This window comes from Parasteatoda tepidariorum, chromosome 10 (genome assembly GCF_043381705.1).
Source record: "Parasteatoda tepidariorum isolate YZ-2023 chromosome 10, CAS_Ptep_4.0, whole genome shotgun sequence".
Lineage (NCBI taxonomy): Eukaryota > Metazoa > Arthropoda > Arachnida > Araneae > Theridiidae > Parasteatoda > Parasteatoda tepidariorum.
Window position 1 is genome coordinate 77,284,427 of NC_092213.1, and position 72,089 is coordinate 77,356,515.

Below are 72,089 nucleotides of genomic sequence, written 5' to 3' on the forward strand. Positions count from 1 at the left end.
AAGACTGCCATTTGAAAATATTTATCAGCCGTTCGGAGCAAGTTGGAATCTTTAGCTTTTTCATTGCTTTGTATTCTTAACAGCAGTATCGTCTTTAGGCATGAGCACACCCGGACAGTGCCCTTAACACGTTGAATGCCACGCTAATTTTACATGTCTTGCTCGTGAGGCCACACGGTAAATAACTGCATACTAAATTTGCAAATATAGACAGATTTTGCAAGTTTATAAAAGGTTTAGCAGGACATATATGGAATAATTAGTGAATTATATGCCTACGAATTGTTTAAAAATAGTTGTGGATAAAAATCTACTGAATTGAATTTATTAAACCAAGAATCACAATAATCAAGTAAATTTTGATTAAATTTTCTGCAATTCCATAAAAGAGTTTAAATTTTATAGTTCTATATCATGTTATACGCTGTCAGACAGCTGTTTTTTGCAGCCTATATGAAAGGTCAGTGTCAGCAAGCGGTGGCAGACACAGCCTAAATGTAATTTCAGTGTCAGCCACCGGTGGTTGGCGCTGCCTAAATGGAAAGTCCAGAGTCAGCCACCGATGGCGCTTAATGTGTTAAGAATCTTACTTTTTATAAATTGTATTAAAAAAATTAAACTAAATAAACAATCTTGCAACTAGACAAAGCTGGGCGAAAGTCGCCAAGCTTTTCCTTAATCAGTACTTAATTATAACTTTAGCTCCCTTTAGCAATACGACTCAGGCAGAATTTTACTTTCCTTTATAAAATTAAATATACATAAATAAAGTGGGAAAAAAACATTTACATTATTACCATGAAAGTGTACTTTTCTGATAGTTAACACTTTCTGTAGAATGTCGGTAAATAAATTTTTCTATAAAAACTTGGCGAGCAGCATGAGACTTTGGCATTAATATAAATATGAAGATATATCATAAAAATGATTACATAAACTCAAAACTAGTTTTAGGAGAAATGCAACTATAATTTAAAACAATATCATTCTAATAAATAAAAGGAAATAAAAAATATTAGAAAAAGCATCAATGCCAGTTTTGAGTCCTTGGGATTTTTTTTTCTTACTGTTTAATTGTATCTTATCAAATTTTAATAACATAAGTTACAGGCAAAGATTAAAAATAAGCTGAATAAGATCTTATAAGATACTTATATTTTCTTTCCACGGGAAACCTCGCTGAGATCTTAATTATGAAAACATACCACGATACAGTGAATTCTTTTATAATTCAAGATGCAGGTGGAATCTCAAACGATTTTAAGTTTTACCGTTCACGAAAAAGAAATTAAACTTTGTTCGATATCGCGGAATATTTCTGGAGCTAAGAAGGAATTAAACAATTGATATCTTTTCGAAGTCGTAGAAAACAAAATTTAATAATAAGGAAACAAAAGATGTAGAATAATTAACTTTTTTTTATTTCCGAATTTATTTGAGCGTGAGAAATTCTTTTCAGAATATTTTGTGTAGGAAAAAAATATTATCGTCTCGGTGGGATAGTGTGTATTCTTTTCATCCACTTTTTCTTTTTTATTTCTGAGTTTCTCACACGATTTATATATTTTATTTATTCTTTATTTCTCACCATATTCTCACGGAATGACGTTCATTGCTTTGTGATCTAGAATTTTTTTTAATTTTTTATTGTACTGTAACTTTGATTTTTTTTCTATCGTTTTTTTAATGGAACGCTATTATGAATAAAAAAAAAAGAAGCATTTTTATTTTAAAAATAACTTGAAATGTTCAGAGAACGAAATTAAACATCTATAAAATTACATGATTACTATACGATTGTGTGTTTTTAAGCGCCGGCAAATTGGCTAAGTAAGAAAAAATAGAAACCTAGCATAGTTGTAATTTAATTTTACCACCTGGGAAAATAAAATAACATTTGGAAAGTATGGTAAATAGGTGTTCAATTGTGATTATATGCAGTAAAATGAAAAAATAATAAATAAAGTGAGAGAAATGAATGAATAAATGATAAAGATGGTCTTGTATCGACTCTGTAACTTCATGCTAGAATATTGGATAATACCATATTTTTTTTTGTAAAATAACAATGAAGTGGTCATCATTTTCATCTAATTTTTGTGTATTAAGACATATTTCAATTTTTAGCACAGTAAGTTCTAAGGCAGTTATCGTTATCTTAAGCTTCTAGACTTTTAAAAATATATCATCCTGAATAAAAGTTTTACTGCTAAAAGCCAAAGAATAACAGATCTCTTGAAAAAGTAATGCTACGATATTTTTTAAAAAATTTGTATGGAAAAAGAGAAACTCTTGTTATGCCTAAATGTTTTATTAAATGGTAGAATTTTAAGAAAGTAGTAGGTAAGATTTCATAAAAGTTGGAGCAAACTGGTCACTATAGCTAAAACTCAAATTTGGAAGAAGAAAAAAAAAATTAAGATATTTGATTGTAGTACTGATCACATACCTGCCAACTTTCACTCTTTCCGAGAATGGATTTTCAGAGTGGTTGTAAAACAATAAACGAAAAACAATCTAACTTAAAAATATATTTATATTTTGATTCCGCTGAAGTTCGCTTGAGCAAAGATTATTATGCTTTGATATATTTATTGTAATTATTTATATGTAGTGGTGGTCAAACTCATTTATAATTATCATTATAATTCAAAAAGTTAATTGGAATAACCTGAGTATTGCTACCACTTTAAATATGAAAATAAAATCTTCCGGAAAATCCGGAAGAGTTGGCAAGTATGATACATGATAAAACCCTTTTTTTCTGAAAAATGTAAAGCATGTTATAAATACTGTAAAGTGGTGAATTATATAAGCCAATCCAGATGACAAGGGAACTCCCCTGTATCAAGTAGTGGGAGAAATTTGCATTTATGGAGGACTTTTTGATGGAACTAATCCGCATTTGAGTTACATGGAGAGGAAAACCACGAATACCTCCAAAAGTTAGTCTCACGGCAAGGCGACTCTAACCCATGATCCGCCTACCACTGAGGATATTTTTACGTCAGCACTGGGGTCGGTGCAAGCCTGATGCGAAATTCGTATCAACCTGGTTCACCTCAGAAGGTGAACGTCATCTCTATCACCTGAGCCGTAACGGCTCAGGGGATAGACCATACCTGCCAACTTTCACTCTTTCCGAGAATGGATTTTCATAGTGGTTGTAAAACAATAACCGAAAATCAATCTGATTCAAAAATATATTTATATTTTGATCCCGTTGAAAATTGCTTGCGTAAAGATTATTATGCTTTCATATATTTATTGTAATTATTTATATGTAGTGGTGGTCAGACTCTTCCATAATTATCATTATAATTCAAAAAGTTAATTGGAATAACCTGAGTATTGCTAGCACTTTAAATATGAAAATAAAATCTTCCGGAAAATCCGGAAGAGTTGGCAGGTATGTGATCACATAGATGATGAATCATGTTTGTAGCAATCACGAACAGAATTTTTGAAGAACAGAGCGGGAACGAGGAAATTTTGCTGCTACCACTTCTAAAATTTTTGCATGGCTGATAAAAGTTTTAAAAACTAATTTACTTGTAACCCGCCTTCAATGCGCTAAATTAAGAAATGAGCATCCTAACGTAAGTTTAAAACTAAATAAAATTTCCTCCCTAAGTTTGGCAAACTAACACCGCTGTTGAAATCATGTGTCAACAAAGACACTTAATCTAATAAAATGAGTAATTATTTTCTCATACCTGGAAAGAAATGAAAAGTAAATATATAAATGAAAGTTTTAATAAAAATGTGGTAGCTGAAGTTATTCCATTTTACAATTAATCATTATTGCGATATTTGTTGTCGAACATTAACAGAGATGCCAACTTGCTCCGGACAGCAAATAAATATTTTCGAGTGGTAGTTGACTAATGTGCGAATCTTGGTTTAATAGATTCAATTTATTAAGTTTTCATCTACCACTACTTCTAAATAATTCAAAGGCTTATAGTATTCGCCACTTTATTATATTTACGTCATGCAGCACGGTTTTAAAAGTAAACATAATTGGATAAATGTTTGCAAATTTTAGCATGTAGTTGTTTACCGTTTTTTAAATTATTATGGAACGTCCGGAGCAGTTGGCATCTATGCATTAATATTAATGACAGCTCGTTGTCCTTTTCAAAACTTTAACTGATAGGCATGGCGTACTAATATTTGAGAGCCATAGATGCAGAGATGCCAACTTGCTCCGCACAGCGAATATATATTTTCAAGTGGTAGTTTATTAATTGTGATTCTTGGTTTAATAAATTCAATTTAGTATATTTTTATCAACCACTATTTCTAAATAATACGTAGGATTATATAATTCACCACTTTATGCTTCTTTTGTTATGCTATACCTTTCAAAAAGCAAGCAAAAATAGTCAAATATTTGCAACATTTGCTTTGTATTTGTTTACCGTTTTTGTAATTATTTTGTCGTGTCCGGAGCAGTTGGCATCTCTGTAGATGCAGGCCTAGCTGGCATCAGAACTTTTTAAGTATTTACAGATTTTCTTTTTCAAGGTTCGTATGGTCTTTAACCCTTTCCGGTGCAGTATAGCCAGTCTGGCAACATTAATTCAATAAATGCAGGGAAGCTAACTACGCCACTTTCTGTTAAAGTTTTAATAGAGTAGTAGTGAGTTAAATATTAACCATGGAACAAAACTTGCTCCAAATTGTTCAATGGAAAAAGGCTATATTCAAAGATGCCAAATGCTCCGGACACGCCAAAATAATTTAAAAAAAGAAACGGTAAATAATTACGATGTAAATTTTGGAAATAATTGACTATTCTTGTTAGTTTCTTAAATGGTGTGGTACGACAAAAATACTATAAAGTGGTGAAAAATATAAACCTGCGAATTATTTAGAAATAGTGGTGGATAAAAATCTACTAAATTGAAGTCATTAAACCAAGAATCACAATTGATAAACTACCACTTTAAAATATATATTTTTGCGGTCCGGAGCAAGTTGACATCTTTGTATATTTTATTGTTGAATAAATAAGTGTTACAACTTACAATCGTATATAAATGATAAATATCAATAAAACGATTTTTTTTTCTTAGCTTTCACATTGTTATTTTCAATTCTCGATTATATTAGAGTGTGAAAAATTATAGCAGCATAAAATACAACGCCGCTCGAATTATCTCAAGTGTGCACAGTTTAGCCTGTTTAACGCGCTCGAATTAGGTCGAGCGCGCAAGTCAAGGGGTTGAGTAAGTCCAATATTCGGCTGCTTTAGTGTTATACTTTTTTTTCATACACGTAGCAGTAGTGAAACTGCTACTTGATTCATTAGAAAGAAAAAACTAGTCAATCCTTTCATATCATNAAAATAGTATATATTTACTACCACTTTAAATATGAAAATAAATTCTCCCGCAAAATCCGGGAGAATTGGCAGGTATGCGTATATAAATGATAAATATCAATAACACTATTTTTTTTTCTTAGCTTTCATATGATTATTTTCAATTCTCGATTATATTCGAGTGTGAAAAATTATAGCACATATTCCGCTCGAATTATCTCGAGTGTGCACAGTTTGGCCTGTCTAGAGCGCTCGAATTAACTCGAGCGCACAAGTTAAGGGGTTAAACTTGCAAATTAAATAAAAACAAACAAAACAAAAAACATGTTGCAGTTTGTCCGAGGGTGGCTACGAATTTATGCCTTTCGAGTTGACCCCTTTCTATGATTTTTTTTCTATGAGTTTTTCGCGGGCCTCTGCCCGGAAGTCGCCAAGACTTGGCGATTATTCTGCCACAGATACGGAAATCTTCCCGTGTAGACAATGGGAATGGAGTTTTTTGAACTTAATAGATCGTCTTGGTCCAGAGAGAATCTGTTCAAAAACATCAGAGGGGGTTCGGAAAATTCCGTTCAGGCTTGAAAGGTAAATGTAACATCGCTCATTCTGGTTGAAATAAAAAACACTTTAAATCAGCTGTTTAAATATGGTATTATAAATTATTTTTATTCAACTTGTGTTTATTTAAAGAAGATAAAATTGTGGTTATCTTTTCCTAGATTTGTATTGTCATCTAAGAATCATTTCTAAGCTCACAACGTAATAGTATAGAGGGGGAAAAAATCACAAAACCAAAAGACATTGCAAAAAAATAAAAATCAGGAATATTATTTAAATTCAATAAAAAAAAGGACAACGATCAAAGGAATGATATTAACATAATTTTCATTCACAATTTTTTTTACTATGCATGTCTTGCCAAGTGATTTATTATATTATGTTCTGTTTTATTCACATTTTTTCTTCATATGTATTTTTGATAGCTTAAACCATTTTTTTAAAAAATTTTCGTCTAAAAATTTCATAAACTTTCCTTTTCTTTTTTTTTTTTTTTTTAGAAATAGGCAAACTAAACTTGACAATTTAAACAGGGTTTCTGCGGGCCTTGAAAATTTTTAAAAGTGGTAGCGAAAATAAAACAAATCTCGATATTTAACTCGTTCACGCCGGGAAAAGTGAAAATACTGGTATGGGAAAAGAGAAAATACTGGTAGGAGAACTATTTCAATATTAGATAATATTCGGGAGGAGTCAGTCTATTCTCAACAATAACAATTTACTGTAAGGAGATTTATCATGGCGTAGAAGCAATTCAATGTAAAAATTGTATCCGTTAAAAACAATTGGTAGTTATGGATTTTTATTATTCCCGGAAAAAAAACTAAAAACAGAGATTTATTGTTACCAGTTTTTACTCCGGTGCGCTGCCAAGATGAGAAAATCTAGCGTGACCCACCGGTGGGTCACCCCGGCGTGAACGTGTTAAATTTCTATGTAATCACCACTAAAAAATTGTCTCCGAAGGAAGTATACATGCATGAAGATTTCAGCTTGTTAAACCACTTAACGATAAAGTGGTATATTAAAATAAGAAATATTTTCTAGCATTAACTTAATTTACTACCACAACTAAAATTCTCAAGGACAATGGGAACCTTGTTAAATTAGTGTATAAATCAATGCATTCGCACTAAGCCGAGAACGTTCGATGCAACATATTGTCCCGCCATCTGTTGATAATACAGAGAAGCACAGTCAATATATTTATTTTTTTAAATCCTAAAATTTATTTTAAATAACAGAATTAAAATTTGCTCTAATTATGTAAGCATCATGGCATATATTTCAATGAAATATAATACTTTACATTATACAATTAGAAAATAATTTATGTACAATAAAAGATGAAAATTAAAAAAATTTCAAATATTCGTTTCATGCATATATGCTAATGTTTGTACAAACTAAAACTCGTAGAATGTATTTTATCCCATTCCATGCATTTATGTTGCACACTTTCCATTACATTGCTGGCAGCAACGAACATAAAATATTAAATAACAAGTAGCTTAAATATATATGCGTTATAAATTAACGTTTATTTTATATATACACTAAACTAAACTCAGTAGCGCAACAGCCCATAGAAGGACAAGACCTACTGTGCCCATCTCAGTTTTCTTGACCTTGGGCTCTGGGGTGCAGGAGCAGATGTTCCGGTTAGGTGGTCAGCCGAACATTATATATATATAAAAGGAATTATAACTAGACCAGAGTGCGCATAAGAAATGAATTTTGGGTAAAATCAAAACTTTCAGTTAAAAAGTTTTAAAAAGTAGAGTCATGCGTTAATGAAGAAGAGCGTAAAATATTTGGTTCATGAAAATTAACTTGATAACTTATTTTATTTTAATAATTATTTAAGTGAAATGTAAGGTAAGTAGCGTATTAGACAGGGGCAATAAATTGATGAGCCTAGTTTCTTTCCGAAATTGACATTTTTACTACAAACTATTGTTTTGTATTGTTTCCGAATAAGTACTTTTCAAGTTTCCAGAATATCCACTAGAGAGCAGCACTATATACAGAAATAGCTTGTCTGCATGGAAATTGTAGTATTCTTCATCAAAAACACTTTTTAGAACAATTAAAGATGCGGCTTATCATTACAGAGCCCAACATTTTCATATACAAACGGAAAAATTTTATCAAGTCAATATAATTTTATCATGTTATTTTATCAATTTATCATGATTTAAAGGATTTTTAAGGAGTGCTAAGAATTGGTAAAACCATTTTTTTTTAATGTGCAAATAATATGAGATCAAGGTCGTTTTATATTTTCTGAAATTTATTTACATTTGAACAATTTGTACACAAAAATACAAAAATATGAAATGTACATCTCACGGTATTTACAAAATAGATTTTATCTATACATTTATAACATATTTGGGATAATAACACGTGATATTAAGTCAATGATATAATCAGTAATAATGAACATTTCTAAAATGAATTTGAGCAGTAAATTTAATACAGTTGTAATAATTTTTGTAAAAACGATAACAATAACAAATGAATATTATATTAAAATAAAACTGGAAAAAAAATCAATATTATTCATGTAATAATAAAAATGAGCATCGTCCTAAGTATCTTTCTTAATTGCTTTAAATCTATATCTTTAATTAAAGGACGCAGTGGTTTTGAACAATAATCTTATAAAATTTAAGGAAATCAAATTAATTCAGAAGGAATATTACAAATATCAACATAATTATATCGAAAATTTTGCTCTACTTTGTTACAATTTTTTTTAAAATTAGTAGTCATTTGCAGCAAACTTTTTTTTAAAGAAAGAAAAATTTAAAAAAAAATCTCAACTTTTATGTATTATTCTAATCATTATTATTGAGACATAAATCCAGACTCCAAACAATGATAATACAAGCGAAAAGCAATGCAGTCAGTTAAAAGCAATACAATCGCAGTAAAATTATTGACCATTATATAAAATAATCAATTATTTCTTTCATTTCAGATGTTACACTACTAATTTTAAGTAATCTGTAATACTTTATAAAGTAATTTAATATAATATTCATCGATAAGTATCTGTTCGAATTCGATTAGCATTTTTGTAAAAATTTTAACATTAAAAAAAAAAAACTATTTTATCCTGGAGTATAAAAAATAATATTAATACTTAACAACAGGACCAGCCTGAGAAGAAAGTATTTAGCTTTAAATAATTTTAGAATCCATATTAACAATTATCTATATTAATTGAATGTATAGATTTTATTGCTCAAGAAATTAGTAACATTAAATCAAGCAAATTTAAGTAAAATTTTCTTGTTTTCTTGCTGCAGTTATCACATTAGTTTATATAAAATGAATTTTTACTGGCAGAAAAGCCCCTTCAAACGCATAAATATAATAAAAATCGTTTGAAACAAATTAAGTAAATAAGTTTTATATACAACAGATTTTAAAAATTCACACTTGGCGAGAAAACTGCCATAACATAACATTAAATTACTTACGATCATATCTATCATTCTTTTCGACCTATTTCTGCCCTGCTAACTTTTAAATAAGCTCCGTAATATTCATACCACAGAGAACGCTTAAATATCGTTCGCAAACTTGAATCAGCTATTGACAGCGCTGATTTTTTCTTTTTCATTTTGTGGCTTCACAGACTTAACTGTTAACCGTACTCACAATAATATATGCCTGTTGTCCAATATCAAAATATATGCAAAAATATATGCCTGTTGTCCAATATCAAAATACACCAATTTCACACCACGATAAGGACAAAGATATTCTTAAATCTAAGATTTCGAACCTCTTTTTCGGCTACGAAAAGTAAGGCAAATGTTTACATTTCAAACAAAATATGAAAAATCGAGGAATGATTTTCTGAACAATCATAATGTTTATTAGAAATAAAACAATCCATCAGGAGGGTGAAAAAAAATATCTCTAACTGTCGCCAACCTATATGATTTAACTTAAACAATGTTTCATTAGGAATGGAATAGATGTCATCATCATCAATATTTATCTGGGCGCCTGGGGCCGTAATGGAATAGATGTACATACCTGCTAACTTTTCCGTAAGTTTTATTTTTATATTTAATGTGGTAGCCAAAATTTATTTCATTTTACTTTTATTTTAATAAATTCGACTTAAAATTATTTTGACTACCACTACATTTAAATAATTTAATAGTATATATATTAAGCCTGCTTGCAAAGAATTATATATATACGTTCAATAGCTAACAACAAAATCTCATCTCCTCTATTCCCTCTATCTAATAATTTTTCGAAGAAGCAGCGGATAGCCCCCTGGGCTAGACACTCCATTACCCTGAATGCGTTGGCTGTATTTTAGTGTAATACTAGTTTACAATTATTGATAGCAAGGCAATAGCCACCAGAAAAAAAAATTTCTTGCAAAGTGTAAAAGTTAGCAGGAATGCATACAAATACAATAGTAACTAAAAATGAATGCTTAATCACATTAATGTATGAAAAGTCTGAAATAAATAATGAAGGTACATATATGAATAGGAACAATTACACGTAGTCACATTTCGTGAAGATAAACTGCTTTCAACAGTGACCAAGATCAAACGGAGAACAAATCCAATAATGGTTCCAATCAACAAAACAAAATCTAGTTACAGTTACAATCTAGTTATTTAGACTAACCTAATAATGGACCCCATGAAGCATTAAAATCCTTGTAGACTAATCAACAAAACAAAATCTAGTTACAGCTTAAATTTAAAATGGATAACATAATTTTCTTTATGCACAGTATGACATGAAATAGTTCGGACAAAGCTCCTAACCAAGAATTGTAATCGAAAACTCATTTGGTAAGATTCCTTGGTCAAAAAAGTTCTTTGGAAACAAAAGAATGAACCTTCCTGCGTGATTTTTCTGCAGCACATAGAAGTAAAGGCATTGAAGAATGAAGAAAGGCACTTTCTTCCGATTTTTTTTTATAGAACAAGTGCAGCCATCTTTTACACCAGCTTGCATTCATTGGAACTTTTCTATAGACTTGACTTTGGATTTTCTTTAGAGCTAGACTTCATAAAATGTAGCATCCTTCAAAAATCTTTGTGTTTAGGTATGAGATAAAACATCAGAAGGTGAGTTTTGGCCCATAAGAATTATGTGACTTTATTACAGCTCCTCATTAAGGTTCAGAGTGGTCATTTTGAAAATTTGTAAACATGTTTCTGATTTTAATGTTTTCAGTTTTATTTGTAAGTTGTAAGTGCCATATTTTAGTGATCAATGTAATTTCGATTTCGAACCCATTTTATATATTTCGGTATATTGCTGAAAATCTTGAAGGTCTTCAATGGTGGATCTTTATTCACATTTGCAAAATTAGTGCGCTTATAAATAGTATGTAAAAAGTGATCCGTGTCCCGCCGGATACTGTGTACTATATAAATTTGTTCGGATAACATTGAGGGGTCAGCCCGGATCACGTATCAGAAACCAGTTTGTTTTCTAGTCCTTTGGAAGGTATGGGACGTTGTCCATTGCATCCTTTTACATAACCGTTGGGTCCAACAACACCGAATTCCGGATCAAAGAAAGTGGATTGTCTTGTGATGAAAAAAATTCCAATGGCTACCAGGGCACCAAATAGAAGGACAGCGGCTACCAACATCACCACATACCAAGCATTGGATTCCAAGACACCAGTTTCTGCTGAAGATGGTGGCTCAAATAGAATTGGCTTATGACTGGTCACTGGAAAAAGAAAAAAAAAACAATGGTATATATTAAAAACGCTCTAAAACACAACCGTGAAAAGTCGTTATAACATTAAATTATTTAGTTCATAGTTACTAAAATTGCTTAATAATGCTGATGAGTCATTATGATATACATTACATTGCGTTGCATTAAGATACAGTTAAGTTTGTTTAGTAATGCTGAGGAAATTCTAAACTGTAAGGCATCACAATGTTTGTTAATACTGCAAACATAGTAACTAAATTCTCTCATCTTTGATAAAGATTTTCCTCTAACAGTTAATATGGTAAGTATAAGTAGATAAATGTCCCGATAACTGTATGGGAGAGTGGGGTCAATTGTAACAGGGTACGATTGTAACAGAGCAAAAATTTCGAGTGTCGGGTTCTAGATTTGGTTCCTATGTGGCGCACAAGGTGTATTTAATAAATCTACATGTACACCTCTGGCAACCATTTTTATGTACTTTTGAAAGAGTTACATCGCAAAAGATATTTTCACGTTACGTAAGTACTTTTTTTGGTTTTTGAATATTATAGTGTAAGAAAGTAATTTTGTTTAAACAAATAAAAATTATTAACCGAATATGTAAATGGATACCTAATAATAAAAATGAATAAAAAAAAATTAGTTTTGCTAATTAACTAGCATTGTTTTTAACAAATGAAGCTGAAATGGCGTCTTGGGGACGATTGTAACAATAAGTAAAGGGACGATTGTAACAGCTGAAAATAAATAATCTTATGTTTACAAACCATTACTTAACTCTTTAAGAACCACCAATAGTTTCCTATATCATTTATATTATGTTGCATGTGCATTATTTTATTTGTCACCTTTCACAGCATAAATTAAAATTTTTAACCCCTTAAAGTTAAAAGTTTAACCCTTTAGGTCTCTGCTCATTATTATTTTTACTCCTAAAATATCACTACTATTTTGATCAATAAAAAAATATATCACAACTATGATAATATGTATAATTAACTATGTTTTAGTTGAATTTATGAACTGTTACAATTGACCCCGTAAGTGGGGACAATTGTAACAAGTGCACGACTGTCAAAAATTGTTAATAACTAATATAATCACATTTAAAATAAGGTATTTATTTTTTTTTCTAGTAGAGGATAGTTTACTTTACTCGTCTGTCAATTAATACTAATAATATATTGGATTTTTTGTTAGTTAAAAATAGTCAAGTAAAAAATGTTACAATTGACCCCACTCTCCCCTATAGTCATTTTAAGTGCTGGTGAAATTTAAAAAAAATCGACTTTTTATTTTACAGCCACTTTATAATTTTGAGTTAAACTTCACCATATACCGGTAATGGCATAATTGCTAAATAGCAATTAATTTAATAGAGCCATAGTGGCTCAAGGGATAAAGCTTGCACCTTCCAAGGAGGAGAACCTGGATCGAATCCCAACAATGGCTGGTCGATACGAATTCCAATCTCAACACCGACCACAGTGATGAAGTAAAACATCTTCAGTGGTAGACGGATCATGGGTTAGAGTCCCCTTGCGTTCAGGCTAACCGTGGGACGTTTTCGTGCTTTCTTTGTCCACGTAACGCAAAAGGCGTGTTAGTTTCATCAAAAAAATTCCTCCATGGAGGCAAATTTCTCTCGATATTTGATCCAGAAGTTCCCTTGTCTTCTGGATTGGGTTCAAAATTACAAGGCTATGGAATTAAACATTAGTAGTCGCAAACCCAAATTTGGGTCGGCTGTTCAATGACTGTTGTAAAAATTAATTAAATAAAACCGAATTCGCTAGTAACAGCTAAAATAAGTGGCTAAATTACTGTTATAATTGTTGAGAGAGCTGTTTATAACTCATAAACTAATTTTGCCTCGTATAGCATTGCAACTTGAGCAAACAATTCTTACCTGGAAGAATAAAAGGAGTTGTTGTTGTTGGCATCGTTGGGTAAACTTTGGCATTGCACATGTGTTTATTGCAGCACATGAGTACCGGCCATTGTCGATGCAAACCAATAGCGGGCCGCCTGTTTTCGCATAGAAGGGGTGTGCTGCCAGCAACGCAGCCCCTGACCAATGGGTCAGATCCATCTTTCCGATCCAAGAATTGACTGAAACAGAGACTTGTTGTATTGCATGTTTTCGTTCCTTCTTCTAAACATTGTCTGGTCGTGCAAGCGCACGAAATCATACGACCTGCAAGAAAACAAATTTTTACATTTAATAATAATTTACATTTTTACCGTCTTTATGTTCTATAATTAATCAAATTTCTGTAATGCAAAGCCAATGCTGATAAAAATATTTCTTTTTACCTAACAAGAGTTGGTATATGCATGAAGACGCATATACCAACATGCACATGCACACAACGTGCATAAAGGTGCTTCAATTTGCTTCTGAACATGTCAGCTTTTTTATAGCATATGTCTTCTTTCCCAGATAGCACCACAACCAGATTGCAACAAAAATGCAACAATCATGGAGACTCTTTTGTGAAGTCACATGTGACTTCTGCGACGTCGATGTGTGAGTTATAAATTGTTGCTATGTCCGCCTTTAGTGACGTCACCTAGACATCAATATGAGACCATTTAGCTGTCGCACGTCTCAACATGATCACGGTGTAGCGACATGGTGACATTTACGTTTCATTAGGGTCACCGTGCCACTAAGCTGAGAAGTAAATATGTCACACGGTGACGTTTATGCGACAATTATTTGTCTCATTGTGGTCTCATGCTGACGTTTGGGTGACGTCACCTAAAGCGGACATAGTGACCTTTTAAAATTCACGTATCGACGTTGCAAAAGTCACATGTGACTTCCACAAATGAGCCTCAGTGACTGTCGCATTTTTGTTACAATCTGGTAACGGTGCTATCTGGGTTAGAATCCGTTTTTCTGAAACGAAATAGTTATGCCTACCTTATTAATAATATACTACTTCTAACTAAACATTAAGTACTTTATTCAATTAATTTCTAATTAAATATGCAGTACTTTTTTAAAGCGAAAGGGATGGGAATTAGAAATTTTTTTTTTTCATTTGGTATTAAAAAATTTGTTCCAATACTTTTTCCAAATAGGTACTATGCATATACAGACCACATTTTTTTGTGACCTTTAATGGGTTAATATTTACAGCGTGAATTTTATTTTACCTCTAATAATCCTTAGTTATTATTAACTTTAATTTTTTAAAAACTCCAATAAACCTAAACATTATCAAGCCATCGATAGGTTTTTTTCCCCCCAGACACAGTTTAAATAAAAGTGTATTAATAACAATTCTGATGTTTTGACTCTAAGCGTTAAGTCGGAAAAAAAATCTACCACCCACATTAATATCTCAAGACAATAACATTTACACGAAATCCCTTCGTTTATTTTTTTAAAGCTCACAACACATCCACTCTTTTTTTTAACCGAAACGGTATAACAAATGCGATTTCAAAACGGAAGAACTTTCTTCTGTTTATACGAATCGGGCGCCGCGTTGTCGTAAAGCAATTCAACCATAGCCATAGTATTCAAAATAGCACGAAAAAACACGCACTCGCGTTCCGGTCGCTCTGTTTGCCTCGCATCGTGCAGACGAGAAATTGTTTTTAAAACCCGTTTCTCAGTTGTTTTTTTTTCTTTCTTCTTTTGTTTTATTTGTTCTTTTATTCGGATATGGATTATGAAGAAAAGAGATAAGAAAAAAAATTGTGTTCGTTAATTGCGGGAGGAAACAAAGACAAGGCTTGCAGCCAAAGATATCGAACTTTTCGAAAGAATATTCTTGATATTTAATTGCTAACGGCGCCACTCATATTGAGAGGAAGTCGTTTTAATAATTATATTTTTCCCAGCCGTTACTTTTTATTATTTGACAAACACGTTTGAAAAAAGTGTCGGCTTTAATTTTCTTCAATGAATAGAATGGAGGAAATCGAACAATTGTTGCAAAATTTGATATCTAAGACACACTACAATGTCAACATTTTGTTCTATGTCTATGGTGAAGGATAACTGAAATGGCAATCATGTCAAACACGTGATTTACGAAGACTATTGTATAGAGAGGGTTATTAATTTTTGGGAAAAATAAAATACCAGTCGAAGAAATATGTACTTTTTATGCTTGTTTCAATGGAAACAATGTTATATAATTTATCAATTCTTCGAAAATAAGCATATTCTTGAGAAAATAAGCATATTCTTATCTTGAAAATTAATAAATAGCTGTAGTTATGAAAGAATAACTCCTTCGAACAAACCAAAACAATGTAAACATAAAAATTTTCCATACCAGTATTTATTTTATTCAAAATTTAGAAAAATTGAGAGCAAGAAATGGTTGATAAAGATGAGTCTAACTTTAAATACATGGAGAATCGAAAGGTTAAATTCTTCAATTTTAAAAAAAAATTTTTTCTTTAATTTATGATGCTTTATTTTAAGTGTCACGTGCAATTGCTTAACTTTACGTGTTTTCTATAAATTTTATTTTTATGCTTAAAGTGGTTGTAAAATTTATGTTTTTCTACTCATTCTTGGATTTATAAAATAATTTTGCCCACCACTGTATATAAATAAATAAAACTTCCATACAATAGTATGATAATTAAACTAATTTACGAAATAAGCATTTTATATTAAAGAGAAATTTTAACTAATCGTCTGCGACCCCCTGATACGATTACTCTTATAAATTTAGATACTACTTCGTTTTGTATCATCATCTTCCGATTTTTTTTTAAATATTCAATTTATATCCTAGAAAATTACACCTAATATGTATAGGCTAAAAAGCATCTATATTCCTGTACTTACTTACGTTGATTTAATTACATGGCATACCAATAGTTTCCAAAATCTCCAATAATTGATTGTTAATTTAATAATTCTAATTTAACGTGATTTTAATAAACTGTAGCATAACTCATAAAAATTGTAGATTTCATAAGAATGCTGGGACGAATTGTATTTGGAAAGCGTTTCGAGCGTATAAGTTACGTGCTGTTTTTTGTCATTCTACTTATTAACAAATAATATATAATAAACATATAATATATATATTATAATATAAATCTTATATGCAAAGGTGGTAGATAAGAATTTACACTTATTTCATATTAATTTAATCTGAAATCCATTACTGTTTTTAGAGTTGACTCATAAAACTTTCAAAGAAATGTCTAATCGGTGTTGGTGCAAATCAAATGCCACTAAACATTTTAAAATCATTTATAAAATTTTTTTTTATTCATTTACATATTTATTTTGAATAGAACTTTTTATTATTTACTTCTTATTTTCGTTTTGCTTTGAGGACTTTTCTTTCTCACTGCTTACGTATTTTTTCCACTTAAATGCATAATTCCATATTCATTTACTATCTACCATTTACGAGTAATTCATAGAAAACTGAAAACTGGCGAGTTCGAAAAATTAGAGTGATGATGCGTAAGGCAGTATAATTAATGTCACCGACTGTGATTTGTTTTAAATGTTTAAAATAAGATAGTACAACTTTTCTTCACGGAACATATTTAAAATAACATAATTTAAGATCCATTATGTTTAAATAAATAATAAGTTTATACGCACACTGAAAAGAAAGGCTTTTAACCCTTTATTTACCTATTTAATTTTATTCCACGGGGCCTCGACCTAAATGGTTGTCGCTTTGACTTGGAATTAAATTATACTTTTTTACTATTATTCTACGATTACTATTATATAGCTACCATTTAATTATTTAAAATGATTCATTTAAAATTTAAAATGTTTTAAGTATTATAAAAGAGCCCGGTTATACCGGTGGGAGGCGAGAGAGTGCACAGGGAGTCTTCCCCCTTTTGTAAATTTGTAAATAGTGTAAATATTCTTTCTTTATCTTCAATTTGTTCCCTATATTATGTATCAACTTGCGACTTATTATTATGTATGANTTACCTATTTAATTTTATTCCACGGGGCCTCGACCTAAATGGTTGTCGCTTTGACTTGGAATTAAATTATACTTTTTTACTATTATTATACTATTACTATTATATAGCTACTATTTAATTATTTAAAATGACTCATTTAAAATGTCTTAAGTATTATAAAATCAGACAGTTAAAATTCAAGTTTTCTTTTTAAAAAATTATTTTTCATCATTGCATAATAAGAGAAAATTACAGACTCTAAACTTATGTAATATAAATATTAAAATTTTTCATAATTCTAACAGATAGTATCTCTATTAGCGCCGTGATACTTTTGCAGAAACTAAATATCTCCTATCTGAAACTGACAACCCTTTAATTGAAGTTAATTTTCAATTTACCCTAACGACTCTTTTTTTTTTTATAATTTTTCTTTTTTTTATTCTTTGTTCTTTTTAATCCGCTCAATTACTCGCTCTCCCTACAATACGTTCCTTTGTGTGATTAATTTACATTCCCTAATGAAAGTCGTCTGCGTTTGCTTGCGAATAAAAACTTGATCACGTTACGCATTGTTAAAAAGAAAGAGAAAAAGATAGACACGTAGCAAAGAGTGGAATTCGATTCCTCGATCAAAGAATAAAAATATTCTAATGATGTTCGGATGAATATCACATTCTCCATAAACAGAGCACTATGTTTGTATATAATAACAATGCTCTGAAAAAAAATCGAGCTTAATAAGCAAAACAACAATACAATAAAAAAAATGGATGAATAATATGTTTATAAATTCTTTAAATTAAACTTAAAGTATCTCTAAAAACTACAATGTTTGCCAAGTAGAAACTTTTGAATTGTTAAAATAAACTTCACATAAAATTAGAATAAATAATCGATTGCTTATTAACTACTCAGTAAAAGAATAAATAAATAAATAAAAACTAGCAAAAATTTGCATTTTCCCCTTTTATTTAATTAGCATACTTTCAATTAAAAACTCGTTTTAGGAACTATATAAGATAAACTTAATCTTTATACACTCATTTAAAATATTTAAAAAATTTAATATTATTTTTACATGGCTTGTTTTTTTTCTGATTTACCTTTATAATGTGCAATTTCTGCCAAGCGTGTTCTTTATTTTGCAGTTACTAATAAAGCCCTCCTTGATGTCTACTTAAAAGGTTTTTTTTTCGTATTTTTTGCTTTCTTTTCGTTACGGGAAAAAAAAGTAGAAAACAGAAGGAAGTTAAGAAAAAAGGAAGTCAAAGAAAACAAAAAAAATATCTTGAATAATATTTTATGCTTTATCTGACTAGAGAGGGCAGCACTATCGACATTTTAGAATTTGTGGCTAGTCAAAGTAAAAAAACATTTTTCTACATGAATGAACAAATTATAATTTAAATTATGATAAATAATATTAAATAGCTAAGAGCCTATATGGTTTCGATTTCATCGCAAAAGCATCTATGGTCAACTATGTTTTTTTTTTAAAATAATTTTCTATAACTTATCTAACATTTATCATAGGATTCTGAATTTTCTTACAGGAGTTCAACATAAGCACAGGTATTATTTAAATGCTAACACTTTCGTAAAATATCGCAAAAAACTTTTATGATTTATTTCTTCAGAACTGAAATTTGAATTAAAAAAACGCGATACTATGATGTCTTTCGCGCTCAATATAAGTAATAAAAATCATGTATCATTTTTTGGCATGAGATAAGTTTAATAGGTAGTCAACAATGGTCATTTCAAAACCAAACTAGCTCAGAATTTATTATTACTTTTTTTTAATTTGAGAAAAAAAACTTAACTATTTGGATTTTTATATAAAAAAATATTTATTTTGACCAAAAAGAAAATATATCTATGAAATATTTAACCTTGAAATTTTAAAGTTTGAAAAGAGGAAAGAAGAAAAAAAGGTGGTGGAAACCGAAGAGGAAAAAAAAAGAAAAGAACTTCCAAAATTTTTTTACTCAACGGAATAATTTTTAAAATTCACTGGAAAAAGTAGGAGGTAAAAATGTTACTTGTCTTAATATTTGCGTAGTAAAATCGGTATTGTGCTTGTACCAAATACCACACAATTTATCTAAAAATGTTCAAATAATTAACACACAGCAGTCAATGTCTATTGAATCACGCAAATTATAAATGAATATTGTTTATAAAATGTATCTAAATAACGTTAGCATTTATGAATAACTGTCTTCCACAAGCCTAAAACAACTCAATAATTCTTACGGCCAGCACCTGTAATTCATTAATTAACTTTCTTCATTACGTGCTCAGTGATTAAATTTGATTCTGTATTATTATTCAATTTCATTTTATTCTTCATAAAATGTTTAATGACAATGACAAATGTTCTTGTCATACTAGCAATAGGAAAGGTTGAATTGTGTTACTTTTTTATTTATTTATTTTTCTTTTTTGTGCGAATATTACTGAAAAAGAAAGAGACTTTATTATTCCCGTGCTTCATATGATTGTGCCATTAAAAGTAAAAAAAAAAAAAAAAAAAAACTCACACCTCTAATNAAAAAAAAAAAAAAAAAAAAAAAAAAAAATGGTGAAAAATATAAACATATTAAAGTTGAAATTATAACTGAATTTTATTCCGTAGCCTGTATAGCGATGAAGTTATAAGCTATTTTTTCTTTAAAAATCATTAATGCAACAAGTGACACTTATTTGACTCTGTTTAAAAATTAGGAAAAATGAATGAAAATTCATTTATGCGGAGTCCCATTACGGATCGAAAGTTCAATTGATGTCAGAAGTCCAATAAATGTCAGAATATGTGAATAAAAATTAGTGAAACTTTCAAGATACCGAGCAAATTAAAACAATGTTGTCTGACAAGAACAATAAAATATTCTTTTTGACAAGAATAAAGGTAAGTGCACTTTGACTAAATTATTTACAAATGCCGTTTGACTAAAATATTGAAATGCCAATTGATTAAAATAACAGCAAATGCTCTTAGATGAATAAATAACAGACATCTTTTGTCTTAAATTATAATGAATTTCCATCCATTGACAGGCATGTTTGATTAAAATTATCTAAATAACATGTAGAATTATTAACTCAATAAATATAATAAGTAACTAAAATATTGAGAACTTAATTTCATGGCTCTAATTAGTAGATATGCCTAAAGTTTTTGGCATATCTACTAATTAAAATACAGATTAAAATACAGATAAATGCTTTTTTGTATAGATGTTTAAACAGATATATTTAGATAGGAAAAAATCTTCTGGTAAAAAAATAAACCCCAAACGGTAATATTTTTATTGATCTGTCTAAATATTTAAAGCCATTAGAGTTAAAAAAAAAGGGTTAAAAAAGAGTTACAGCGTCTTCCAAAAACTCTCGACATTCCGAGAAAACTATAATTTATATAAACATAACTTCGTGCCGCTGCCATTCGGGTTTTGCAAAAAAATAAAAACCAAACGATTTTGAGCGCATGGCAGAAAACGAGATTCGGCGGCATCACATAAAATAAATGAATGGAAGTCATTGTCGTTTGGAACTTTTTATGCGAACAATTATCTTTCGTTAAAAAAAAGAAGAAATTTGGAAGGGGTTGCAAACATCAACCGAAGAATAATATTCGTGATAATAATGATAAACGCGGTCGTTTCCTCGGCGTTCTAACCTACTCGGCGGATATTTTCTGAAGGTTCAAGCAAAAGCACCGTTTTACGACGAACTCGATGAGAGCGTTCTTTTATTTAATTTTTCTTTTTTATTCATCTCTTTTTTTATTTTTATTATTGCTTTCTTTTTTATTCCTCATTTACCACCTTCTGAAAAATCTACAGTCACGATAAGCCTTTGTTTACGCAGAAGATCTTTCTTTGAAAATTGGCGACATCGGCTCTTAACTTTGTAACTCATTCTTCTTCTTCGCAATAATTTTATATTACTTTTGCCGTATTATGGCTTTCTTTTTTTTATTTTATATGTTGACTTAAGTTCTTACTATGTTCCAAAAGTAGATAATCGAAGAATGCTAAGGTAATTATTATAATTTATAGCGATCGAAATATGTTTTGAATAATTTTTGATTTTAAAATGTACCAACTTCGTAGAAATTGTTCGTTATGAAATTAAGGTTACAGCTATGTTATAAATGCTCGCCAGAAAAGAAAAGTTACAACTTTGTAATAAAGTTGTTCGTTTGAAAAGTTATTACATTGTTGTAAATGTAATTTTTAATTCCTTTGAATTTTTTTTTTTAACAACGTCAAAGGAAAAGCAACGAGGTAACGAAAAAAAATATATTTTCTTAATTTTTACACCAAGTGGTTAACATTAACTTCGATAAAATTGAAAATTTTGTAGCTCGTTAATTCAAAATGTAGTTCAAACTTTGTGTAATTTCAATGTGGTGTGCAAACTTTAATGCAACGTATTGTCGAATAATTTACTGCCACTTCGATATAGTTCATAATAGGAAAGCACACCTAGCGGCGTATGACAACAACTTCGGGGATGGGTTCCTATGCAATTTTAATCCTGATGATGCTCCCTAACTCCCTTAAAAGTTTATCGCAACATGAAGCGACCCGCCCGTTTCATATAATGTTTTAAAATTTGTTCATTTCGACGAAAAATGAACTAGAAATTCATTAAATAAAAACTGTAGTTTGAAGAGAGAAACAGATTGCAAATCTAAAATGAAATATGTGAAATAATTCCAAAACCCCTTAAAAAATTTCATGCTAAAAAAAAAAATAAATAAATAAAAAAAAATCGTTTTTTAGCGTCATTTATTAGTACTTCGGCTTTACCTCTTCCAGACGCGCGAGTCATATACGCATTCTCAGGGTGGCGATAATCAGGGTAAAAAAGATCAAACTGGTAACCTAACTATTTTTCTAGCAGTTTATTTGTGGGTGGTAATAGTAATAGTTTTCCTTATTTAACCCTTTCGCGCCGACTGTCACAAATACGTGACAGCAAAAAACCGTATCAATCAGGGTAAGAAGATAAAACTGGTAATCAAAGTATTTCTTTAGCAGTTTATTTGTAGGCGGAGTTATAATTTCTTGATTTATTTAATTCACCATTACTTTGTTCAAAATAAAACTATTTAGTTATACTTTGAATTAACATTGATTATATATATGATTAAACTAACAATAATTAAAATAAAAGCAAAGTAAGTCTGTCAAATTAGTAACGACTACATTTAAGTTACCGTTTTTTATTTAATTGCAACTTGATTCTGATTTTGTACGAATGCTTTTCTGAATTCCCCGTCCCCAAGGGGTTAATTCACCAAGACTTAGTTGAAATTAAAAATTATATAGTTACACTTTTAACAAACATAGATTGGATTTAAAGTGAAAGCAAAAATAAGGTTGTCAAATTAGCCATGTCCAAACTTAAGCTACTGCTTTTTATTTTTTATTTTTTTTCCATCCTGTTTCTGATTCCATACGAATATATTTATGACTCGCTCGTTCCGAAAAAGTTAAGGGCAGGACTGCCAACTGCTACTCTTTTTACAAAATATTTTATAGAGAGGTAGATATTTAAAAACCAAACCGTTTTAAAAGCCTTAATACGAAAGTACTGGAACCAAGTGTCGCTGCATATGAACTGTTAAATCCTTTATATGTAGTGGTGTGGAAAATACGTTTAAATTAATAAAACATAATAGATTTAAGCATAAATACCACTAGAATAAATTTTTACAAAAAGCGTAGAAAGGAAGCTCTGTTAGGTTGTTAGGATATAAGAAACGTATTACCAAAAGAGCATTTACCAAAATAATAATAAATAAATAAATAAAATAAATTCAATTTTAGGGGGTAATTTTTTTTAAACATTTTTTCAGCATTTGAAATTTTATGCTTTACTTTAACTAACTTTTTTAATACTTATGTTGTGGAAAGAATATTTGCCGTGAAAAATTTCCTCCGCGACATTCGCCATCACCTCCTACATCAAGAAGCCTCCACACGGTCTTTCATAAGTAGTCCGCGCAGACTGTGGATATCCTTCACAGTGGTCTGATCGGACTACCTATAAAAAACCGTGTGGAGGCTTTCAGTTATAGGAGGCGTTGCATTCGTTAACCGCCAACCTTTGTAAGCGGAGTAAAGTGGGGGGAAAAAAGAAATTTGAAGATACATAAAAAAAAAATAGAAACAATTAAAAGGAAAATTCCACAACAGAAAATTAAAGAAGGTTTATCGAAAAACACAGGCATAAATATATTTTTACTATCTCGATTTTTTTTTTCTCACTCGTTTTTAATGAAGAACAACTAAAGGGATAAAACATCTGAAAAATAGGGTTATTACATTTATGTCATATTTGGACTCAACATTTTGTTTATTTGTTTATTTAATTCTCCTTTTCATTCGAAGGAAAAAAATAGCAGACCACCCGCCAAGTTCGGTTCCAAATTCGGTTGCGTGCTTCGGAAAGAACCAATCGGTTTCAATGCCAACTCCCCCCCCCCCAGATCTTTTATTTTAGTCAGTTGTTGAATTTTGTGCCGATTCCAATTTAGACGAATTAAGATGTCACTTTGATTCGACTTCCATTGTTTGGATTTCGGAACAAAAAAATTGCTTGAGTTGTTATTTCAAAATAATTTAATAGTAATTAAATGAAAAGCGGTAAATTTTTATTATAAGAAAAGGAAGGGGCCGGAGAAAATAATTTTTTTTTGTTGTCTAATTAATAGGGGTAAATGTAATTAATTTTAATTTATTGCTTAGATGGAAATAAAATTGCAATATTCGAACAAAGTGTTTCAGGGATAATATCACTGTGATTTTTCGAGTAAAAAATTTTTTTTTCTGCCTTAAATATGTAAGAAAAAGTTTAAGCTTAATTTTCTGTTTAATTATTAATTTAATTTAATTCGCACATTCTTTATTTGTACAACCACTCTTTTTTATACATTTTTACTCATATTTTTATAACGCTTTTTTCCACATTTTGCTCTTTTGGCAATATGCTTTTTTTTTCTAGCACATTAAAGCCTAAACAAAAACATCGCAAAATAACTAAATAAATCAAATAAACACTTTAAATACCGTACACAAATATTGCAATGACTGAAAAAAAAAAAAAAAGAAATGAAGTAAAGCAAAGAAGTAAAATAAAGCAAAAGCACAGAAGTTTTTGAAATTTTTTATTTCTCTATTTTAACAATCATCGCAATATATGTGTTCGGGTTTTAATATGTTAAAAAAAAAGTTAAGAAAGGAGAGGAATTTTTTTTTTTGATATGATTTATTTTCTTTAAGAAAAATAATAATAATAAAAAGTAAACCAATGGTGGAGAAATTATTGCTATTCTAGAAAGCTTCATTTTCGTAGGTTTGCATTTCATTCTTAATGTTAAAATAATAACAATGCCCAGCATCAGTCTAACGAAGTAAGTAAAAAAAAATATTCGACTGGCCATATCCCTGTAATAATGACAAAATGACTATGGTGAAAGGACATCCGGGCAACTGAAGAACCTCCCTCTTAAAAATAAAAATAAAAGCCATCTTCACACGAAACCATGATCTTAATGCAATTCGAAGATTTTTCTAAACATTAGAGAAGAAAAAAAAGTAGTCATTCATGGCTGAAGAACACGCAAAGAAAGACATCAAGGATAAAAAATAATAATGATTGTTGATAAAATATCGATTAATTTCCAAATTTTGTCCAAAACAACTCTAATTTTTTATACTGCTTATTTTGACAGTATTTTTCGAAACAATTACACTTAAGTCTAAGCTATAATATTAAACTATTTATATTATCCTGCCGTAAAGAATTATCTGAACTTAAGAACGACAAAACAAAAACTTTATTATTAAACATAATATTAACCCATTAAAGATTGCAAAATTTTGAAGAAAACGGCCATGAAAGAGCCAATTTTTTTATTCTAGAAAATTTATTAGACTAAGAGTATGCAAAATATATGTTTTCATTTTCGATTTTTGGATAAATCGCAAATTATACATGTTTGATGAGTACTGACTTTTAATTTAAAATAAACTATATCCAAACACATTACAAGTAGTAGCAGTGCCATCTGATGTATAGATTGAGAACTAAACATGATTCCGGGCATAAGAAAAATATTGTTTCAATATTTTTGAACGTTACTTTTGAAAACTCCAGCCCGGAAATATGACGGGCATGAGAAATAGAGGGCGAATCTTCAACCCGTCATTTTTCCGGGAAGGAAGGAGTTAATCAATTTAATATTAGGAAGTGATATTGATTACTATGTATTATAAAATTCATTTAATATTTGCTTACTTTTTTATACATTATTATTTCCTATTTATATTTTTGTGAATGTATTTTTTATAATAAATTTTTACTCATCACTTAAGGAACTAGTGATCAGTAAAATCTAGTGATTACTACTGATTAGCAAAATCGTAAACTAATCACTTAAGGAATTAGTGATTAGTAATGTTTAGTATAGAACAATTTCTATGCTAAACAGTACAGAAATTGATTGAAAAAGAGCAAATCGCTTATCGCCAACTCTATTAAATTAATAACTGTTAGCACTCGTCAACTATTCTAAGACTTTATTGTTATAATAGCCATGAATTGACCCAAATTTCTCATAAATTTGTAATAAAAAACATCGCTTCCGTTTCTTTTATCTTCTTGAAGAACTCATTCAAAAATAAAGTATTCTTTCTAAATTTATCAGAAATATTTTTCTATTTTTCCATCTTAATCGCTGTAAACAGCTTGAATCCTCAATCACTGAATTTCGCCTTACTCTTTAGATGTTCAGTCAAATCTGTTAGCAATGATCTACTTCAGAAAACGATACGGTAGCGACGATAAATTTCATCGCTTTCTCCCCCTCACCCCTTTCCTTCTACGCGTTATTGTTTGGAAGCGTGTGTTTGTTCGAAATGGAATAAAAATCTTTTTTGATTCAGTGTGGAGTGACCTCTCTTCAAATAAAAGGGGGGTTGTGTGGTGTGAGCGGTCATCGTTCGGAGCAGCAATGATTATGTTCTCTGACCTTCAATGTTGCCGGCTAGCTGTCGCCTTTTTGAATCACAATGAATGGATTGTTTCCTAAGAATTGGTCACGAAATAAGATAATGAACAGGAAAGAAATTCACTTTTGATCTTCAATAATACTGAAACTTATTCGTTTTTCTGATGCTTTCTCAATTCAAAAAATATTAATCATAACCCAATTATTGTGTTTAAAAAGTAATGATTTTTACCATATTCTCTCGATAATATACTTAAACTTATTTATCTTTTTTACGCTTTTGCTAGGCTATTTTTTTTCTTTTAAAAAAACTATCTCCAAATAACTTATTCAGAATAGAGTAAATGTATTAGCGAGTTCGCTAATTCTCTCAATAGTACAAAACCTTTTAATTTTTTACTACAATTTCTTTATACTAAACATCTAAACATTTTATATTAATAAAACTAATGAATCCAAATAATTAATTCGAGTTAGAGAAAGTTTGTAACCAAATTTCCATATGTCCTCAATAATACTGAAACTTTTCATTTTTTACGCCTTTTCTATGCTATTTTTTTTATTTTAAAAAATTATCTCCAAATAATGTATTCAGAATAGAGTAAATGTATTAGCGAATTCGCTAATGTTCTCAATAGTACAAATACTTTTAATTTTTTTTTACTGCGCTTTCTCTATACTAAACATTTTATATTAAAAAAATAATGAATCCAAATAATTTATTCAAAATAGACAAAATTTATAAACAAATTTTCTTATATCCTTAATAGTACTAAAACTTATCAGTTTTTTTTCCTTTTAACGCTTTCATTATATTAAATAATTTACGATAATACAATGATATCAGTTGAATTAAATAAATATTCATAGTGGCATAATCTTGATACGACTTTTTAAGATCTTGGAAGTATTACAGTGATAATTTAAAGTACCGTTGTTAAATAAAGCGTTTACGATTTTAAGTTCTACTTGGAGAAAATACTAATTAGGGATAATTCTAATCTTAAGAATGCATATTTTTGAAAAATTTGGGTTCCCCATCCCTCTTTGTCAGCAAAAATAAACAATTCACAAACCACATATGCTTGCAAAAGAAAGTTTCACCCCAAAACAACCCTAGTTTTTCCCTTAAACAAAATTTTTACTATAGAAATCTAGCTTTGTGATAAAAATCAAATAAAAAGATGTAATTTTGCATTAGACAAAGTATACGTTACCATTTGTTCTATGAAAATTTGAGTCGAATGTTCTATCGGAATCTTTTGTGTTCCAAACTGTTCACTTCTGAAACACTTCGAAGAAACTTTTTTCCAATTTTTTTTTAACTCCGAATTTAACTTTTATTCTACTCATGAAATTTTCCATGAGTAATTTTTTTAACGTTTTTAATTTTGCTTCTTAAGAAAATTTTGAAAATAAGGGGACTTTTAAGTCTTGCGTAAGCTGAACCATAACCCTTCTCTCCCCTTGTCAGTAAAAATAAGCAAATCGCAAGCCCACTGATCCACCTATGCTTACGTAATATTTGAAAGGCTCCTTACTTCTTATATAATATAATCATATATAATATAATCATGTATATTACACATATATAATGCAGGCATCATATCATATTAGGCATATATAATAACGCTTAATCATATATAATATAAGCCTGAAAAACAAATAAATTTGCATTCGTGTAAAATATTAAGCAATAAGCAATTAAAAGAAAATATACATGAACGTTAATCTCACCCCCCCCCCAAAAAAAAAAAANCAAAAAAAAAAAAAATAATAATTGCAATAATTTATACGATGGGTGAAGAAATTTTTCAATATTTCTAATCTAGAGTAAGCAATAATGTAATTACAAGCAGTTACTAAAACAAACTTACAGAAAAAAAAATAGAGCTCAATTGTTGAATAAATAAATTAGTCATTTCTAATTTAACAACTGTTTCTCTTAAATTCAATATTTATCAAACACTAGAACATATAAGGCAGGTTTAAAATTATATATTAAACTCCTTTTAAATAAATTTCAGGTTTACATCGTAATAAATAATATTAAAAAAATAAGGAGAGAAATTCATTTTAAGCAAGCGCTTTAAATGGATATATATTGTATTACAGTCACTAGATGGCAGCACCAGAAATAACTCATAACTTTTGAAGAGGTCTGAAAGTTACTCTGGTAGTTGCTGAAATAATAAAACGATACAGGCAAATTATAAAAGAATAATACAAATAATAAATTAAAATACATAATTTTTTTTCTTTTGTGATTGTTTAAATTATTATAAGGATATAGGGGCTGAGCATTTATTTGTCTCAAAAAGTGCTGATTCTTCGTCCCGTGCCCCCTGTTTCCATGTTTATTGCATTTTCAAATGAATACAAAAAGTTAATTAATTCAGGCTAAAATTAGTTGTAGGAAAAAAAAGAAGAAAAAAAAAACAGTAATTTCTTTTTTTTTAATTTCCTATATATTCAATATCTTAATCATTAAGAAAACTACACTATAAATTAAAAATTTTGTAATGTTATTCTAAAATAGAGACTGAGACAAAAAATAATATTTTTAAGAACTTTATTGTTGCCTTTAAAAATTTTATTCCATAAAAAATATACGCTATATATTAGAAGTCTTTTAAAATTATTATAAAACTGAGACTGAGGTACAAAAAAATATTTTTAAACACACTATTGTTGCCTATTTTATTCTTTAAGAAAACTAGGTACGTAGTAAATTAAAAATCTTAAAATGTTATCCTAAAATTGCGAATGAGGTGCAAAATAAAATTTTTACAAAATTTACTGTTGTCTTAAAACTTTTTATTCTGAAAAAAAGCAGCGCTCTAAATTAATCTTATAATATTAATCTAAAATTGAGTTGGGAGATGCAAATAGTTTTTATAATATTTATTGGTGCTTTAAAATACTTTATTTGTTAGTTACGAAAGCTTCGCTATTAGTTTAAAATATATAATATTATTTTAATTTAGTGTGACAAATAATAAAAGGGATGGGTTCAAAAATATTGATAAAAAAAAAGTGTGACATGCGCAGTTTAAAATCAATGATGAAATAATTTCACGCTCAGGGATTTATATTTAAATCAGTTAGAATTAAAAGAAACGGATATTATTTCTAAGGAAAAAGTGCGTTTTAAAAGATAGTAGTATTTTTAGCAGATAGAATTCCAGTCAGCGGAAACGCGTTTTTATCAAATCCACTGTTTCGGATGTGTGACGTCAGAGCAGAGCTACCCATTTTCTTTTACATTGATTTTATAAAAATAATCGTTTCAAACCTTTTAAATTTAGAACAATAGTTTTACAGTAATGCCAGAAAAATTGCCTGTTATGGTGGTTCAAATATATTGCATTTTCGAAGTTTTCATGATCTTAGAAAGAAAGAAAAAATTGAACATGGCATTTTCCAAGCAATTGCCAAGCGCAATACCGAGAAAAGAAAACTCAGTAAGGTCTATTCGCAATCGAAATTACTTCTATTTTAAATCGAAATTATTACCCATTTTTGGGTTTACGACTGCTAATGTTTAACTCCGTAGTCTTGTAGTTTTGAACCCAATCCAGAAGACAAGAGAAGTCCAGGATCGAGTATTAGGAGAAATTTGTCTTCGTGGAGGACTTTTTGATGGAACTAATCCGCATTTGAGTTACATATAGAGAAAAACCACTAAAACCTCCAGCGGTTAGCCTGACTGCAAGGGGACTCTAACCCATGATCCGTCGACCACTGAGAATATTTTATGTCACCACTGTGGTTGCTCGAGTCGGGTGCAGAATTCGGATCAACCAGTCATCGCTGGGATTCGAACCCGGTTCACCTCAGAGGCTCAATCCCGAGAGAAACCACGGCTCTAAATTATTATTATTATTAATTGTTAATACTCCCAAAGCGCAAGTAATAACAAAAAAATTTATTTCTTTTAATATTTCTTCGCTGGATGCAGCTACTATTATTGTTTATAATGATATAGTTAATAAGTTTATTTTTTACCCGAAAATAACGAAATCGCACAAAGAAAACAAAAATTTCAGAAATTGGGTTGCAACATACTGATATTCTATTATAAGTTCATATTTATTTATTATAATTTTTAGTTATTTACTAGTCGATTCACTAATTCATTAATATGCTTGTTTATTAATCTATTAAAATACCTGCCAATTTTTACGAACGAACTTTTTCTGTTGCTGACCAATTTTATGTTTCTACACATTATTCTGGATTTAAAAGTAATGACTTAAATTACTTAAATTACCCCCTCCCCCCGTCCAACATGAAAAATTTAAGAAACCTGTATAAGAACCCTGAAAATTTTGCCTTTAATGTGTAAAAGCCAGACAAAATTTAAAAATTCTTTAACAACTATGAAAAATCTTCAGCAAAATTCTTATATGTTGGTAGATGCTAACTGTGCGTACCATTATAGTGGGAAACTAAAGCATTAAAAAAAATTTCGAAAAGAACCTTTGGAAATTGACCGCTTAATCTTTTTAATAGGTTTTTTTACTTTAAAGGTATTGCATTTTTATACCAATATTTACGTTTTTTACAATGATATTTTCAAGTAATAATTTAATCTTTTAATACTTTCTCTGGGTTAGAAAAATTTGATTTAAAATTACTTTAATTATTACATCATTAAGAATTTAAAAAAAAAATCTGTTAAGACCTTGAAAATAAAGAACTTTTTAAGGGGAAACAAATTTAGGCAGCAAGAGTAGTAAAAGCATAAATAAATAAACAAGATCTACAAATAGCACTCAACTACTTTTCAGATTTTATAATCGCCAACTGTGGATGATGGGTACAAAAGGAAAGTTGATTGTTTTGCCGAAAATCTTCCATTAAGATGCCGATTTGATGAAGAAAGAAACAAAAAATCAACTCGTATTTAGCGCCAGAGGCCAAATGCTGCAAGAAAAGAAGTTTCTGAGACTGAGAGAAAAACACACTCACAAAGGGAAATGAAAAGTAAAAAAGGGTATAATTACGGGGCAAAGCACATAATGTCGCCATTTTTTTTCTCTCTGCTTTTGCACTGTTCCAAATTAAAAGAATGTTCCATTGCGTGTAACTTTTGGCGACAAAATAATGGAAGTTAATCCTCAGGTGTGCATTTGGTTGCAAAAAATAAAGGGGAAGGATACGAAGGGATAGGGGAGTTAACAGAAGGCCACGCTACCGAAATACAGGCTGTTGTTATGTAGAGAAATGGTGTTACACCTGCCTTTATCATCAACCTACACATTTCGTCATTATTAATAAAGGTTCACAATTAAACCGACATCTTATCAATAGTGTCTCAATTGTTGTCACTGGCGTTTTTTGGCGTCATTTCGTGTGTCATTTATGTAGGTTCCATTTTTGAATTCTATAGAATTATTTTTTTTACGAATACAAAGGAATTTTATAGAATAAAACGTTTAAAAAATGGTTTGTTCTATGAGTTATAGTAATTTCAGAGATGCCAACTGCTCCGGACACGTCAAAATAATTAAAAAAAAACGGTAAATAAATACAAAGTAAAGTTTGCAAATATTTGACTATTTTTACTCGTTTTTTAAAAGATATAGCATGACTTAAATACCATAAAGTGGTGATTAATATAAGCATACGAATTATTTAGAAATAGTTGTGGATTAAAATCTACTAAATTCAATTTATTAAACCAAGAATCACAATTGATAAACTACCACTTTAAAATATTTATTTGCTGTCCGGAGCAAGTTGGCATCTCTGTAATTTAGATTTCACAATTGGCTTGTAATTAATTCTGTGTAATGTCGGGCAATATGCTATTTTTGATATCGCGATATATCATGAAAGATATCGATATTTCTCTACATTATTTTTACATTGGGCGATATTTTCGGTACCTGAAGGAAATTTAAGAACTACTCACGATATAATCGGTATATTTGTTTCGTGCAATAATACCGTAAATTATTGCTTTCAATAATTTCCAGCTTTTACCTCATTTTTATAAGATTTTATTCTTTTCTTTAAAGTGCTAGCGAATTTCGTGCTTTATCTTCTTTTATTCTCGGCTTTATAAATTTTATTTAAATTGGTTCTTACCACTAATAAAAAATTAATTGGTGATGTATATAAAAATATGCAAATATGACTATGCGTTTAAACACTGGCAAAATGAAGAAATAATTCTTTTCTCCTAACTGTAATTCTTCTGCTTCAGCATTAATATTTCTGATTCTCGCTAAGCTAGCAGGTATGTTATGTATCACTTAATTTGCTTGAAATGAGCGAATCTATTTTAGTACGTGGTAAATGCAATTTTATCTTTATTTACTTATTTTTTGAGAAAAAAAATCAATAAAACAAGTATTTATCGAAATTTTACGAATTACGATTTCACCATCTTACTTTAAAAATACGATATCAACTACGAAAATACTATTGTATTTATGTTTATTTAACGATAATCCATTGGTATCTCAGGTATTCGATTCTCAAAGGGGAACAAAATTAAAATGCACATTTAGATTATATTCACATTTTAATAGTTTTCAAAATTTCACTTATGGGAAGAAAAACAAAATTCTTCAATCTCCTTATTATTTGTAAAATGATCATTTTTTGATTTAAAAAATAATAATAATTAAGAATTTATTTTCGACTAATTTTAATCGCTAATGCTTTGCGACACTTTATAATTCTTTCTCCGCTTAGTTTAGTTTTTTATTCTCTGCTTTAGTTTTAGTCATTCTTTGCCGGGACGTAGGTAAGGGAGGGATTAAGGGGGTTCAAACGCCCCCATTATAAATGCAAAATTTAATATTTCCTCAAACTACTCATTAAAAAAAAAAGCCTCAAATTTTGTCGACTACTTTTATTTGGTAAAAAGCAATACTTAAAAAAATCATTTTAATGGCATCGATATGAACCTCGTTCTTGTGCAAAAATCTAAAATATTTGTTCTTCCCTTCAAAATCGTCTTCCTTTCAAAATCGCGCAACATTATTAATGACTCTAAGAGCCAAAATCCATGATGAACTGAGAGTTTCCATGAAGTTTTAACATTTATCACAGAAAATCATGACTTTCCATGCCAGATTTTGATCAAGGCCGAATTCCATGACTTTCCATGATTTTCACTGACTTTCCAAGAGAGCTAATATTCTGTGCCTGAATTATCAGGGAGGAAATTTTTAAATGTCTAACTCCTAAAAGAGACAATATGCGCTGTCCACATTTTTATTTTCTTTAAGCAGTAGAAAAATTGTAAATAATCAAAAAATTCTAAACCTTATTACCAGGAGCCGTGATGGCTCAGGGGATAGAGCGTTCGCCTTCCAATGAGGTGAACCAGGATTCGATCCCAGCGATGGCTGGTTTATACGAATTCCGCATCCGGCTTGCACCAACCACAGTGCTGACGTGAAATATCCGCAGTGGTAGACGGATCATTGGGTTAGAGTCCCCTTGCCGTCAGGCTAACCATGGAGGCCTCTAGTGGTCTTCCTCTCCATGTAACTCAAATGCGGGGTAGTTCCATCAAAAAGTCCTCCACGAAGGAAAATTTCTCCCAATACTTGATCCAGGAGTTACCTTGTCTTCTGGATTGGGTTCAAAATTACAAGGCTACGTAGTTGAATATTAGTAGTCGTAAACCCAAAAACAATTGGGTTGGCTGTTCAACGAAAATGAAAACCTTATTACAAAAAGTAGAGTCTTTTTAAAACTGAAATGAGTTTAGTTTAAAGTAGTGTTTCCCAAGGTGTGGTACGCGTACCCCCAGGGGTACGGGAACAGTTTAGCGGGGATACGCGTTCTTATGCGAAATATCTTGCAACAAACGCAAATTTAAAATATTTTTTTTTAAAAACAAAGTTAGCCGTGAAAATTTATGATGACGTATTTTTTAATTGGCTATTTTTTTAACAGTTAATAATTAGTGGTGTCAACAGCCAGTTGTGATTTTTAACTTTCGTGCAATTTTTTTATAGTAAAAAATACATTAATTTTTTTTATTAGTGATACACTGAGTTACAAAAAATTTAGAAAGGGTACACAGAAGTCATAAGTTTGGGAAACACTGTAAAAGGATTAAGCATTTTTTAAGTAAAATCTGTAATTTTCTGTCACAAGAGGAGGTTTGAAAAGCAGGATATGCGGTTAAGGTATTAAGAGTTAGAAATATGTCAAGAATTGTGACGGGAGGCGTCACCCCACCGAAAACCGAAGGAATATAGTTTACGAACTATGCACCATTACACAACAGAAAAATAATAGCTCAAAAAATTCTTTGTTCACGTCATATCATCATTCATATAATATACATGGTCAATAGAGATACTTCTTTTTCAGTTTTCTTTTTAAAAGGCCGTCAAAAACAAAGAAGCTTTGCGTGGAAAAAAAAGACAGTACGAAGATCATTAGAGCGAAAGGAGAAGAAAAGAAATCATTACGTCCACCTAGACATTTTCGTTACGTGGGGGAACGTCCCCTTTCCTGGATGCTTACAATGAAAAAAGAACTTTTTTTGGAACTGGAAATTGTTCGATTCGAAGAGAACCCATAATCAGCGCGGTTGCAGACGGGGCTCATTTTGCGGGGCTCCGAATCGCTTCGCTGGACCAACTATCGGAACGCCCCGGCGGAGTGCAGAGTGCCAATTTTAAACCGGAGACCGTGACCGCCTACTCTAAGATGGTGGGTTCAGGGTTGCCAGGTTGTGTTCTTAATTTGCGGTTTTGGCGAACTTTTGAAAATGTATTAGAATTTCAATTCTATTTCGAAGAATACAACTGGCCAAATTATTCGACGCACTATAAGATTCTATGTAAAATCTTAATTATCTAGTGATACTATACAGTTTTATTGTTTTTATGCGGCTAAAACCGGTTTGGATTTGTTTACCTTCGTGTATCATTTGGCTAACATTGTAATGCAGTACGTTAAAAATAAATACAAATAGGAGGTATATAAAAAAATTTCTGAATAAAAACCCATTACATGTATGTTTAAATATAAAAGTATTACATATATACTCGTGCAAAACATTTAATTATTAAAAACTACAGTGCGTCTAATAGTTTGGTCTAATTATTATAATATCTAATACATATAATTCTCTTACGTGGCTCCCAAATTTTGGCTGTATTTCTTTTCCGCCGGTGGCAGCGTTTGCTTTGTTTTGTTCGCGTTACTATTTCTCTTACACGGCGACAAAAAAAAAGTCTCATTACAACTCCCCGAATGGCAACGCTAGAAAATCGACCAATGATTGCCGATAAAAATGTCAAATCTAGCTGTGGTGGCTCAACATATAGCGCTTTTAAAAACGGAAACTGAAGTAACCAAAGAGCATCAGCTGCGGCAATCTCATACTATTAAGCTAGGCAGAAGTGAGTAGTCTTTGTTGATAAATCTCTATTTTAGTATTTTGTCTAAAGCGCTTTTTTTTCACGAATTTATATATTACGAATTATTATCACGAATTATATCAGGAATTATACTATAGCACATTTCTTATAGGTTTAACGAATTACATGTCATTTATTTGAATTCAAATTTATTTTAATGACTTAGTATTTACTAAAAAGATGTAATTCTTTTTATAAAAAAAAGTTTTTATATGGATTTGAATGATTGTTTTGAATTTTTAGAATTTTGTGCATTTGCAATGTACCTAAGTTAGCAGCGAGCGAAGCCAGCTTGGTTTGCGAAGTAAACCATAGAAGATTGCGTAGCAATTTTCGGGGGTTGGCGAGCGTTAGCGAGCAGCCCACTAGTACTAATATAATATCTGATAAAATGAATATTCTATATTTATATAACATATCGTCTAATTTAACCAATTGATACATGAACGTAAACAAGTGCAAACCGGTTTTAGTCATATAAAAACAATAGTATCACCTGATAATTTAGATTTAACATAGAATCTTATAGTGCGTCTAATAATTTAGTCATGGACTGTATATCGAGTGTTTACCGAACAGTTTCATAAAATAATTATTTAACTCCACACTTTTGCACATTTTATGTAAAACTTTATTTTTGTATTTAAAATATTAAAAAATGCATGCCTTCAATTTATTTCATTGATTTATAAATTTGATTTAAAATGATTTTGAATAAAAATACAAATTAACAGTTTTTGTACACATATAAATGTACAGTGATCATTCGATAGTGTGTTTTAACTCTTACGATATAAGAAGTACATTTCCCCCATATAATTGCGATCTCTTTTCATTTTACAGCCACGGGGTTAATTTTTCCTCCAAAAGATAAACTGTTCGCAGATATTAAATAAATAAACTTAAGAAACTGAAGGCGGTAAAATATTACTCGATAAAAAAAACTTCGTTCGCTTCAAAAATATACAGATTGGGAATAACAGTTGACTAAGCGCTCAAAAATTGGCGCCCATTTTCAAGATTTGCCAGACTAATTCCAGATTTTCAAGACTTGCCTATTTTTGAGCGCTTGAAATATGTCGATTGTTTATTTCTTATCTATAAATTTTTGAAGCGAATGAAGTTTTTTTTATAAAGTTGACTGATATGCAACAATATAGCCCAATTTTCAAAATAATAATAAAAATGAAATTTAAAACAGCAACTCAAACATTAATTTTACAAGAAAATTAAGTAGACATGAGTTTATGTAACTTGAAAATTTCGGTTATAAACTTTTGCAAATAAAACAGTATCACGACAATTTAAATTCTCATAAATATTGAGGGGAATAGCAGTAATATTGCATGTTCGATTTAATTAACTTATTGAATCTTACAGATGTTTTCAAAGAAATTTTTTTTTTAAATGGATTAAAATTAAAGATCTATTCTCTATCAATTTTTCAATAACATTAATGTTTAATTTAAATATTAATTGTAGCAGAATTCTGCTTTTCACAATTTGAGATTTATTAGATTGGATTATTACCGAAAAAAATAAAAAAATATTATATAGTGAATAGCTAAAATATCTATGACTTAATTAATTAATTTATTTTTTAAAACTTATTTAAAATATAAGTCAAATAAAAAAAAATTGAACTCATTATTTTGTTGTTGTTTATTAATGTGATAACTTAGTTTTTGGCCTCGTAAGTCTTTACCCACAATAATTTGCGCATTTAAACATTTCAACTTAATAAAATATGTTTTTCTGAAAGATGAGAGTCGTTCTATTACTTTAAGATGTAAATTATGTTATGAATTCGATTCAATTTAGATATTTTGCTTTATTTCTTTTGAAATACTAATTAGTAAAAAAAAAAAAAAAAATTACCTTCTTTCAAGAAGAGTAACTATTACTATTTATTCACAATAACAAAATCGTATGTGAAAAAAATGTAGGTAGATTTTAATTTTTAAAAAGTTGTGTTAGTCATGAATAGTTAACAATTCATTTCTTTAAATGTTTAAATGAGTAATTTTTACAATCAGTACTTTATAATTCGGAAAAATTAATAAGTTTTTAATGATTATCACAGAATTAATTCGAAAATTTTAAGCTGATGTACTAATATCAGACTGATATAAGATTTATTTGCATAGATTATAAGTTTCCATTTAATAAGTTGAATACTATAAATGAAATTCTTGCACGACCAATTTTAACTGTAAGCTTTTTTATAAAATCTTTAATAATAAAACTTCAGTTTATCATTGAAAATCTGTGGAAACGAAATGAAAATTGAAGATTTTTCCGAAATCTTAGATAGCTTCAAAAAAATTGAATCACGGCAAATTAAAGGTACTACTTTTCTCTTTTTATTCATTTATTTCTCAAATTAATATTTCTTTGATTTCAAAGCTGTCATTTTTCACATGTTAATAACTTTTAAGTTTCATACTTTACGTTTAATGTTTAATAACCTTACAATATCAATAACTTAATATTAAGTTTAACATTAAAGAACTTTTTTAGTTTATAACCCGAACATAAATATTTTACGAGAATTGAGTAAGAAAACAAATGTTATGTTTTTAATTATTACAATGTAGTCTTTTTTTCTTTCGGTTGAATTGATTTGGCGAGATGGTTGGCGACCACTCGATATCCATGAAAATCCATTGCGTGATGACCTCGCTTTATAGCCACATTCCGCCGTCTCTTTTCGGTTGCAGATTCATTCTTTTTACGTTTAGTAACCCATTCAACTTCGCAACCACAGCCGACTGTGCAAGAAACCATCAAAACGTAGTCATTTGCTGCAGAAGAATTGTTTTTTACCTTCGACTATAAAAAACCTAGCCTTGAAAAGGAGTTCGATGGCTGTTTTTCTGTCTTTTTAAGAGCGTTCTTTGAAATATGCATTAATTGGAGTAGCTATTAAAAAATGAAGGGGGGAAAAAAAGACAAAACGGCCGCGAAAAAGAATTTTCGGCTGCTGATTTCATGTTAGATAACTACCATCTACGCTGTAATAACTATATATTTTTTTCTATTATTTATTAATAATAGCCTTGATTTTCTAGTTTGAATGCCTGTTAGTACATTTTGCAAAAGCATGTAATGATATTAATTGCTAAAACGAAATATTGAAAGTAAATTAAATGGATGTAGAGGAGAAAAAAAAATTTTTTTTTCACCAAGAATATATTTTTGAAATTTGATCGAGTTAAATTTTTTATCTTAGATTATTTTTTGCCGTTAAAAAGAGTACAGTAATGGTGCGTAGTACAAAATATGAAAAAGTAATAGAAAATCTTTTTTCAATTTTACTATTTTTTCGTAAATACTTTCATGCATTAATATTACCTAGCAAATATGTTTTGATCATTACTTTTATGTGCATTTCGTTTAAATAATAAGTTAAGGAAAAAAGTAGAATTATTTATCTAATTTCCATTGCTTTTGATAAATATCTGCTTTTTGTTGGTATCCTGTTTTTGTACCTTTAAGTGCATGTACACCGTTCGAGACGAGGAAAAATTAATTCATGTGCCCTAGGTTTCTGAACTATTATAATTACAGTGCTATTACTGAATAGAAATAAAATAAACTGATGATTAAAAATTAAATGTTAACAGCGATTTTCGAAGTTTTTCGTCAAGGAAAATACGAAAAAGTCACAATTTAAATGCATTAAAAGTTATTGATGTTTTTTTTTTTTTTTAATCACGATTTCGGCTAGATTTTTGCATCTCGGTGAAAATTATCAAAATCAATGAATAATTCTGGATAATCCTAGATAATTTAGTGTTGGAGTTAATTTTCAAACGTTTAAAAATTAGATCTCACTTCTTCATTTTCACTAAACTATGGTTTTCTTCATTTTGGCGTTTAGTGCCATTTTAAAAATTAGCATAGAGGGTGCAAGCTAAAGATAGACTAAGTTTGACCAATTAATATCACGAACAACTGTTGTAAATTCAAAGCATTTATGACTAAATCAAAAACAAGGTGAATAAAACACAAATGAAAATACAAAAAGTGACATACTAGAATTTCAGTTCTATTAACAAACGCCTATTAACAATGTATGTTGAAATATTGCTCAGCTATGAAAACGCGTTGTTATTTTAATAAGTCTGTTCTATCAACTATTACTATGTGTTTTTTCCCTTTGTTTTACAACAAAAGTGACGCGAAATTCACATCGTGTACTTTTTTGAACAATTTTTACGGAATTTTATTTGATAAAGGCTCCTTTCTTATCACCGCAATCTGAAAAGTTCTGATAAAAATACGATATTAAAATTAATAATTGTTGTTCGATCTGAAGTTATGAGACGGCGATGTTTTATAGCTTACGTGATAGTTTAAAGAATAAAATATTTACATATTCTAATAGTGAATAATTTCCAATTACTTTTTAATAAAAGCAAATTCATGGTACTCATTTTGCGGGTCAAAAAAAAAAGTCTCACTGAGTAATGAAAATAAGTAATAAATAAAATAAGTAAATAAAAAAGAGGGTGAGAGGATACTTAACGATATCTGATCTATCATTGTGCCATCTGAGTTATTAATATTTATTAGTATTCATTATTATTATAAATTTAATGAGACTAATAAATTTAATAATAGTAGGAAGAGTTCGTCTGTCTGCGTGTCTCCCTTACAATTCAAGAGCCGTTTAAGCTATCGCCCTGACATTTATTGCAATAAAAAAAAAATTAAAATAAATAAATAAATAAAAACTATTGTACTAAAAACCAAATTAAAGCAGAATGATACAAATCCTTTAGGAGAAAAGTAAAAAAAATCGTCATACCGTTTTATACGCCAATGATGATCAAATAATTTTGGTCATAAAGTGCTAATTGAAATAGCAAAATAAGTCAATGATTATTTAAAAGCAGGGTTGGCAAGGTTTAGAACAGAATGGATTAATCCACGGTTTAAACCCTGGTTTAAACGATCCTGTCCAAAACCCCTTTGTCTAAAACTGTCCAAAACCCTTTTACTCAAATTATGTCACAATTTTATCTGAACAATATTTAGAGACAAAATAAACATAGAACTAATAACATATTGATTATAATTAAATATACTAGAGAATATTTGTTTTTAAAAGTATAATGTTTTATTAATATTGTTTGACTCTTCAATTCAAACAAAGGAAGATAAATCAGTAATCAAGTATAATTGGTCCCCTCATTCAATAGTATATAACTGAAGTTTGGCCTTGTCATACAGGTTAAAATATTAGTTAAAATATAAAATATAATCATCATAAACAGGTTTATTTATCTATAGTACTATTCAAGAAATTTTTTATTTCATTCATGTTCAATTCTTTTAGCATAGTGGTGATACATCACCAGTGTCAGTAACTGAAACTGATGTTATGCCCTTCAAAACTGTTAATACATTTTTCAGTTATTTTGTATTTTCAATTTAAACTAATATATTTATATTTAAAAACAATTTTTTTTTAAATAGATGTCGTTTTTATCATCCTGTGATGCAGAAATTATAAAAAAATTTTTAAAAAATATTGTGAAAAATAAAAGGTTGATTTCTGAACAAATTTAGTATTTTTTTAAAGAAAAATTATAATTTTTTAATATTACCATATTTATCCTTATGCAAAAATATTATTTATCAGTATTAAAAGCATATTTATATTTAAAGGATTAGGTATTCACTTTTGTTGTTCAATGAATTGTGGAGCTTCAAAAATTATAAACCTTTTCCTATTATATTATATTATTTTCTTTTAATAAGTTATAGTAAATTGTATAAAAAATATCAAATATTTATTGATACATGTAATTATTATGTGTACAATGGTTACACCTATAGAATTTTTACCTTTTACCAAAGTTCAAGGTTTTGGACACTTTAAGACAGTTTAGGACAGTTTTACCCAGTTTAGGACAGTTTTACCCAGTTTAAGACAGTAAAACCCACGTGTCCTGTCCAAAACCCCAACCCTGTTTAGAAGCCAAATTAATTGAGGAATGATACTAATTCGTTTAGGAGAAACGTAAAAATTGTCATGCATTATTGACATCAATGATGATCACCAGTTATCAACCACAATCACCAATTATCATAATACGAGCAGTGTATATTACCAAGAATTACTTTTGGTAACATGCACTACTCGTATTATGATAATTGGTGAAGTTTTAATAGCTACCAAGTATAGGTACAAGATATTCTAAAAGTAAAAATGGTGTCTATTAAAACTGCACCAATACTCAGTAGTCAATCTTTATTTTGATGGGATGAGCTACTAAAAACGTGTTTTGCTAAATCTAATGACGTAAAGTCACCGGAAAGGACAACGAATTATAGTAAATAAATAAAAAACATTAGAATTATTTCAGCTTTATGAATTGTGTCGGTATTTGTTTTTCAGTAATAATTTTGATTCATTTTTTCACAAAGAATGGGCAATATGCCAGTGAATAAATAGATAAGTAAACAAAATAAAAACGTAAATCTTGCTATCACTTTCATAGAAGTTAACATTAGTAAAACATTTTTCCCAGTGGGATTTTTAAATACTTGATTAAAAACAGATCAGTTAAATCGCAAGTATCAAGACATTACATGTAGGCAACTTTTCAAAAAAAAGGGAGAAAGAGTAGTAATTTACTATTTTAAAATATTTCATTAAAAACATTTATATCAGTTAAATAGCAAGTATCAAGACATTACATGTAAGCAACTTTTCAAAAAAAAAAAAAAAAAAAATATTACAGCTGTTTGAGATTAAAATTTAAAAAAGTGGTAGGCATGAAAGTTGGAGCAAACTTGTCACGAATAGCTACAGGTTCAATTTAAAAATTTTTTTTTACTACGAAAAATTAATTGTAATGCAGATTACATATATACTGAATCATTTATGTTTATAATTATCACGAATGGATAATTACTTTGAAAAACAGAACGAAAACAAAGTAGTTTTGCTACCACTTTTTAAACTTTTGTATGGATTGCACAAATTATGTGTTTTTACGTGACTCGCTTGCAATGTGTTAAAATCAAGATGCGCTGTTAAAGGATTCTTAAAGCATAAAAACTCCCAAAATTATAGTTGCCAACTTTGGAATAAATTTTACAAAGTGGTTGTAAAATAATAATTGAAGTAGGAAGAATTTTCTAAAAATTCAGCTACTTCGCCAACACTCATAAACATTTTTGCTTAACCAATACATATAAGACGTTTACAATATTTCAAGTTTACTTCAAAATATAAATTAATTTTTATTTTGTCCTTTGATATAGCAGTCAGGGTTTAAGTTTTGAACGTTCTAAATTGATTTTAGAAGGAACAAAGGAGATTTCCTGACTAAAAATATTCCTAAAGTGTCCTAAACTGACCATAAGTGGACAGTTTAGAACAAATTTAATATTTGAAGTCATGGGTTAACGCATTTGTGCCTATCGCGCTTTAAAAAGAACAATTATTTTTTTCAAAAAAGATAAAAATGATAGCACAAATGGTTCATTGCATCAGAATTAATTTTGCAGAAACAAGGTAGTTCTGTCTATAATACTATATTAATAAAATAAACAAATCTGAAGTAAGGCACGTTACTTTTTTAAGCTCAAAGTAGCTAAAAGAAATAAATATACATTTTGTGTAAATTAATATGTACTACCCCTTTTTTTCAGATAGTAGTTTTTCATACATATAACAGGGATGCCCAGTGCTTTGCTGTCTGCAAAAGTTTTAATAAATTGGTAGCAATTTATATAGTAAAACTTGAATAAGGATAAATGCTCTAGCTTTTAATAAAAGTGTCACCATAAGATAAATGCTTCTAAGTTGCATTTGATATGATACTTATTCATCCTTGATATACAATGGTGGAAAAGTTACTTAGGAGGAAAAATACTAAACTAAAAATAGCTTAAATTTTGTTACCACTAGAAAATGCTATTTTCTAGTGGTAACAAAAAGTGACAAAAACACTTCGTAAAAGTTTTTTTCTAGTGGTAACGAAATTTAAGTTATTTCTAATTTAGTATTTTTCATTTAAAGTAATTTTTCCACCACTAAATATATCAAAAATTCAAAGTACCATATAAAATGCAGCTTTATTGCAGTTATCTCTTGATAACTCTTTTAAAGCGTGGGCGTAATTATTATTGCCCAAAAATAAAAGTGTGGTAAAAGTTTAAATTCCTTTTTTCTTTCAAAATTCCCTTTTATTAATAACTTTTCCAACAAGAACAATCGCGTTCCTTGTCTTCAACAACAACAACTTTCCCCTTTTAATAACAATTTCAGAGATGTCAACCGCCAAACCTCGGAATATTCTTTTTTAATAATAAAACGAAAGAATTAAGTGAGGATGTTTTGCTTATTTAAATATCTCTTTCATGATTTCTACTTTAAAATTGGCGAAACCTTTTTCACATTTTTAGGCACAGGTTGCATCACCGAATACGGCTTTTTTGTGCTAATGTGATTAAAAAAAAATTCTACTAAAAAAAAATTCTATGGAATTCTAATTTGATTCCCGCAAGGAATTAAGTCCCTCAAAACAAATAAATAATTGCAAAAGTTAGCAGTTATGGAATAATAGTTAAATTAGCCGGCATTAAAACGTGAAAACAAAACAGTGATTGAATAAATATGGAACTTACCTTCTGTTAAATAAAATATGGAGAACAGAAAAGTCAGCAGAAGAAACAGTGAGCACATGTCAGTGTCCCCGCGGTGGAAACACTCAGCGGGTCTGTATTATTCCTTCTATACTCTGTCAACTGATGATTATTGAGATCTTCTACCAACAACACACACTTCGAGTTTTTTCTTCTTCTTCGGACATTCAAGGGTTGCCGGTGAGGGGGGATGGATGAGGGCGCCAAATATTGCGCCGTTCACTTCCAACTCCTTTCTGATAATGCGGACGAGAAGAATGAGAATTCCATGCAAGTTCTTGGACTTTTTAACCTGTGAGGGAGGAGTGGGTAGGTGGTACTTAGAGTGGTGGGGGTGTTTTTTTGAGGGAAAAATCATCAAAGAAAAAAGATTAGAACAATGCAGCCAAATTTATCTGCTCATGCTCTTCGAAGTTTATTGGCAAAACGTACGTTTGTAAAAAATATTCCATCAAGTAACAGTGAACTAACTGAAGTAGAATGTTTTAACCTTAGTGGAATTTTTACAAGCCTTTTGTATGGATTTAAAAGCATTACTTTTTTTTTTTAATCCGTTGCTACTTTAAAAAAAAAAAAAAAAAAAAAAAAAATTATAACTTGTTTATAAGTGATAAGAAATTTGTTTTCAATTTTCGTTTATTATTAAGCTGCAAGTAAACAGAATTCATTAGATAAGTTCAAAATGAAGATAAAACAAAGGAAAATTACAGACATATGAAGGGAAAAAAAGGGGGGGAGGGAGAAAAATGATGGGGAGAAATGAACTGGGGAGAATGAAAAATGAACTGGGGAGAAAAAAAAAGGATAAATTTTTTTAAAAAAAAATCCGGAAAATAAAAGATATAATCTTTTCATCAGCCCACACGATTGTATCCGCAAAGAAGAGTGCTTTCTGATATTGTAAACAAAAACATTGTTATGAAAATTCTACAAATACTCAATCTGAGATCATGATTTCAAAACTATTTATTTTAATATTGCTGATTTTTTTCCACATTTAAAAGTTCATTCAATATTAACAGAAACTATCCTAGCATGGCATAAAAAAAAAGCAGTATAAAGAGAAGTTCATCTTTTAAAATATAAATATAACTATTTTATGTAGTAATAGTTTCAAAGAAATTGTTGAGGTTACTTTCTATTAATGTTCCATATTTATTTTTAAAGTTTTAATTTTTTTTAAACATAATGTATTTTATTTATTGTTCTAATCTTTTTTAAAAGCTCTTAATGACTGCATGCTACACAGTATCATGCTGTTAAGTTTGGTTACTGAACCTTAAAAATACATCTGTGCAGGGTATATTGGGCAAATGTTTACTGGGCAGTGGTACTTAACTAGACCTAGTATATATTTCGAACCTTGGCCAAAGAATACCAAGTTTCGAACAAGCCAAGTTTGTTCGCCAAGTTTCGAACATTTACCAAAGCGATTATGTGATTGGCAACCACCACCAATTTCGGTATATTCACGGTAACAAATATACATTTTATACATAGTTTAAGGTAACCCGCAATAGGGCCTCTGAGAGTTCAGTGTCTGAGATCCCTGAGTTTCCAGATCAAGCCGTAATTATTAGAAAACTCTTTATCTTTTATTAGTTTTACGAAATTTTGTAAATCTTATTTTAATTTCGGGAAATAACGATGAATTTATGAGGCATAGCCGTGAGTAAAAAAAAAAATTTTAAAAGGATTTTCGACTAGTGGTTTCGGTTAGTGGTTATGATATTTTAGGAATAAAAAGCACAAATTAAAAAATAAAAATAAAATCTAAAATAAAATACAGAAAAATATCTTCCAATTTTATCCTTTAAAACTGCTTAAAAATAGTTCATCTCCCAATTTTTACATGTAAGTAAATATCTTCCAATTTTATTCCTTAGGACGCTTCCTAATTTTTACATGTAAGTGATTTAAAAAAAGGATGAACTCTTTTGTTTGTAGGCTAATTCGAATGACGCTGAATTTGAAGTAATGAAATCAAGCAACGAAATCATGATATTTGCTTTCCCCTTTTAATAAAAAATTATAAAATTTTTTATATTACTTTTCAATGACTATCAAACTAACGATAATTTAAAAAAGGGCATGAATAACAAAAATGAGTTTTAAGAAATTTGAAAATTTTGAGTACAGAAACACTTTTATATGGTACAACTCAAAAATTGAAGTGATCATTGCTAAAAGAGAGTATGTTACAAATCTGCACTTTCGCGAAAAACCCAAAAAACTACGGCAAATGTGGAAAGATTGTTTTAATTGATTCCAAATTGTTGGATTCTCTTCTTTAGGCAGTCTAGAAAACTGCTCCGTATACGATAATCGATGATAACAGGTTAATAGGTAATAATAAATAGGTTATGATAATCGGTGATTGATATTCCAAAACCGACAAAAAACTTATTTTCATAAAAATGTTGCCCCTTTTTAACATTGACCGCTTCAAATTTAGATTATCAGAAAATTAATTAACAAAAATAATTTATTTATCTCCATTTCTCAACTTACATTGCAATTATTTTCTTTTGAGCGGAGCTCGTAACTTCGAGCAAACGAGCAACGAATTCAACACAATAAACCTCGCAAAAAATAGAGAAAAATATTGCACATGAAAATTGCATTAGATTTGAATTACTCGTATAAGTGATTAAATTATAAAAGATTAAATATATAAGTGATTAAACTATAAAAGTGACTAAACTATAAACTTTACAACTCTTTGTCTACCTCTCACCAATTTTAAAAACAAAAAAAAAAATAAATAAATAAATGTTAATTTGTCAAAAGAAAAAAAAAAAAAAAAAANAATTTTTAAAAAAAAAAAAAAAAAAAAAGCATATAGTGCGTTTTTGAATCAAAGTAAGCACTGCCACGGTTACAGTTAGCTGTTACACACAATCCTACACGCTCCTTCGAAATATTTTTATACCACTTGAACAGAATGAAAATCCGACTAATAGTTAATAAGTTATTATCAGTGAAAACAAAACGGTGCTCCTAAACGTTGTTTACCTTAGTTTGTTATTATCATTGGTCTACTTTTTTCCGAGCTGTATAAAGTATTGAAAAACATTTAAGACTTCAACATTAACACGTTCACGCCGGGTGTTGCGCCTGAAAGCGGGACGGAAAAGAGAAAATACTGGTAGAAGAACTACTTCAATATTAGATAATATTCGGGNTAACATTGACCGCTACAAATTTAAATGATCAGGAAATTAATTAACAAAAATAATTTATTTACCTCCATTTCTCATCTTATATTGCAATTATTCGTTTTTTGAGCGGAGCTCGTAACTTCGAGCAAACGAGCAACGAATTCAACACAACAAACCTCTAAAAAAATAGAGAAAAATATGGTACATGAAAATTGCATAAGATTTGAATTACTCGTATAAGTGATTAAATTATAAAAGATTAAGTATATAAGTGATTAAACTATAAAAGTGACTAAACTATAAATTTTACAAATCTTTGCCTACCTCTCACCAATTTTAAATACAAAAAAAAAAAAAAAAAAAAAAAAAAAAAAAAAAAAAAAAAAAAAAANAAAAAAAAAAAAAAAAAAAAAGCATATAGTGCGTTTTTGAATCATAGTAAGCACTGCCACGGTTACAGTTAGCTGTTACACACAATCCTAAACGCTTCTTTTTCGAGATATTTTTATAGCACTTAAACAGAATGAAAATCCGACTAATAGTTAATAAGTTATTATCAGCGGTCTACTTTTTTCCGAGCTGTATAAAGTATTGAAAAACATTTAAGACTTCAACATTAACACGTTCACGCCGGGTGTTGCGCCTGAAAGCGGGACGGAAAAGAGAAAATACTGGTAGAAGAACTACTTCAATATTAGTTATAAAGATAATATTCGGGAGGAGTTAATCTATTCTCAACATTAACAATTCACTGTAGGGAAATTTATCAATGCGAAGAAGCAATTCAATATAAAAATTGCATCCGTTAAAAACAATTGGTAGTTATGGATTTTATTATTCCCGGAAAGAAACTAAAAAATGAAATTTATTTGTAACCAGTTTTTACTCTGGTGCGCCGCCCGATGAGACAATCTAGCGTGACCACCGGTGGGTCACCCCGGCGTGAACGTGTTAATAAGTCCGTTCATTTTGTCTACAACAATTGATACTTCAGATGTTTAGGGCACCCTGAAAACCTTTCCTGCATATCTGATATAACTGTTTATATTTAATGGTCACCAAAATCACTTTAAATTAAATTTTGTTATCCAAAAATATAATAGTAAAGTAGTATAAATTTACTACCACTTTAAATATTCAAGAAAAGTCTTCCACTGAAACTGAGATATTGTTTATTAAGAACTTAATTATTTTGAATTAGTTTGCTTTGTTACTAAAAATGTGAATAAAATAATAATATCACAAGGACAGGGCAGCCAATTATGGCACATTTTGCAAAGTATTTTATAGTGGTAACCAATTAACAAATGCTTTCAGAATATTTCTCAATTTGCGAATATTTTAAAAGCTTTACCACAAAACCTACGAGAGAGTTGGAACAAAGTAGTGTTTCATATGAACTTTTGAATAATTTGCATGTACCGTAACTTTAAATAATCAAATTTACTAAGCAAAGAAGAATACATGAACCACTAGAAGAAATATTCCCCAAAGTCATAAAAAGTTGGCAGCCCTGTATAAAACATGCCGAACAACTTATATTGTTGCTGGCATAATTACACCGAGAAATATATTTTTGAACTGATCTTAGATACTTTTGCATCGTTGATTTCAAATCTGCAATCAGTTTCTCTTTATAAGCTGCAGTTATAGGCAATTTAATAATTTATACTCAGCAAGGCTTGTTTTAAGAGTAACTTGAGTGCTTTCTTTCTTCTCTCCTACGTAGGGAGTGGTAGGAAGAAGGCAATAATACATTTCTGTTTATGATACGGATACTTTAATGTCATATGTTTTTGTCTAATTTTCCACTCATTATTTATTATAATTATTAAAATAGTACTGCTATTTAGCGAATACCATTTTTTTAGTAATTTTTAATTATTTGATAGTTTTTGAAAACTTATATTAAAGGACAAAATTAAGCGATTTTTTCTCATGCTTTAATCGAAAAAAAAGTTTTTAAGAAACAGGATATTTTAAATAACTTTTAAATTGTTATACATGAATGTAATTAATGTAAAAAATACTTTTTGTTATAGTTATAAAAAAAAATTATGACTGTTGACCTAAACCATTTTTCTAGTTTACGAATTATTCGATAGTTTACGAAAAATTATATATTACATAACAAAATTAAGCGATTTTTACTCATATTTGTTTTCGACAAAAAAAAAGTGTTTTAAAAAAGCAGGATATTTTAAATAACTTTTCAGTTTTTTTACAATGAATGTAATTAATGTAAAAAATATTTTTTATTATAATTATAAAATAAATAAAAAAAATATGCGACCGTTGAGCGAATCAATTTTTCTAGTAATCTTTCATTATTTGATAGTTTTTGAAAAATTATATTACATGACAAAACTAAGAATTTTTTTTTCCATATTTGTTTCCGAAAAAGAAAGAGTTTTTAAAAAGCAGGATATTTTAAATAACTTTTTAGTTTTAATTAATGTAATGTAATTAATGTAAAAAAATATTTTTTTTTCTATTATAATTATAAAAGATATTACGACTATTGAGCGAAAACCATTTTTCTAGTTATATGTTATTATTTTTTGAAAACTTATATTACACGACTAAATTAAGTGATTTTTTCTCCCCGACTTTCTTCTCCAAAAGCAGAATATTTTAAATAACTGTTCAGTTGTTTCACAATGAATGTAATAAATGTAAAGAACATTATTTATTATAATCCAAAAAAAAAAAATNAAAAAAAAAAAAAAAAAAAAAAAAAAAAAAAAAAATCCACTGTTGAGCGAATACCATTTTTATAGTAATCTTTCATTATTTGATAGTTTTTGAAAACTTATATTACATGACAAAATTAAGCGATTTTTTTTTCAATATTTGTTTCCGGAAAAGAAAGTGTTTTCAAAAAGCAGGATATTTTAAATAACTTTTTAGTTTTTTTACAATGAAAGTAATTAACGTAAATTTTTTTTTTTAAATTTATAATTATAAAAAATATTACGACTATTGAGCGAAAACCATTTTTCTAGTTATATTTAATTATTTTTTGAAAACTTATAATTACACGGCGAAATTAAGCGATTTTTTCTCACAAACTTTCTTCTTCAAAAGCAGGATATTTTAAATAACTTTTCAGTTGTTTCACAATGAGTGTAATAAATGTAAGGAACATTATTTATTATAATCTAAAAAAAAAATTAAAAAAAATTCGACTGTTGAGCGAATACCATTTTTCTAGTAATCTTTCATTATTTGATAGTTTTTGAAAAATTATATTACATGACAAAATTAAGTAATTTTTTCTCATATTTTTTTCGAAAAAAGTATTTTTAAAAGGCAGAATATTTTAAATAACTTTTCAGTTGTTTCACAATGAATGTAATAAATGTAAAGAACATTATTTATTATAATCTAAGAAAAAAAAATTCGACTGTTGAGCGAATACCATTTTTCTAGTAATCTTTCATTATTCGATAGTTTTTGAAAACTTATATTACATGACGAAATTAAGTAATTTTTTCTCATATTTTTTTCGAAAAAAGTGTTTTTAAAAAGCAGAATATTTTAAATAACTTTTCAGTTGTTTCACAATGAGTGTAAAACTGTAAAGAACATTGTTTATGACAATCTTTTTAAAAAAAAAAAAAAAAAAAAAAAAAAAAAAAAAAAAAAAAAAAAAAATCGACTGTTGAGCGAATACTATTTTTCTAGTAATCTTTCATTATTTGATAGTTTTTGAAAAATTATATTACATGACAAAATTAAGTAATTTTTTCTCAGATTTTTTTCGAAAAAAGTGTTTTTAAAAAGCGGAATATTTTAAAAAACTTTTCAGTTGTTTTACGATAAACGTAATTAATGTAAAAAAAAACATTAAAAAATTGCCACACGGGCATTAACAGGTTTAAAAAAAAAAAAGAGAGAGCGAAACAGAGAAAATAATCCACCATCAGGAGATAACGTCGCCAAATCTAGCAACCCTCTGGTATCGCCCAGTAATTTTTTATCCATTAGTCGAACTCTTCGGGAGTTAATAACGAGCCCGCGGTTGTCTTCGCTTCTTCTCTTTTTATTTATTCCCACGACTGCGGTACAATCCGTAACCGCACATTAGCGGGATTTGTGGGGACAATTTTATTGTTTCACAGACCCCCACTTCAGAAACAGCCCCTCTTCGGACCCCTTAAATTATAATTCTTTTCTTTGTCGTCAGTTCCGGAATACAGCAGGTGGCATGTGCGTTATCCGGTGGCATGTGAACGGACATATTCGAATTTCGAAAAAAAAAGTTAAAAAAATTCGATCATTTTTTGCTTCCTCTTTGTTCTACCGCTAATGCAGATTGTTTACGGCGAGTGGGCGGATTTTTTGGCGAAAAAGAGTAAACAAAGCTTGAACTAGACGTATCATTTTTGAAGTCGACGCCGCGTTAAATTGCTTCTTTTCGTTCTTTTCGGAAAAATAGTGCAATAAAACGAAGTGAAAACGATTGTTTCGATGTGAATAGCGAAAATTGTCTGCATTTTGATTTATAAAAGAAGAAATTTGGCGGTATATATCTATCAAACAATGCCTCATTTTTTATTTATTTATTTATTTCAAATGGAACGAAAATAACTTTAAAAACGAAAATAACTGTCATTATTCTAGGAGGAAGAAAAAGAAAAGAAAAAAAAAACATAACTGTTTGAAAACTGTTAAAATTTAATATTTTCAGTGCTGATTTTAATGATACGGATTTTAGAATGTTGAGCGTTTTATTTTGTCTGCTAGCTTATTTTATTATTTAGTGTTTCTTCTAATGAGTTTGAAGAGATCTTTCGAAGGAAAATGCTCAAACTATAAAAGCGGTTTCCAGTGTCTCGCTTTTAAAAATCTTTTTGATTCTAATTTAATAAAAGGAGATTCAATAGAAAAAGAAAATACGGTAATGAAATAGCCATTTTTTAAAAAAAAATTGACTACCGTACCACAAATTATAGTTCCAAAAGTAATTGATTTACTTTTCATTGATTTGTCCATTTTCTAAAGCGCCCATTTACTAATATATAAATTAACTTCTGTTCACTAATTTGCTCATTCACTAATACGTTAATTTATTCCTTCACATATTCTCCTATTCGCTCATTCACTTATAAGCCAATTAGCTGATTCTTTCTTACACTGATTTGTGCAGTCACTAATTCAATTCGCACATTAAGGGAAGTGTCCATTTACTGATTAAGTGATTCGCGAATTCAATACTATACATTAAATATGCTGCTGTGCTCTTGAAATTGAAAAATAGCAATTTAAATAATAGCGTCGCCAGAAACCTCTTATAAAAATTATAAAACGGTAGGCAATTTACTTTAAACTATCAAACAAAAGTTTGAATTTAAAAAAAAAAGCTAGCAAAATACCTAACTTTCATTCTTAACTATTATTTCTTATATCTAAGAACTATTATTTCTTATATCGTGAACATACTGTGGTCGTTAAAATATCTCGTTTCGTAAGAAAATACATGAAGAATCTCATAATTTTCTCACCAGTATGTTAATTTTAATAGGATGCTGTGACCCCCGGCACTATTAAAATGAAAACTAATTAAACAAACAGATAATTAACTACATTAATTAAACTTGTACGTCATACATCACAAAACAACAAATAAATGTTCATCATTGCAACGGAAAATATTGAGCTACTCACGTATTTAAATAATGCATGCTAGAAACTTGATTAAAAAAAAACAAGTTCCAAATGCATATAAATTAAAATTATTAAAAAAAATAATTGCTATTCGTAGTTAATTGTTGTAAAATAAAATTAAATTTTATATATAAATTAAAATAAAATTAATTGTTATCCGACTAATTAAGTTTGATCGATCATTATTCATCAGTTAATTATTTTGAAACAAAATATTAATTTGCAAATCAATTGATTTCTCATAGTTTTAGTTATACTTTGACTTTAAAATAAAAATTATTTTATTTGTAGTAGCAAAACGAAAAAAGTTTTTACTATATTATAAATAATTTTTATGTTTTTAGATTTTTTTTCTTCAAATGTTTTCGAACTCGAAATTTCAAAAAAATGCTTAACAATAAAAAAAAAAATTTATGGATGCTATGGTGACATAAAAACGTTAAATTAAAAATAAAATATATACTAGCAAAAATGCACGCATTTTACTTACTGTACGCATTTTATTAGCCATGTCAATAATAACGTATGTTCGATACTGTGTCAAAGTTTTTCATGCTATCTGACGCTTGTTCTGAATTGTCACGAATACTGAAATACATCAAAATAAAATTTTTATTCGGGAAAATGTTCTTTTCAAGTTGTAGTGAGATCAGAAATGAATTGCAAAAATGTTTTTCTTATTATCCTGCATTTCGATAATAGTATTGTAGGCGAATTGTAAAATCCGGATCTTTGCGAATATCATCACACTCTGCGATGTGAGGGACTAATTCAAAACGTATCATATGTATTTATTATTTTTAAGGATTATTTTTAAACATTAATTATAATCAGCTCTTTGAATAGAGAACGATTGTGAATCAGACTAATGAACAATAAATGATGTGTCTTTTTAATTATTTGAGGGGGCTCTTTGTAAACAGTCTGAAATAAATCGAGCAATGAATATTTCATAATTATCCTAAAAATATAAGAACTTATTGCAATAAGCCTATAATGTGTTATAAAATATTGTGAACTTTTCCAAGTCTGGTGCTTTGCAAAATGACAGAGAGGGTTAAGAAATAGCCGGATTTTCCAATTAGCCTACGAGTGACTCCGGAGATAGAACGCTCGTCTCCCAATGAGGTGTCCTGGGTTCGAATCCCAGCAATGGATGGCCGATTCGAATTCCCTACTCATCTCACATTAACCACAGTGCTAGCGTAAATTGTTCTAAGTGGTAGATTGATTATGGGTTAGAGTCCCCTTGCCGTTAGGATAACCGTGGGAGGTTTTCGTGGTTTTCCTCTCCATGTAAGGCAAAGGCGGGTTAGTTCAATCAAAAAGTCCTCCAGGAAGGCAAATTTCTCCCACCACTTGAACCAAGAGCTTCCTATCTTCTGGATTGGACTCAAATTACAAGGTTAAGGAGTTGAACATTGATAGTCGTAAACCCAAAATTGGGTCGACTGTTTAACGACGGTTATGAAATAAAATTAACCTACGACTTATATATATTTGCTTTATTGAGAAATAATTTAATAATTTTAAATTTATAAATTCAAAAATTAAATTGCTCAAATTTCGTTATCACCGTTATTACCTCAATATATAGCGAAAGCCGTACATTAAACGACATTCGTGACGTAAGCCTGCGATAAAAATCCAATGCAATTGTTCCATGCTTTGTTATTAGCCTTTCGTGAAGTAATAACACTTATAAATCATTTCCAATTTTTTTTTTTGATGAAAGTGCCAGTAATAAGAAGTTGCGTTTCCTTTATCTATCTGCTCCTGTTTCTTCTCTCAAACACTTCAGTTCCTTTAATTATTTATTTCAGGCAATAAAAAACATATCTGACAATAAAATGTCTCGACATCGTCTTATCATACCTATATCATCATTTACACATAGAATTATTGCATAGTCAGTAAGGAAAAAAAATTTATAAATGGTACATAGACAAAGATCCGTGCATACCTGGGCATATTAATGGGTGCCTTAGGCTGCACTTTACTCATCCATCATGACTAAAAAAGAACAGTGGTACAAGTGATCAGGGATGTCAACAGCTCCGGATTCGACAAAACAATCGAGAAGTACGAACGAAAATTTGCTGATATTTGCCAACTTTTTATAAGGCTCGCAGGTAACAAAGTGCTGTATTACATAAGGCTTTAAAATCATTTGGAAGTAGGGATGAGAAAAATCTTCACACGGTATTTTATAAGTAGTCTGCGCACTCTATTTAAATAGTGAGCCACTTGTGAGCATGAACCCAAAACTCTATTTAAAAAGTACTCATATGTGGTGGTTAGCTTAGCAGGGCTCTAACTAATTCATCTGAGTGGGAATAAATAATAAATCGCCGAAGCGCAACTGAAAGATATTTAAAAAGTATTTGAGAGAAATTTATCAGATATACATTTGAGAATTGAATCTGTAGTGGTTGACAAGTAAATAAGACAAACCTATAATATTCATTAATTAAGCAAATTTTTAGACATATTTTTTCTACCACTTTCTTATTTTTACTAAAATTTAATTAATTGACTCTTTTGTTTACTGGTTTACCTTAGAGTGCCTGTTTACCTAGTTTACCTTCATGGTGGTCAGATCGGACTATCCATAAGAAACAGTGTGGAGGTTTCCAGTTACAGGAAGCGTTGGTAAAATCCCTACAAATCAATAGTACTAACACACGAATCATACATTAAAAGACTATCACTTGAATATATCTATTTGCTGTCTTGACCAAGTTAGGTAATCTTGATAATTAATACGTATTTTATTGAAAGATTATTGTTGATAAAAATATAGTGGCAGCAAATTGCGTTGCTAAATTCTTAAGTAAGTAAATGAAATCCAATCTCCTCACTTCTGCAAAAGTCACTTCATTTACCTGCCAACTAAAAATTAATCAGTTATTAATCAGTGTCCTGTAGCAAACCAATTGGAATACGTTTTACTTTAAAATAAAATGGTGTAAAAAACTGTTTGTCATGAATAACCATAATAGTACAGGAAATTGAGACAATAATAATAGTTAAGGGATATAATTCAGACTTTTTCTTGGACATTTCTTCTCCTGCATAAGATTTTCTACACATAAGTTAGTAATATATGAAAATACTTCACTTTTATAATAACTGACACATTGTATATGATTTACTAAGTGACATTTTCAATGTAAATAAATTATGCTACGTTATTCCTTTACATAATGAAAGTGTCTATCGTCTTTCAAAACGATAATTTAAATTTTATCATTATGTTGTCTTCCCTGCAATAGGAAGGAAACAAAATCCGAAACAAGGCGAGGCGATTTTTTAGCACTTTTGGGCGACAGATAAAGTCACCAAACTTACATAAAATCAGTTTACGCAAACAAACATTTCGCGAAAATAACACTTCACCTGAGCAAGTGAAAAAAAGCGGTTTTGCTATCTTAGGGCTTTTATTCCCCAGTCCCCCTCTTTTTTTGGGGGGGGGGAGAGGAGACTAAAATACAGAGTGTTTGCCTCGGACAAGAATTTCCAATAACAGCGGCATAAAAATCGAGATATCTTCGAAAGAAACCATTTAAGGCCTCAGAAAGTTTTTTTCCTCATTTAGATAACTTTAGAAGCCACGCATATTTGTTTTTACTCTTAATTTAAAATATTTTCGTTTGTGGAAACTAAAAGCAAGCCATCAAATAAAAATCGTTCTATTATTAACTTGTCACTAATTATATTTTTACGATCACTAATATTTAATAAATTTAATTCAATGACCCCATTATAATTATTTAAACATGTCTCTGATAACTTTCCAATTTGGTTGTTACTATTAGTAAAACTTAAAAAAATTGTATCCATTTTGTTCTAAAGTAGTCAAAAGTTTCACGGAATCAGCTTTCATTTTAGGATTAAAAATAAATTGATCATCATCATATATATTTGTGTCTGGATTCCCGAGACCATTTACAGCACTTTTCCCATTTGAATTTAAATTCCTCTAATTTTTTGTCTAGATATATTTACTATTTATTTTATTTCCCAACGAGCGTTCATCGGCCCATCCGATTCTGAGTTTACGACTGCCAGTGTTCAACTCAGTAGCCTTGTATCTTTTCGAACCCTATCCAGAAGACGAGTGAACCCCTGGATCAATCAATGGGACAAACTAGCCTTAAGAAGGGAACTTTTTCATGGAACTAACTCGCATATGTATGTTACATGGAGGGGGAAAACCACGAACATTTCTCACCGTAAGTCCAACGGCAAAGGGATTCTGACCCATATTCCGTCTACCACAGAGGATATTTCACGTCAGCAATTTGGCCGGTGCGAGCCGCTGACGGGATTCGAACCTTAGTCACTTCATTGGTAGAAGAACACCTTATCTCTTCCTAGTCCTAGTGTTTTGATTTTATTGGGCACCTGGGTCGATCCCATTCATCTAGAATTTTAACACTGTTTTGGTTGAGCATTGAGGTAAGCAGGAAGTGGAGTTGCTTTTGTGAATGTTTCAAGCTCTTTGCTTGAATAACTAAAAAGGAATCAAAAAACAAAATGAGCTGCTTGCTCTATAGTTGTGTTTGTTTGATTTTGGAGTTGTTCAGAATTGTATCAGCATGAGGAAACGTTATTTTCAGAAAGGTTGATGAAATTATTTGTTTTGATAGTTATGATATGAGGCGTCGGAGGTGAAATATGCAGCTATTGGTCTGTAGTTTTTATCTTTGATGTAATTTTCAAATTTAAAGATTTCATTAAAATTTGCTGTTTTACATTCTATGGCTTTATCGAAAAAGTCTGCTGCCTTATCTCTTATGCCACCACTGTAGATGCATGTACTTAGAATTATAAAGTATTCTGGTAATGAAAAAATTAAATAAAACGTAATTTGTCATTTAAATAATACCATACATGTCAATTTGTTCCGCTTTTAGGGGAAAAGTTTTATGGTATAAGCAAACATTATGCTTGAATATATATATCTTGTTTTAGTAAATTCGATTTAAACTTAATTTGCCCTCCGCTACTCATAAATAAGCCATGAGTTCATATATAATGTCACCTTGAACCAACAAAATGATGGTGATCATTTTAAAGTATCTGCAAAATTAACCTTTTAATGGACCCTTTATTTCTAGTAAAGGTAAATTAAAGTATTTTTGGAATTGAAATTGTTTTAAGAACAGTAATTGATATTAAAAAAAAAAAACTCATTTAGTTTATAAAAATGCCATTTTTTTGGTGGTAAATATATTTAACATGACCTATTAGGAACTTACTGACTTTTATTTTTTCTTTATTTATAAAATAAATTCCTTAAATGCTACAAACTTCAAAAGGAATTATGTATTTTATAACTTTTATACGTTTTTTAAAAGCGACAAATGGTTACCAATTTTATTCAAACTCACTTCAAGAAGCTGAAGTTATTGAAAAATGGAAACCTAAATTAAAAGTGGTAAAACGTGGTGGTTACCACGGCCTTCAAAAGGGTTAAATAATAGTCTGAAAAATTTAGGTTTTAATTCTCTACCACTTTATAAAACTATTATGCAGAAAGCGGAACAAATCGTATTCCTGGATTACTACTGTTTTGGAAATTTTTTTTCAAGATACGAACGATACCTGTGTCTTTTTGGAGGGCTATAATTTTTAATGGTTAAAAAGATGCACTTTTATTTTATTATTATTATTTCGTTTTTATACATAATTAGAATAATATAAAATATATTTATTTTATGCTATTTTAATGATTGTTTTGAAAGTTAAGCTACTATACTCAAAAGCATGACAGATTTATGTATAGATTTTATAAAATATTTTTTGTTGAGTGATATTCTTGAAAGAAGAATTTTTTTGAAAGTTTTAAAACTAAAATTGAAGCAATTGCCAAGATTATTCTAACCTAAGAAAATTCTTTCTACACGACAGTACAATCACGCGACTATGCCTTTATTAGAAATTCAAAAAGACATTTTAAACTACTACTTAAAAACAACTAATACGAAAAAAGAAATTTTTTTCTCACGGTCTCTTAAGAGTCAAGAGTTAAAAACGAAAATAGTATACAATTTATCTGTGTAAAAGGCGTTTAAATCTGGAAAATAAACAAGATTCAAAAATAAAAATCTTATCTCCTCACTTAGTAGCTAAAAAGTTAATGTGACTGACATAGTCACATTATTCTTCGGGCGTCTTATCAGTTCATTGGCGTGGAAAGAGAAAAATTTATCTCATTAAAACTTATCAACATTTTTATTGGAGACAAAACCCTTTCAATCAACGCTGTCCTGAGAACAGCGTAGGTAGAAAAGCGCAGTCAATGTCGACGCTTTTAACAATGTTTTACAGGCATTTTAAAAGATATATTTACACAACTGGATCGTTAAAGTGACAGTGTTGATAGTTGGAACGGAATCTCTCTCAGAGTTGTCAAAAAGAGAATAAATCGGATTGTATTCTCCGCGCGTCTTAGAGAATGAAGGTTACTGCTCTTTATTCTTTTGGTTTTAAATGCAGTAAAAATTCGATATAACGAGTATCGCTTATTACAAAAATTTCACTGTTACGACAAGATTTCAAGTCACCGACAAAATACTAATATAAATTATGCAAACATTTTATGCTTACGGCGAATTTGATATAATTTATCTTCCAAGAATTTTTTTTTTTCTTCTTCATCTTCTTTTTTTTTCTTTTCTTTTTTTTTTTTTTTTTTTTGTAAATATATTTTTCTGATATATATTTTACGAGAAAAAGAACAAATTGGAAGATATTTTTATCAGCTTTTTATTTTATGTATTTACTATTTTTTTGAAATTTTTTTAGTTTTTGACTGTTTTTCTTCTTTTTTAATAAATGTTTTTGTATTTTTCCATGTTTTCTTTACATTTTTCTACATTTTAAACTTATTTCATGGGTTCTATATACTTGCAGCCTATGCACAATAGAAAAAACTTATTATTTTTCTTAATTTTTCCTTTCTTCTCTTTTATCTTTTCAGTTTTTACTATGTTATATATATACAGTGAAACCTGCCAAGTTGACCACCCTTGTAAGTTGGACACCTGCATAAGTTGACCTCAATTATCAAGAACGGAATTTTTCCTACATAATATAAAGAAGCAAAACCTTTGTAACTTGACCACCTGCCTATTTTGAATGTTGACCACTGAAATAAGTCAATTTTGTCTAGGAGTATTACGAAATTTTATTCTAAAACCCTTATAAGTTGACCATCAGAAAAAAAATTTCGGAGAATTTTCTGTCATTTTGCAATGTATGTTAAAGTTTCACTTGTTTTTCGAAATAGTGTAAAATGCTAATCTAAACCCTTTCGTGAGTTGACCATCTGGGGAAACTGTAGGGGTTAGCATTTGACCATTTCTTTCATTCAAAACATTGGGCTAATGTAAAGTCTAAACAACGGCTCCAAACAACAATGAGGGAATATTTTTGTAACGAATAGGTTTGTAAGTGTAGTAATAACAGAATAAATTTTAAAGTGTTTTGTTAAAATTTTCAAATTACATGTTTTCGTGTTCTGATATTTTAAGAAATTATTTTTATTAAACACTTCACATACGTAACTAACGAAATAATTTTTTTAAGAAGTTAGGTAATTAGTTCTTATTGTGCATATGCCGCAGCTAAATTATGGTTTAAATATAACAAATGACAAGGTTGGATCAAACTTCTGTTAATGATTCAGATCTCTATTTATCCTTACTCATTTAAGTTTTTAAAAGTAGCTAGCTACCTTACTCATGCCCCGTGTTTAATTGTACTTTTTTCAAACATTTATTGAAACAATATGCACCATGGAGTTTCCCTGGTGAGTAATTGTTGCACCCTATGCAGACAAAATAAATAGAATTGCAATTTTATCAGTTCTTTTACATCATAAAAGTACAACAAACAAGCGCCACTTCCGGCTAATCTCTCCTAACCAAACATACTTCCTGATGAGAGAGCAACAGAGCTTTTAGATGTTGACTCTTGATGTCGCCAAAGACTGCATGTGAAAATCAGAAAATGGCGCAGTATGGCATCTGGTATGGAACATGTTTTTATCGAATATTTTCATCTTCCCATCGTAACATCGTGATTTGGAAGCAATTATAGGAGCCATTTAAAAAGTTTTTACAGCAGTTAGTTTCGAATGTTGTTTCGTGTTCTAAGAACGTATTTTCTTTAATTTTATAGTAATAATTATATTTTATTTATTCTGCCGAACCTGGAGTTGAAATTTGCGCTAGAACTACATTCGAATTGCATGGCAAAATACGAAAATGCAGTTGCATGACCTCAGAATGCGACTAATGCCCCAATCAAAAATCTCTTTCAATGCATCTGTTAATTACCACTTTTGGAAAATTAACTACTAATCCTCACTTTCATATTCCTTGTAGGAATCATGTCTTGTCATGAATCAAAATTAGCTAAAAAATCCTTGAAAATCATCTATTTTCGAATGAAAATTTCGAGATCGATAGACATTTTAATTAATAAATAACGGAACATCATTAGTACGAAGTGTACTAATGAATTTTCTTTTATTAATTCAGACCATGATTGATACCCTGGTTCAGCACATTTTAATTCATGAACAAAGGAACATCATCAGTACGAAATGTACTAATGAATTTATTTGTTAATGATTAAGCCAATGATAGCTATCCTGGTTTAGCACATTTTAATTAATAAAAAAAGGAACATTATTAAAACAAAGTGTACTAATGTACATACTTATTTGTTAAATATTCATTAATACATTAAAAAAATAGCATTTCAGATAACATATCAATTGTTTGTTTGTTTGGGAAGAAGAAAAAAATTTGCAATGAGGCGAATGCCGGTTATAGTTTTCATGGAAAAAGTTTCAAAAGTTTTCATGGAAAATAGTTCAGCCCACCATAATACATTGATATTATAACACTAGTGGGCTGCGCCCGCTTCTCGCTAACGCTCGCCAACCCCCGAAAATTTCTACGCAATCTTATATGGTTTGTCTCGCAAACCAAGCTCGCTTCGCTCGCTTCTAACTTAGGTACATTTCAAATGCACAAAATACTAAGAATTCAAATCCATATAACAACTTTTTTTTAAAAGAAAAATTACATCTTTCTAGTAAATACTAAGTCATTAAAATAAATTTGAACTCAAATAAATGACATGTAATTCGTTAAACCTATTAGAAATGTGCCATAGTATAAAATCTTAAAGCGTAACAGCACGACTGAGACTCATTTTTCAATGAATAACTAATAACAATAATAAAACAAATAAATTCGTGATATNTGATTCAGACCATGATTGATACCCTGGTTCAGCGCATTTCAATTCATGAACAAAGGAACATCATCAGTACGAAATGTACAAATAAATATACTTGTTAATGATTCAGACCATGATTGATACCCTGGTTCAGCACATTTTAATTCATGAACAAAGGAACATCATCAGTACGAAATGTACAAATAAATATACTTGTTAATGATTCAGACCATGATTGATACCCTGGTTCAGCACATTTCAATTAATGAAAAAAGGAACATCGTTAGTACTATGTGTACTAATGAATTTATTTGTTAATGATTCAGACAATGATAGCTACCCTTGTTTAGTCCATTTTAATTCATAAAAAAAGGAACATCATTAGTACGAAATGTACTAATGAGTAAATAAACTTGTCAATGATTCAGACAATGATTGAGACCCTGGTTCAGCACATTTTAATTAATAATAAAAGGAACATTATTAAAACAAAGTGTACTAATGTACTTATTTGTTAAATAGTCATTAATACATTAAAAAAATAGTTTTTTAGATAACATATCAATTGTTTGTTTGTTTGGGAAGAAGAAAAAAATTCGTAACGAGGCGAATGATAATATATTAATATACCCACCATAATATACTAATATTATACAATTGGTTGCTACATATAAATACTTTAGTACTATTTACTGATACTGATGATTTTATGATTTTGTTCGGACATTTTTCAGTGATTTCAGGTTCCTATGTTATCAATTAACGTTGTCAATAATTACGTAATCATTATCAATCAATCATAACATTAACATTATCAATTAACAATATCAATAATTAGTACTTTATTACTAATACTGATGGTTTTATGATTTTGTTTGAACATTGTTTGGAGATTTCAGGGTGCTATGCTAACAATCAACGTTGTCAATAATTACGTAATCATTATCAATCAATCATAACATTAAAATTATCAATTAACAATATCAATAAATAGTACTTTTATATTCATTATTAATACTGGTGGTTTTATGATTTTGTTTGAACATTTTTTGGAGATTTCAGGTTTCTATGCTATCAATCAATGTTGCCAATCATTACGTAATCATTACCAATCAATCATAACATTAACATTATCAATTAACAATATCAATAAATAGTACTTTTATATTCATTATTAATACTGATGGTTTTATGATTTTGTTTGAACATTTTTTGGAGATTTCAGGTTCCTATGCTATCAATCAACGTTGTCAATCATTACGTAATCATTATCAATCAATCATAACATTAACATTATCAATTAACAATATCAATAATTAGTACTTTTATATTGATTATTAATACTGATGGTTTTATGATTTTGTTTGAACAGTTTTTGGAGATTTCAGGTTCCTATGCTATCAGTCAACGTTGTCAATCATTACGTAATCATTATCAATCAATCATAACATTAACATTATCAATTAACAATATCAATAATTAGTACTTTTATATTGATTATTAATACTGATGGTCTTATGATTTTGTTTGAACATTTTTGTGGAGATTTCAGGGTGCTATGCCATCAATCAACAACATTTACCTACCAAGTATTTCTTTCTCAAATTGGTATCAAAAATTCAGGGTTCCCACGTTCAGTTTGTAGGGACTCTTTTTATCAGTAATCGCGTAAAATTCAGTAATCGCATTAAACTATCTTCTAGCTTATGAATCGTGAATTCATTAGATATTGTTGTTGTAGTTAATTTACGTCGCACTAGAGCTGCACAATGGGCTATTGGCGACGGTCTGGGAAACATCCCCGAGGATGATCCGAAGACATGCAATCACAATTTTAATCCTCTGCAGAGGGGATGGCACCCCCGCTTCGGTAGCCCAACGACCTGCACGCGAAGTCGAGCACTTTACGGTAGCACAGTTAAACGAGGACCAATACCGCACACCCTCGGTCCCTACGCAGACTGATCCAAGTGGGTCACCCACCCGCACACTGACCGTAGCCAGTGATGCTTGATTTCGGTGATCTGCTGGGAACCGTGTCTTAACGATCAGTCCACTGCGGGACGCGAATTCATTAGAAGTATTATTTCACCGGTGTAAATCTACTATACTGCATCGAGACTCCACCTATTTGAAATGCAGCAACTAATTTGGGAAGGCGGGAGTAAATATTTATTTCTTGGAATGACATACTTTTGCGGAGGGACGAGGGTGTGCGGTATTGGTCCTCGTTAAACTGTTCTACCGCAAATTGTTCAAAGTCGCGTGCAGGTCGTTGGGCTACCGAAGCGGGGGTGCCATCCCCTCTGCAGAGGATCAAAATTGTGATGGCATGTCTTCGGATCATCCTCAGGGATATTTCCCAGACCGTCGCCAATAGCCCATCGTGCAGCTCTAGTGCAGCGTAAATGAACTACAACAACAACAACGACATACTTTTGCAGGCTTGTGTGCTCAATTTAGGCTTATAAGCCTTTGTCAACAGAAGAACAGATAGCACAATACAGAGAAGGACAGCATGAAGATTCATCCAGGGTAACAACTGGATTCGAACCAGCTATCTCTCCTCTTTGCACAGCGTTTGGCGAGCGATACCGTTCAGCCACGGAGGCTCCTAATAAATATTTATATTTGTATCTAACGTCAAAGTACGGTGCTTTTCTAATGTTGAAATGGTAAGTAACAAAAAGAAATATTCACTTAGCGCAATTTTTTTGTTGTTGCAATATTGCGGGAAATTGACCAGCTTAATTGATTAATCAATTTTTTTATAAAGAGATATTTTTCATAATTGAAAATTGTGGCGTTTTTGAAGCAGTAGTTTTAAATGGGTTATTATTAAATATTGTAATAAAGCTCATCGTATACTAAATAAAGTTCACCTCTTCAAGAGAGAACAAAAAAATAAATAAATAAAATAAAATAAAATGAAAAAAAAAATAAATAAATAAAATAAAAAAAAATTATTTTGAAAAAAATAAAATAAAATAAAAATAAATAAATAAAGTAAGACTGATATTACTACTGAAAACATCTCAGAATATTATAGTAACTGGTATTCTTAAGGCAAATGCATTTCAAGTACCGGTTATCAAACCTTCTAGATAACAATTTCTGGTAAAGTAAGAAACCCGGGAGGTAAGCGCTCGAGTTTATCAAAGAGATTTCCCGACCCCTTACAAATTTTCTTTTCTTTTTGCTAAGAAATTGGCGACATTTCCATTTGGCTATGTCTGAGGATTATTTCAGAGCTTTTTTTTTGCAAACCGATAAAAGAGGGGAGAGATTCTCCACAAATGAATTTTTTTCTTCTTCTAAAAGCGATATTTTTCAAGGGAAAACCTGATTAAAGGTAAAATGGTCTGGTTTGTCTTATCAACCATGTCACATTCTTTACTTCAGGTGCGGACTCGGCTCTTGTTTTGGAACAGAAAAGTGGACATACCCTCGTGTTTAAGATACATTCGAAATATATCCAGGAGAGATGCTCTTTTCTTTATCTCAATACGTTTCGTAATTGTTTTTGCGGGTTTTTTTTTTCTTATGGGTGTAACTGCGAATATTTACGAATTTTTCGTAAGAATCTATTTCATAAGTGCTTGTCAAAATTCGTTTGACAATGGAAACAAAAGTAAGTCACAGAGCCTTAAACTAGAAACAAAGTTCTAATTTTAAACCATATATACAATCTTAGCCGTTAAAAATTATCTGTTCTTTAGAACAGAGAAATAACTGAAATAATTAAAAAAAAAATTATTTAACTTTTTTTAAAAATTGCTAATTGTTTGAATTTTTTCCCTTAATGAAAATTATTAAAACTATTGACTAAACTATTTATGAGTCCAGAAAATTCAGCGTCGAACTTTTCAAAAGTTAAAAACTTGATTTAAAAAAAAAAACGCATTTATTTTCACTAACTACCACAATCACTATTCACTAAATTGTTTCACTAAATGTCGATATGCGTGTTTTCTTCATAGTGACAGTTTGTACCGTTTTTAGGATTGGCATTGAAGGCTGAAATACACAAAACTTTATATAACAATAGTGACTAATAGTTGCACACTCATAATGGTCATAAATATAGCATATTATCCGCTAAAAATCGCCACACGGTTTCTGTAAAAGAGCCGACTTGACTAACTGAAGGCGAATGCATTAAGCACAGGTACAAAGATAAATGAATGAATAAATAAATAAATAAACAGCAAAAAATTAATCAATTTTTAAATAAATAATTAATAAAATATTGATAAACAAAACGTTTATCAAATTTTTAAATAGTTCAATAAGATGAATAATGATTTTTCTTAATTTAATAAATTTGACTTAAAACATACTAAAAATTAAATAATAAATAAATCATGTGACTTCTATTGTGAGATATTTGTTTATCTATTCACTACTATCAACCCCTGGACAGAGTGGTAATAAAATATTTATTTACAGAAGCAGGAATTTTCAAAAATAAATAAACAAACAAATGAAATAAAATAAGCTACTTCTCTAACGCATAAAATCATAAAAGTCTAACTAATAAGTCTTATATGCATAGTTAAATTATTGATTGATTATAGAGAATTGCAAAAAAAAAAAATAATTAAACTTACACTAGTAGGCTGCTAGTCATAAGACGTTTATTCAACTATCGTTCAAATTTACAGGTATCAATGTTTATTTTCCGTCTCTGAACAGTTTATTTCAAATTAAAATTCTGCGAACGTGCTTAGAGGTAACTTAAGTTAGATAAGTGTTATAATAGAACTAACTCATTTGAGATGTTAAAAATAAAATAATTCAGATAACAGGTTTATTCTTATTAAAAAAAAATAAAAATACGAGGAAAAGAAGTGAAGTCGATAACATTAGTAATGTTCATATTTTTATAGCACTTTTTATTTTTTTCCTTCATTGTTCCCAAGATGACCCAAGTATATCATTTTTAAAAATAATGTTCAAACAATTGGAAAATCATACTAAAGGTTATTAGGTTTTAAATTCCAAGAAATTAACCTTTAGTGTATCTTGTTACAAAAACAAATAGACATTTCGGTGAGACCTAAAATGCTAATAAGATTTTTTAAGAAATTTTTTTTCTTAAGAATAATTTCTTAAAAAATCTATATTAAACGTTCAATAATATTAAACATTCAATAATTTTTAGCTGATTTTTTTTTAATTCAAAAATAACCGCTGTAATATTGTAAAATAATTGATAAACTATTATTGAATAATTATTGTATTCTTATTTATAATACAATAATAGCGAATAAAATAGGCCGAGAAAATCATTCCCTGGATTTCGCACAGTGGAAAAACACGACACAATATATTTTTTTTCCAAATATTTTTAGTACCCTCACAGATGGCAGGACCAGAAAGCTAAGTGGGTCTAAAGATAAGGTATATCAGTTAAAGTTATGAGGCAAAGACAAGGAAAAGCTCTTGGTTACCAACGCGTGGAATTCGTCACGTGGGGCATGGGCCGCCTGCTTTGACAGCCGGACCGATATCAGCGACGCCTAGGGCCCTTATATCGTCTCGGCCCAGATAGGAGAACATTCGAACGTAAAAAGCTTTTCCCTCTGCTTGTCTCCATCCCTTTTCGAAATTTTGCCTTCCGGCAAATGATCATTAGAATAACGATTGTTTTAGTCTTCTTGTTGAAGTGTTCGCTTTCTGTCTTCCAAGTGTTTCCTGTTTTTCATGGTCGCTTTATTCTATGAGAAAAAAAAATTATCAAACCTTTATGTGTTTTGAATGTGATTTGCTTTCGTAATTTTTTCGAAAAATAAAGAGGAAGAAACGTGATGCAAAGTACAACAAAATATCATCGTGGTCAACCAAACGAAATTTGATTCGATTTTTAGTAATATTATTTTATTTCGAAATGATTCGAAAGGGGGGGGGGAATAAAAGATTATAGTTTAAAGAGGAAAAAAAAAAAGAAACATTTTAGCTTGATGAATTAATCAAATAAATTTTAATTAATTTCATTATTATTATACTTAAATGCCGTTTCTCATAAAAATTCTTCCTTTCTAAATGCAGCAAAAGGAGAAAAGAACGGAAAAAGCGGGACAAAAAGTGCATGAAAAATATCACCTAAGTCAATCAAATAAATTTTAAATAATTCTAATTCTTATCAAATCATGCTTCAGTCAAATCTTCAAATGAATCTTGTAATCAGATTTATTTATTTAGTGATTGATTAGAATCATTATTCTAATCATTTGCTAATTTAAATCCTTTTAACAAAATGTTAAACTTTAATGCCACTTCTCAGAAAAATTCTTCCTTTCTAAATGCAGCAAAAAGAGAAAAGAACGAAAGAAGCTGGACGAAAAGAGCATGAAAAATATCACCTAAGTCAATCAAATAAATTTTAAATAATTCTAATTCTTATCAAATCATGCTTTAATCAAATCTTCAAATGAATCTTGTAATCAGATTTATTTATTTAGTGATTGATTAGAATCATTATTCCAATCATTTGCTAATTTAAATCCTTTTAGCAAAATGTTATACCTTAATGCCACTTATCAGAAAAATTCGTCCTTTCTAAATGCAGCAATAAAAAAGAAAGAAAGAAAGAAGCGGGATAAAAAGTGCATGAAAAAATCACCTTAGTCAATCAAATAAATTTTAATTAATTCCACTTCTTATCAAATCATGCTTCAATCAAAGCATGATTCTCTCAAATACTCAAATGAATCTTCTAATCAAATTTATTTATTTAGGGATTGGTTAAAATCATTATTCTAATCAATTGCTAATTCAAATCCTTTTAGCAAAATGTAATACTTTAATGCCGTTTCTTATAAAAATTCTTCCTTTCTAAATGCAGCAAAAAGAGAAAAGAACGAAAGAAGCGGGACAAAAAGTGCATGAAAAAGTCAATCAAATAAATTTTAAGTAATTCTAATTCTTATCAAATCATGCTTCAATCAAATCTTCAAATGAATCTTGTAAATTAAATTTAATTAGCGATTGGTAAGAATTATCATTCCAATCAATTGCTAATTTAAATCCTTTTAATAAAATCTCATAAAAATTCCTCCTTTCTAAATACAGCATAAAGAAGAAAGAAAGAAAGAAAGAAGCGGGACATAAAGTGCATCGAAAATATCACCCAAAGTCGATTAAATAAATTTTAATTAAATCTATTTCTTATCAAATCAGGCTTCAATCAAATCTTTATATGAATCTTGTAATCAAATTTAATTAGCGATTGGTAAGAATTATCAATCTAATCAATTGCTAATTCAAATCCTTTTAGTAAAATGTTATACTTTAATACGATATCTCATAAAAATTCTTCCTTTCTAAATGCAGCATAAAGAGGAAAGAAGCGGGATATAAAGTGCATCGAAAATATCACCTTAGTCGATCAAATAAATTTTAATTAACTCTATTTCTTATCAAATCACTGTTCAATCAAATCTTCAAATGAATCTTGTAATCAAATTTCAATCAAATAGTCAATCAAATAAAGTTTAATTAATTTTACTTCTAGCAAAATTTCTATCTTTTTATGTACTTCAAAGGGAGGAAAATAAAAGAAAGAAACGTAACAAAAAGGGTGCAAAATATCATCTTAGCAGTCAGCGAAATCTAATATACTCAATCACTATTTCTCCTAAAAATTCTCTTTTTTTAAATGCAAAAGAAAAGAAGAAAAAAAAGAACATTAAGATGAAAAAACAATAATTATAAGAAAAACAAGAAGCAAATAAAAAGAGAATATCACTTTTGTCTGTCAACCAAATGTAATACTATTATAAAATTTCATTTAATCTGAATGTTTAAAAATAGTTGAAAAGAAAGAAACGTAATGTCAACAAAACATCTTTGTCAGTCAATAATATTTAGTACTTCTTAATTTTTAATTTTTTTTTTATTCAAGAAAGAAGGAAACGTGATATAATGGTCATGGAATTATTATCTTCATCAGTCAATAATATTTAATACCAACTCCCATAAAATTTCTTTTTAAATGTTTAATAGAAAAGAAAAGAAGAGACGTAATATAGAGGGCAACAAAATATTATCTTCGTCAGTGAACAAAATGTAATGCTGTAACTGAAGTAAAAAATTTTATAATTTTTTTAAAATTAGTTTTATTTGCCCCACAAAGCAACCTCTGAAACGAGTATAATTTTACAGTGTTTTAATTTTAGTAGCCACTAATTCGTTTTCTGGAAAATAATTTTGGAACGAATTCTGCTTTCATGTTTGATTTTTGGTTTGAAAAACGTGATTTGGATGTTATAAAGGATTCTATTTGATGTAAAAGTAACTAAAAGACACATCAATGCTCGAATCACCAAAAATAAAAAATAATTCAAAATAAAACTCCTTGGAAAATAAATTAAAAAAAATTCCTATCTAAAATGTATTTATTTTATTCTTTCTTTCATTTTTTTTAAAAGTTTACAAATTAATAAGCTTTAGGAAAACAATAAAAAAAGAGAAAATTTATGTATGGATCTTTTGTAGATTGGAATCTTTTTGAGTGATACATTTGATTTTGTTAATTGCTTATGAGACACTTTAATTATTTTTCAATATACCACCTTCATTTACACCTATTTTGTTTCTTCTTCTTCTTTCTTTTCAAATTTCTTATCATTTACTTAGTTTTTATATTTTTTACGAGATTAAAGATCTAAAATTATTGTCTTTCCAAACACTAGAATTTATAGTTGAGTATTTATGGGGAAAAATTCTACGAATTATTTGTTCTAAATTTAATTTGAAAGTAACTTTGAAATTTTTGTATTTAAATCAAATTAAAATGCATATAAATTAAATGAAATGTAAATAAATCGTATGCTTCACAGGACGCGGCATATTTAAAAAAAAAAGAAGTTTAAAAAAAACATTCGCTTAAAAGCAATGGCTGGAATAAAATACATAAGCATCCAATGAGCGAGTACAGAGCGCTGTGTTAGCGAGCATTAAATTTTACTAGATTTATGATTTTACTAAATGTAAAAACTCGTCCCCCCTCCCCGAAAAAAATATCTACTTTTTTACCCGGTAGCAGAAATAAGTCGACGTTGCAGATTATTTGAGGACCTGTTGATTATTTTTCATTTAAACTTTATTTTGAAGAATCAAACAAACAAATGACAAATGGAGGAAATTGTTGAAACTCTTATTTAAATCCTATCCAAAATTATTTATCTTGAAAATTAAAAAGCTGAATAGCATCACAAAAATAAGATGTAAACACACAAAATAAAATGTTACACTTTAACTGTGTAATAATTTATACAGTCTTCGCTCTTTAGTACCTTTCCATTATAATGACCAAAACATGAACTCCTGTTTACTTCTCTTTGGACACAGTG

General features: G+C 29.4%; 1 protein-coding gene across 1 annotated transcript; it reads right to left on the reverse strand.

Moving 5' to 3' along the window:
• Positions 1-8,162: 8,162 nt before the first annotated feature.
• On the reverse strand, positions 8,163-44,937 carry LOC107446902 (uncharacterized). Its single transcript, XM_021148777.3, has 3 exons — positions 44,624-44,937; positions 13,527-13,814; positions 8,163-11,623 (listed from the first exon to the last, which is right to left on the reverse strand). The coding sequence occupies exons 1-3, from the start codon at positions 44,679-44,681 to the stop codon at positions 11,352-11,354; spliced, it is 618 nt and encodes a 205-aa protein (XP_021004436.2). The 5' UTR covers positions 44,682-44,937; the 3' UTR covers positions 8,163-11,351.
• Positions 44,938-72,089: the final 27,152 nt, after the last annotated feature.

Coding starts and splice junctions, on each gene's coding strand:
- LOC107446902 (XM_021148777.3), bottom strand. CDS start 44,681: ATGTGCTCACTGTTTCTTCTGCTGACTTTTCTGTTCTCCATATTTTAT. Junction 13,815..44,623: donor CATATTTTATTTAACAGAAG/GTAAGTTCCATA, acceptor GTTTTCTTGCAG/GTCGTATGATTTCGTGCGCT. Junction 11,624..13,526: donor AACTCCTTTTATTCTTCCAG/GTAAGAATTGTT, acceptor TTCTTTTTCCAG/TGACCAGTCATAAGCCAATT.